Source organism: Acomys minous (genome assembly GCF_964271855.1).
Source record: "Acomys minous genome assembly, chromosome: 13".
Lineage (NCBI taxonomy): Eukaryota > Metazoa > Chordata > Mammalia > Rodentia > Muridae > Acomys > Acomys minous.
In genome coordinates, this window is record NC_140495.1 from 13,035,421 (window position 1) to 13,096,368 (window position 60,948).

The 60,948-nt window shown below is 53.7% G+C and overlaps 2 protein-coding genes across 6 annotated transcripts; one reads left to right on the forward strand and one right to left on the reverse strand.

Moving 5' to 3' along the window:
- Positions 1-7,807: 7,807 nt before the first annotated feature.
- On the reverse strand, positions 7,808-14,623 carry MYL3 (myosin light chain 3). The gene is made up of 7 exons (XM_084753539.1): positions 14,401-14,623; positions 11,835-11,862; positions 11,386-11,535; positions 9,889-10,062; positions 8,478-8,555; positions 8,183-8,222; positions 7,808-8,036 (listed from the first exon to the last, which is right to left on the reverse strand). The coding sequence occupies exons 1-6, from the start codon at positions 14,554-14,556 to the stop codon at positions 8,194-8,196; spliced, it is 615 nt and encodes a 204-aa protein (XP_084609665.1). The 5' UTR covers positions 14,557-14,623; the 3' UTR covers positions 7,808-8,036; positions 8,183-8,193.
- Positions 14,624-30,708: 16,085 nt separating this feature from the next.
- On the forward strand, positions 30,709-56,269 carry PTH1R (parathyroid hormone 1 receptor). Of its 5 annotated transcripts, XM_084753535.1 has the most exons (16): positions 30,710-30,898; positions 33,357-33,413; positions 35,868-35,987; positions 46,322-46,424; positions 47,871-48,005; positions 50,486-50,596; positions 50,711-50,829; positions 51,002-51,096; positions 51,295-51,490; positions 51,863-52,016; positions 53,369-53,429; positions 53,764-53,830; positions 54,078-54,172; positions 54,820-54,961; positions 55,043-55,084; positions 55,742-56,269. In XM_084753535.1, the coding sequence occupies exons 3-16, from the start codon at positions 35,913-35,915 to the stop codon at positions 56,123-56,125; spliced, it is 1,779 nt and encodes a 592-aa protein (XP_084609661.1). In that variant the 5' UTR covers positions 30,710-30,898; positions 33,357-33,413; positions 35,868-35,912; the 3' UTR covers positions 56,126-56,269. The 5 variants fall into 5 exon arrangements, with proteins under 5 accessions (XP_084609664.1, XP_084609661.1, XP_084609663.1 ...); XM_084753538.1 differs by lacking the exon at positions 35,868-35,987 and having other exon boundaries at positions 30,709-30,898; positions 33,315-33,413; XM_084753537.1 differs by lacking the exon at positions 35,868-35,987.
- The last annotated feature ends 4,679 nt before the right edge of the window (positions 56,270-60,948 follow it).

A 60,948-nucleotide genomic window follows, 5' to 3' on the forward strand; every position in this document is an offset into this window, starting at 1 on the left:
TTCTTATTAATTCTCTAGCCTGACACACGGCAAAGGCTTGCAACGCGATGGAATGGGCTATCCTTGTGCCGACAGTTGAGGCGGGTTTTGCCTGGATCCTCTACAAAGAACTTGAAGAGGAGGCCGCCGCAGAGGAGGCTGGGGAGGGCAGGGCCTTGGGAGGGACCCTGGCTGAGGCTCAAGCTGGAGTGCTGAGGGATGAGTCTGTTGGTTACTCTCCAAGATGTGACACATGGAGGCCATCTTGCCGCCACAGACCCTGCAGCCAGGCATGTCTACCTAGGTACAGACTTGAGGAAAACATCCTGAGGTACTCAGAATAAATAGTAGGTGTCTCTGTGACAGGGACCCGAGAGACTGCAGTAAATGAGAAGCCTGGGACCTGCCCACACTTCCACTCCCTAGAGCTGGTCTGGAGCCCCCCCCCCACCTTTTAATGGGGCTCCACTGAGGGTGAACTACACAGGACCTGACTGTATGCTCAATTTTCTTAACCAATATATTTTATTAGCAACTTAGTGACCGAGCATATGTCACTTATAACCCAACTAACCAAAACAATAGGAAATGAGGATTAACGGACACAATAATAAAACTGGTAAGGATATCAGTTCCGAGGAACGATTCTCCTGGCACAATCAGCAGGATTTCTTTTGCTGGAACCTATAATAACCAGAACCCAAACCTCAGCAGGAGCCGGAGCCCCGAAGCCTTCCCTCGAGCTGTTCTCTCTAGGAGCGTCTCGAAGCACAGCGATAAACAGCCAAAACCATCCCAAGTCTCCAAAAAAGCCCTGCCTCCAGTTCTGGGCTCATTTATATATCTCCTCCCAGAGTCTGTTCACGGGATCTTTTCAGCTGGCAACAATCAAGCTCCCGCACAAGGTGGTCGGTCTTCTAGTGGACTAACCTCACCTGTTCTCTCACAAGACCGTTCCAATCCCGCACTTGGGAATCCTAAAAAACAGGTTTATCTCTCCTTCACCTGCCGACCTCAGCCACAGCAGCTGCCTATGGGCCCTTAAATAGGATTCCCCCACACACACACCCCCACCCCAGGATTAGAGATGTGTTAGCCTGGAGCTGTGGCAAGTGGCCATATCATTGTCCAGGGCTCCCTCAGGCCAGGCAGAGGGAAGCCCAGCTACCTGCTCCAGGCCTCGGCACCACCCTTTCTCTGTACCGTCCCACCATAATTGCCACCGACCTGCTAGGGGTGAGAAATGACTGTCGCCAGCTTCCTCATCTCAGCGGCAGGCTCTAGAGGTGAAAATGCACATGAGTATCCAGTAGTTTAGGGACACTCAGAATGTCAGGAACCAGACCCACATGAAAAGGGAGCTGAGGTGAGGCGACCCATGTGCCCTGATATCCCCTGTCAAGACTCCATCCACTCCTTCCCACTGGCTGGGTTGGTTATTGGTAATCCCAGGTGAAGTCATCACGAGCCCTGCATGGCGAAGTAAGTAATAGACAGATTGACTACTGGTGGGTTGACCAGTTGGCTCAAAAGCATCTAGATTCTTGGACATATCCACCCTGTTCAAGAGTTTCTACCCAGATTTCCTCAAAACTTAAATATCAACTTGAGAAGTCATGTTTTGCTAAGTGAAGACACAGAACACAGCAGTGGCCAGCAAGTGTCTCCATTGTTTTGTAAACAAAAGAGTATTCTCAAGATGTTGAGGCTGGTCAGGAGAGAACCAGGCTTGGTGGTGCATGCATATAATCCCTGTGCTTGGGAGGTAGAGTCAGGAGGATCAGGGTTCAAGGTCATCCTTAGCTACATAATCAGTTAGAGGCCAGCCAGGGCTATGGACTGAGACTCTGTCTAAAAAAAAAAAAAGAAAAAAAGAAAGGAAGAGAAGAAAGAGACAGAAGAGGAGGAGAAAAAGAAAAAAATAGGATGTGATGTTAATAAAGAATAAAGCCTCAAAAATGCATATATTGAAGCCCATGGAAGACATAGGACTTTTTTCACACGAGAACTTTCTTGGGTATTGTGACAATAGGGGCCACAAGTTTGAGGAAATCCAAGTCATTTCAATCCCTACCAAGGCAAGAACACCTCCTGCCTGGGAGTGAGTCTTCTCTGCTTGCACACTTCTCAGGACGAGCTGATCACTACCTGTCCTCAGGGCCTTGGGAGCTGGGTGTAGCCATCTAAAGCAGCTTCACGTGGCTTCTCCATCTTTTATGAGATGGAGGCAAGAAGACCAGGGTTGGGGTAAGGTGGCAGAAGGGACAAGCGAAGAGAAAACAGAGGCTCCCAGACTTCGGGTCCTGGAGTAGTAGGGAAAGGGGACACTCATATATACCTGGACCTAAATAAAGAAAAAAGGAAGTGGGGCATGATGGCTCACACCTTTAATCCCAGCACTCAGGAGGCAAAGGCAGGCGGATTTCTGAGTTCAACGCCAGCCCAGTCTTCAGCATGAGTTCCAGAACAGCCAGGACTACAGAGAAACCTTGTTTTAAAGGAGTGAGACAGAGACACAGAGACACAGAGACCCAGACAGACAGACAGACAGACAGACAGGAAGAGGTTGGCCAAGACCTGAGCCCTCCCCCACCCTCCCCCGCCCACCCTACATCATCCTCCCTGTCTCTGGCCTCTTCCTTTCCCACAACCTTTCTGGAAGGCTCAGTCACACTAAGACGCCAGTGGATATGACAGGTGTGTATAAAAGTGACACAAGAGGCACCGGGGCCTACACACCAGAGACGGGACCAGAACATGGAAAGAACAGTAGACTCCCTGGTGTGCTCAGCCAGCTGGAGAGGAAGGAGCTGGAAGGGGCCCCTCGGAGCCCTGACATTCTAGGCCCTTCTCAGTCCATGAGGCCCCAGCCCCTGGCTGCCGAGCGTGGAGGGGCCTGCTGGCGCGGTCTGGCCTGTAGGCACTCACCCTCCACATTCCAGGCGGGCTCTGTCAGCATTTGAGCAAACCCAAATTTGTGTGGCTTTGGGAGGGTGGGGAACAAATAACCCCTAAACTGGAGCGAGGGTGGGGCAGGAGCTGTTTGAAGGGACGTTTTGGAGGGAACCCCAGGAGCCACTTCTGTGCAAGGTCATGAGTTCAAGACCTGGTGAGCTCCCTCAGGGGAGTGGGCTAGCTCTCCCAAGGTGAGGCTGACTCTGTCCCCTCACGCAGCCACACGTGTGCCTCCTCTCTGCAAACTCTTATCAACACCATCCAAGGCCTCCTCAGGACCAACAGCACAGTACCACAGCAGCCTGGCTCCCCAAGCACCCATTACGCAATGGGGCTGTGGGGGGGGGGCTGCCACCAATTCCCTGTGGCTCCTCCCCTCCCCCCTCAATTTCATACATTCCTTTATTTGGACCCATTTACTCCACACCCTGACTGTTCTCCAGGCCTTCATCAGCTTTCTGTTTGGTCCCCTTGTGGCTGACTGCTTTGAGCCCCACAGTCCAATTTTCACCAAGCAGCCCGAGCTCTTTAACCTGGTCGAATTTTTGCAACACACCTAGCTTTTTTTCAAGACACCGTGTGCCCCCCCTCCCCAGCCCACCCCCATCCCAGACTTGCCTTCTGCCTGAATTCTGGCCTTCCTGTACCTCTGTGTCATGTGACTGTGTGACCTAATCCATGTCCCCCTGGTGACCCTAAAGTCCCTGGGAATGGTGTCTGAAAGAGAGAACACAGGATGTGGAAGAGTGCCAATAGCCATGGGTGGTCCTGAGGGACATCAGAGCAGGGAGACATCACAGGCCCGGCTTCTCTCTCTGTCCTTCGGGTTCAAGTTCCAGCCTCTAAACATGTGAGTTCCAGCGGCCCATTGCTTTTCACTGTCGCTGGACCTCCTGAGCTAAGTGCCACAGCTTCATGGGGACCATATAGCCCTGTCTGGAATCTTGACGCTGGTCCCTGCCCTTGGCCAGCCCTCTGGTTCAGCCTGACTCAGAACTGGAGAGGCAGCTATTACTGCCACCTAAGAATTCAGGGTGCCAGCTGAGGCCAGACGAGGGACACGAGACAGGGAAAGCCCCGACCGGACCCCAGCTTTATGGTGCACATGACCTAACACTTAGGCCTGGAGGGGACTAGGCTGATGGGAGGACAAAGCCCTCGTTCCTCTATATCCCTTTCTACCAGCAGCGGGGACACAGGCCGGACCACCCTGCTTGAGGGGGGGAGCTGGGACCAGTGTTTATGTAACTGTGGGGAGGCCACAGCCCGGCTGGCAATGCTGCCTGCCCAACACCAGTGCTAACTCAGCAGAGCCCCCCAGCACGTCCACCCTCAGACACACCCACAAACACACAGACAAGCACAGTCACGCACAGAGGCAAGCATACATGTACATATGCGCAGATAAATGAGCACACACGTACCCACTCGTTCTCAGACATTCACACACACTTCGTGCATAAGGATACACTCACAGATGTATGCACACTTGTGGACATTCAAGCACACATACATACACACACACACTCGCTCACTCACACAGGAACATACCAAAATGCACACACAGTCCCCACAACTAGATGCACTAGATGATGCTGAGCAAGGTGAAAGGTCACCTCAGCCTCTGAGTGCCACCTTCCTGACTGACGTATGGTAACCTGGCAACTGGGCCACTTCCTGCCTGGAACTGACTAAAAGCAGGTACATTTCCTGCTCCAGACTCCTCCCCAAGGTGGACCTCACCAGCAGGAAAATGCTAAGACCACTCAACCCAGTCCCTAAACCTTATGACCCACACACCTGTAATCCCAGCACTGAGGAGGCTGAGACAGGGGAATCACCATAAGTTTAAGGACAGCCAGGACTACCTAGGGAGTCTTGATTTTAAAAAAGGAAAAGGGAAGACTGGGTGGATCCATTGAATGCTGCTTGCCCAGCAAATGTGTGGCCGTGGGTTTGGTCCTTGGTGCTGTAACATTCTTTTATGTTTACACTGCATTTTGTCCACATTTGAGTTGTTTCCAGCGTGGGTTACTTGTGAGCAATGCTGCCAAAAAGGTGAATGCAAATTATATATTTGAGACCCTGTCCTTAATTTGAGGGAATATAAACTCAGAATTGGAACTATGTCGAGTGATAGCCCTGTTTTTATTGTGTCTGTATATGTATGTGTGGTGTGTGTGTGTGTGTGTGTGTGTGTGTGTGTGTGTATGTGTGGTGTGTGTGTGTGTGTGTGGTGTGTGTGTGGTGTGTGTGTGTGTGTGTGTGTGTGTGTGTGTGTGTGTGTGTGTGTGTGTGTGTAACCCTCAGGCATGTTGAAGGACCAGGGAGCATAATTTTACCCTCTACCAATACACAAAGTTCGCATTTTTCTACGCCCTCGTTAACACATTACTTTCTATTGCAAAGGACAGCTGTTGGAGTTTATTGCTTGTTCCATCGCTCTGTTTTGATTTGGGTTTTAGTTGTTGTTTTTGAATGATGAGTTCGCTGTGTAACGCACGCTTGCCTCAAACTCCACAGCTATCCTCCTGCCTCAACCTTCCAAATGCTAGAATTACAGTTTTGAGTTGCCTTACTCTAATGATTAGTGATATCCTGACTCAAACAAATAAATGAAATGAAATAAGTAAGTAGATAAATTGTGTGGATGAGGTTGGAGAGTGGAGAAGAGCATTTACTGCTCCTGAGCCCACATGGCAGCTCACACCCATCTGCAAGTCCAGGTCCAGGGGATCTGTCCTCTTCCCTCTTTTGGCCTCCATGGCTACCGGGCATTCACACACTTTACATATATACGTATGTGAAACACTCATACCCCTAAAATAAAAAGAAATAAACCTTTTTTAATGTGTGTACTATCCCATTGTCTAACAGATGTAGACATGGGCCCATGAGTGGGGAGCTCTGCCCTCAGTGCCATTTTCCTGGGTGATTGGCTCCTTGGGTGTCTTTAATTTTTTAAATCACATTTGTTTGTATTGTAGCAGATGGTACGCATGTACCACAACACTTGTGTGGGGGTCAGAGGTCAACTTTTAGGAGTTGCTTCTCTCCTTCCACCACTTAGATCCCAGAAGTCAAACTCAAAGATGGCGACTACCATCTTTACTCACTGAGCCCGCTCTCTCCTGCCCCAATGCACATCTTATTTAAATTTTATTTTAATCTTGATTTTGGTCCTGGAGATTGAACCTTGGGCCTTGTAGAAGCACTCTACCACTGAGCTGTATCCCAGACCCAGGTTCATCTTTCTTTTCCAAGACAGAGTCTCACTACATAGACCTAGCTGGCTCAAACTCACAGAGATCCACCAATCTGTCTCCTACTCAGGCTGGCATAAAGGCATGTGCCACAATGCCTGCTTGTGTCCATCTTCTTTATAGATGTTTACTCAGGTCTTTTGCCCAGTTTTTAATCAGACTGTTTCTAAGGAGCTGATTTATATGAGTTCTTTACATACTCTAAATATTAGCACCTGTCCGTCAAATCTTTGTCACGTTCTTACCCTCACATATAATCCCTGGCCTCATTTTACAAGTCAACCAGCTCCCAATTCCTTCCCTTCTGCCCTTCAGTCTCTGTGCTTTCAAGTGTGTGTGTGTGTGTGTGTGTGTGTGTGTGTGTGTGTGTGTGTGTGTGTGCGTGTGTGTGTCTCCACTGACACACCAACACCCCCAGGCATGTATATATATATATATATATATATATATATATATATATATATATATATATATATATATATATAGAGAGAGAGAGAGAGAGAGAGAGAGAGAGAGAGAGAGAGAGAGAGAGAGAGAGAGAGAGTTCTAACTCTTTCCAGCTCTTTCAGGGCACCCTCTGCCTCCCTTGTTGTCTGACCCTCAGCAGCCTGGTGTGGGCTCCCCAAACAGACCTCTATGTCCCTAGTGCCTGGAACAGAACCTTGACACACAGCAGGTGCTCAGTGTAAGGTTAAATCGTTTAGCACACCAAAAGGCTGAAATCAGAAGCAGCCACACACTTCTGTGACACACTAATACCCTCTCACATACACACATACCCTCACACACTTATCTACATACCCTCACAATCCTTAACACACTCGGACTCCACCACTGTCACACCAACACCCCCAGGCCGCCTGCCTCACACAGGCTCGCTGTAGAACACCCCAGATCTGGACCTTGTATGCTGACACACTTACACATGACAGGCCGTGGAAATTGGCCTTGATGAGGTTGTCCTGAGCTCCTGGATCCCTCTGCCCTGTGGCCCCTCCAAGCCCTGCATAGTTGAGTCTCCCTCTGAGCCTCCATTCCCAGTCTCCGAGCCTTGCACCACTGTGGGGTGTTATTTTTCCTCCCCACCAAGCCTTCTCCAGGAAGCCTCCCCTTATTGTGTCCATAGAGACTTACAGCCATGACTGAAAAAATTGGGGCCGAGGGACCCACTGGTAGATGACATGCTACCCCAACAAGGTCCTTGCTTTTTTCCTAGGACAAAACACCCCAGTTTCTCCATCAGAGTGAAGCCTGTGGCTGACAGTCCTCCAATTCTGACAGCCCCCAGGACAAAGCCAGCTCTTGCCTTGCCGTTTATGCCTATTGTCACTCAGGCCAAGCCATTCCCTGCACTGGACTTAAGCTTAGGCTTCCGTGACATTTGTGACTCAGGGACAACAGTCTGTAGTTGATTAAATGCTCAGACATTGCTCTTCGTCTCCCAGTGGCATCCTTGGGTTGAGGGGACTAGTGTGGCTGCCATCTCCCGGAGGCAGGAGTGAGATGAGACCAAAAGAGGAGGAACACCACAAAATGGATGGGGGTGAGCTAGAGAGTTATGGAAAGAAAGAAGGAGAAAAGGCAGGAAGGATGGAGGGACGGAGAGGGAGGAAGGAAGGAAATCATTTATTCATAAGGCGATGGGGGTGGGGGGGGCGGGATGCAGAAAGCCTATCACAGGTAAGCAACCACATCCCAAGAGGGGCCAAAGGAGACAGCCTCACACAGAGCGGTCTGGCTCGGTGTGCCGGAGTGGGGCCCACTCCTTTCCTTCCTGAAGCCCCAGACCCGGTGTCAGCATCACAGTTGGGAGAGGAGATGTGCGCAGCCCTCGGCTTCCTAGAGCAAAAGCGGCCACAGGTTATGGAGGAAGGGCTGGGTCAAGGTAGCAGAACACCGAGTGAGAGCTGGAGTTGGTGGAGAAGGGGCGCGGGGGGGGGGGTGGACAGCAGCAGTGAGGGTGTTAAAGAGAGGGAGAGTCTCACCGGTGAGAGGCTCAGCTGGCCATGATGTGCTTCACAAACGCTGGAAGGAAAGGGAGAGTGAGTGTCTGGGACTCCGAGTGGGCGGCCAGGGGTGCAGCTGGGCACACGACTCCTCCCCCAGAAGATCCCCCACTGAACTGGGTACCGATGTCTTTTCCCCAAGAGACTCCCACCTTCTGAGTTGAGTCCCCTCATCTCCTCACCAGGAGATTTTCACCCGCACCCCCCCCCCCCGCCCCACACACACACAGACACAAAGCTGAGTCCCCCTCCCTGCCCTCCAAAAGGAACTTACCTTCATAGTTGATGCAGCCATTGGAGTCTTCTTGACCAGCCATCAGTTTCTCCACCTCGTCCTCTGTCAGTCTCTCACCTGTCAGGGGTGAGAGGCTAAGTCACAGTACCCAGAGATGTGACCAGGTCTAGGGGAACTTACTGAGTCCTTCTGGATGGTCATAGCAGCATTGTTCCCAAGGCCATGGCTGGCCATCACTCCTGTTTCCAGGGCTGGAATAGCCAATCATAGGTCAAGAAGTGCATGACCTGGCTGGAGAGATGGCTCAGTGGTTAAGAGCACCGCCTGCTCTTCCAGGGGTCCCGAGTTCAATTCCCAGCAACCACATGGTGGCTCACAACCATCTATAATGAGATCTGGTGCCCTCTTCTGGAGATAAATCAATCATATACAATAAATAAATAAATTTTTAGGAGGAGGAGGAGGTGAGGAGGAGGAGAAGAAGAGGCACAGAACTTTAAGGCGGAGACCTGGTGCCTCCTCTGAGCCTAGGCATCTTCATGTATATACTGTCCTCTGTCCCCACTAAGGTGGCAGGAGTCCCCTGCCTCTCTGGTAGCAGTCTCTTGGGGGAGCCCTTTGAGGTTGGTAGAAGGACCCATGGAGTAAAGCTGGGGACGTTTACAGATAACTGCGGAAGAGGCTGAGAGGCTTCTCCCTGACCCACATACAGTCTGAAAACTCCATCCCTTTTCCTTTCTTTCTCTTTTTCATTTGAGATAGTCTCACGCATCCCTGGCTAGCCTTGAACAGGCTCCATAGCTAGAGATGACCTTGAACTTCCAGTTCTCCTGCCTCTATCTCCCAAGTGCTGCCTGGCATTATACATGCACTCACCACAGTGCTCAGGACCCAACCCAGGGCCTCCTGCCTGCTAGGCAAGCAAGCCACATTCCCAGCCAAAGTCTGGCACTTTCCAATTACACTGTACTATGCTGTCCACTGGCAGAGCACCAGCCATGGTGCTCTTCACATACATACAAATGTGTGTGAACCCTAAGGCCAGCATAGGATTGAACACAGCAACGGCTCAATAAACATTTTCTGCAAGAAAAAGTCACCTTGAGGAGTTAAGTGGCCAGGTACCTGACGGTGAAGACGACAGTGGGAGGCACCTAGGGACCACAGGTATCGCAAGGATGTCACCTCCTTGGCCACAGGGAATGATGAATGCTAGGACTGTTGATTCTGCAGTGCCTTCCTGCCCCGACTCCAGAGCTGGTCCCACCCTCGCTTTGGGTCCTTCAGTCACCCCTACATGGCATCTCTACCTCCTCCCGACATGGCACCTTGACTGTCATTCTGTTTCAGTTTCACAGACAAGACACAGGCCCTGTGGCAGGTGACAACGGTCTTCCCCCAGGATACCCCCCCAGAGAGGGAGATGGGTAGAAGAGGAAACTGCCCTCACCCAGCGTGGCCAGCACATGGCGGAGCTCTGCGCCCATGACTGTGCCGTTGCCCTCCTTGTCAAAGACCCGCAGCCCCTCCACGAAGTCCTCATAGGTGCCAGTGTCCTTGTTCTTGGAGATATGCTGGAGCATGGGCAGGAACGTCTCAAAATCCATCATTTTGGAATTGAGCTCTGCAGACAGATGGTCCCAAGTCCCGAGTTAGACAGGTACAGCCTCCCTGTGCCTAACACTGAGGGGCCAGTCCCCTCCCATGCTTCCAGAGCATTCTGATGCATGTGCCATGTACAAAACATGTCACCACCATGAGGCACTTGACAGTCTACTGAGGAATGCTTGGTTTACATACCTTTGCTATCCCAAGTAGGATCCAAGGTCTCTCTCTCTCTCCCTTTCTCCCTCCCTCCCTCCCTCCCTCCCTTCCTCCCTCCCTTCCTCTCCATATTTTAGGCCAGACTGAAACTTGCAATGCAAACCAGGCTGGCCTAAATTTATGGTAATCCTCAGTGGTGAGATTAGGGGTATATACTACAATTTCTTTGAGGTTTTGGAGGGATGGATTTGGGGGGGTTGCTGTTGTTGTTGTTGTTGTTGTTGTTGTTGTTGTTTTTAGACTTTGGACACATACCAGCCTGCACTGTTATGTAGTGCCATGGATCAAACCCACAGTTTCAAGTAAGCTAGGAAAGTACTCTGCCAACTGAAAAACATCCCCAGTACCCACTCTCCTTTTTGAGACAGTCTTACTCTATAGCCCAGGCTAGCCTGGAGCTACATAGCCTACACTGGCTTCCAAGTCATGGTGGTCCACCTACCTCAGCCTCTTGGTTATTGGGTTTGTAGACCTATACCACCATGGCCAGGTCTCACTTCTTATAGACCTCACTCCCTCCACCCACTACGGACACAGTTGAGCCTACCACAGGGCTTCCCAGACCTAGGATGAGGGACTAGGTGTCACTCTTCCTGAGTCAGGCAAGGTGAATGAAGAGGACAAAGACTCACAAAGGGATGCTGGGGAGACTAGAAAAGGTTATAAAAAAAAAAAAAAAAGGAAGCACCTATGTCCCTGCCCCACCCTTACACCAGTGTGGATTCTGGCTAGTATTAAGTCCAACCCTAATGGCCAGGAGTCCTGGGCCAAAGGGTCCGTCCAGCAGACCCATCCCACTTATCTCCTCCAACCTTGGCCTGGTAGCCAGTCTTTTTTTTTTTTTTTTTTTTTTTTTGGTTTTTCGAGACAGGGTTTCTCTGTGTAGCGCTGGCCATCCTGGACTCGCTTTGTAGACCAGGCTGGCCTCGAACTCACATCGATCCACCTGCCTCTGCCTCCCGAGTGCTGGGATTAAAGGCATGCGCCACCACGCCCGGCGGTAGCCAGTCTTATATCCTCAACGTACCAGCCGGAGGAAGTCAGGAAACAGGCCTGTGATGTGCCCATAATATCCGATAGCCAGCCACCCCTGGGGCTGGCACTAATAGGCAGGGTGTATTACCTTCCTGTTTGGGCTTGCCCAGGACGCGGAGCACCTCGGCCTGGGTAGGATTCTGACCCAGAGCCCGCAGAACGTCCCCACACTGCCCGTATGTGATCTTCATCTCGCCCTTGGGTGTGCGGTCAAACAGCAGGAAGGCCTCCTTGAACTCTGTGGGAAAGGGTAGTGAGTTCTTTTTTTTTCTTTTCGGTTTTTCAAGACAGGGTTTCTCAGTGTAGCCTTGGCTGTCCTGGACTCACTTCGTAGACCAGGCTGGCCTCGAACTCACAGTGATCCGCCTGCCTCTGCCTCCCGAGTGCTGGGATTAAAGGCGTGCGCCACCACCGCCCGGCGAGTATTGAGTTCTGAATCTTCCCTGAGGGATGCCCCCCCCCTCCACTCCTCCAGCCCACTGGTTTGGCTTGGAGACCCCTGGTCCACCCCTACCCTGGGCTCAGAACCCTGCTTACCTTCAATCTGTTCAGGCGTGAACTCGATCTGCAAGGAAGTCCAAAGACTATGGGTCATCTTGGAAAGCTTAGGCCTCAGGGCCCTTGGCTGGGCCGGCCTGTCTTCACAGCGGCATCACAGCCTCTGCTGCTTAGGCCCTCATGCTGTCTACCTAGACAACCTCCTGTTGCTGCAATGACCCCCTATACACACCTGTCCAACCTAAAGGCTTTGGGTCTATGTGTAATCGGATTGTGATACCAGACGGACCACAGCGGAAGGGAATAGGAACAGAGGCCCCAGCCCCAGTGGACCTCCCCTGATCCCCTGGCTCTACACGGATGTGCTCAATGTCACTGGCCTGACCAAGCTGACTTTGAGGGGAGGAGCAAGCATATGGCTTGAAGCCAGAGGCTGTGTCAGCATGGAAGCATGTCTGTGGGTAACCTAGTGCGCATGCTTGTGCACGTATGTGTGTGTGTGTGTCCCTCACAGATCCCCCTTGGGGCCCTCAAGGCTGGACACTGACCTACAGAGCCTCGCCTGTACCTGTCCTGCACGTATTTTGCCTGTGGCCCCAAGGCAGCTCCAGGACTCCTGCATAGCACAGAGGTAGAGCTATGCAGCATTCTGGGGCCACAGTGGGGACGCCCTGAGGTCAGGTGGCCTCTGGGGACCTGGTAACCCCCTCCTCATCTGATGCCAGTCTATTTTTAATCACTGCAGTCACTCTCCCCAAAGTCAAGGTCATACCAGGGAAAGGAGCTGGGGGAAGAGGGTGTGGCTGGCGCCTGAGAACCCCTCCAGCCTCCATAGTGCACAGCAACGTGCACTAGGTCACCCTGCTCCTGTCATTTGCTGGGGCTAACACTCTGGTTTGACACTCAAGCCAGCATTGGGGAAAAAAATCCATCATTCCTGGCTCCTTGGGAACTTTCTGTAGGAAAACCTGGGGAGACAGGGCTCCCTGGCTTCTGACAAAGGCTCTGTCCTTCTGCCATCTGGGAAGAGAGAAAGGCAGGGGAGAACGGCCTCTTTTGAGGCATATTTTTGTGCCAACCTAACAGCTGGTGAGATTGAGCAATGCCACCATAGGTCCCGAGGTAGTTGGATCCTTACAAGCCACCCACAGGACACAAGACTGGGGCTGGGGTAACAGAAGAACAGAGAGCCAACTCTGGGGTACAGCTGCCGGCAAGTGGGGGGGGGGGCTTATGATACCATTTCACAGGTGAGGAAACTAAGGATTAGAGTAACTAAGGTGGAGCTGAGCTGGGATATGAACCCAAGGAACATGGGCAGGTGCCTCTGGGAAGGGCTTATGACCAGATGGAGGCTCCTTCAGAACGGCTCAGGGGGCCAGGGGTGGAGGCACACACCTTTAATCCCAGCTCTTTGGAGGGAGAGGCAGGCGAATCTCTTTGAGTTCAAGGCCAGCCTGGTCTACAAAGTGAGTTCCAGCACAGCCAGGACTGTCAGTACAGAGAAACCCTGTCTTGGAAAAGCAAAAAACAGAACAAAACAAGAAACCCAAAAAACATAAGGGGAGTGCTGGGAAGAGAGGAGAGAGGGGAACCTGCAGTCAGGGTGTAAAATGAATAAACTAAAAAATAAAATATGTAATATTAAAAAATTAAAAACTAAAAACAGAAGAATGGCACAGGGCTTGGTGGATATGTGTGGGTGGAGAGGATTCCACAGGCCTCTCATGAGGCAGCCAGAGCAGCAGTGGCCACCGTCCAGCTGAGAACAGGACACAGGCTGCGTGCTGCTATGTGGATGCCACAGGTGGCAGGCATGGCCCTCCCTCCCAGTTTAGACTCTGGGAAAGACAACTGGGCCAGGAAAGGCTCCTGGTGTTGCCTGGTCGTGCTCCACAACCAGTTTCCTGCATGACTTTCCTTTTTAGCCGGATTCTCCATTTTCCCAGCTTAAGGTGAAGGCTTCCAGGAGGGCTCTGCCGGCTCTGGGCTTGGTGATCTTGGATGGGGTGAAGTCACCCAGCCCAGGTAAGGCCCTGGTTTCCCTCACACATTACTCTACCCAAGGATGCTTGGTGTGGACTTGAGAGCCCCACATTCAGAGAAGAAGAGCTCAGTAGAACGGGGGACAGCTGTCACCAGGAGTCCCTAATGCTCTGAAATCCAGAAAGAAGAGCAAAGAGAGTTTTCTATTTTTTAAAAAAAATTTTTTTTAAGTTTTTTGGTTTTACGATACAGGGTCTCTCTGTGTAGCCTTGGCTGTCCTGGACTCACTTTGTAGACCAGGCTGGCCTTGAACTCACAGTGATCCACCTGCCTCTGCCTCCCGAGTGCTGGGATAAAGGGCATGTGCCACCACGCTTCTGCAAGGTGAGTTCTCAAGATCACCAAAAAGGCATTTCCTCATCCAGACTCTACTCTCATAGTGTCTGACAACCATCCCTTCTCCTTTGGTCCTGCAGATGTCTGGAACAAGCAGGTCTCCTTTAAGCTCTGCACAGAACTGCCAGCTTCAGCTTGGCTCGGGTCTAGGGCCTTACCTGCCACGGCAGGTCCTACTCTGAGACCCACTCATTTGCTCCATCTCTCCTGCTCCCTCACTTACCTTAATCTTGGAGGCATCAAACTCCACTTCCTTGGGGCGCTCCGGCTCAGGTGCAGCAGCAGGTGCAGGCGCAGGTGCAGCCGCAGGGGCTGGTGCTGCCTTGGGGGCAGCGGCCTTGGCATCATCCTTCTTGGGCTCTGGCTTTTTGGGGGCCATTGGGGCTGTAATCACAGAGAAGCGGCAAGAAGGAAAGATGAGTAAGTAGGTGAGCCTCCTGCCACCCTGAGCTTTATCCTGTCCATATACCTCATGACCCCAGCCCCACCCCTGCCATGCACAATAGGGACAGGGCCATAAAAGGGCATTGGCTGTGCTCAAGGGGCTATTTTGGGTCCTGGAGAGGGCATTGTTCAGGCCCAGGAATGGGTGGGGGAGGGGAGCATGCTCCAGTCCCTCAGTCACCTGTTGGGAAAAGGGAGGGAGAGGGAGACAGAAGCCATTGCTCAGCCTGGGCTCTGAGCACACAGGCACACAGACAGGGACAGACACAGACAGACACACACACAGACAGACAGACAGAAAGACACACACACAGAGAACTATTATTCTTTAGGCCAATAAAATTGGACAGGTAAAGGTTAGAAAAGTGTGTGCCGCAAGCTGGTAGGGGCTGAAATGACCGAAGGGTCATTCTTGAGCTAAACTTTGCACCTGGGCATCCCAGGTCCTGTGTTCAAGAACAAAGGGAGGTGGGTGTGGATCCGTGTCCAGGCACACGTTCCGGGTGGGGTGAGCTCCCCTGGCGATGTGTGTGGCGGAAGGTCTCTGGACATTTGTATGTGTTGTCTGGGTGTCTCTGTGACAGGGTCTGTGAGTGCCAGGCTGGGTCTGAGGGGAGAGTCTGTCTTCTCTCTGTGGGTCCGGTTCCAGGTGTGCACATTTGTGTACGTCTGTGGGTCTGTGGGCCTGTGATGTGGCCTCTGTGTGTTTATGTCTGGGTGTTTACATGGGCTGGCATGTGAGTGCCTGGTTACAGCAGGCAGCTGCAGCCCTGTCCCAGGGTCCCAGGGTCTCCAGGAACACCCCAAGCATAGTGACACTCCCTGGAGAACTGTCCTCCAGCTCCTTTTACAGCTTCTGCCAACCTCTGAGACTAGTGTCTCAAGTTTCACACCCTCCCTGCCTCTCTCTGCCCCTCCCTCTGATGCCCAGTGTCCGTCTTCCCCTGCGTACTCCAGGGTCCAGCCTCCTGCTCACCCTGCTACCCACTGCACCCTCTCTTCCGTCCTGCCTGCCCCTCCATTTGCCCTCTCCGAAGCTTTCTCCTGCTACTCCCATGATCCAATGCTTCCTTCTGCTCCAGGGGATCCTGCAGCTCTGAGAGACCTGAAGGTCAAGGCAAGTTTTGCACTTAAGCTCCAATCTAACACTCACATCCCACTTGTACCCCCTCAAAGTTCACAGACACACACACACACACACACACACACACCCTCCCAGGGCACAAGCCACAGGGCCCTCGGTCCCCTGCCCTTGGCAAACGGCTATGATGTAGCACAGCCTGGCTGAGCCACCACTTGGAGAAATGGAGAGACTGAGGTGGCATCAGTCTTTTCCAGCAGAAACGCAGAGAGTGAAGAAGACATCTTGCAAACACATTGAGTTCTGTTCCCGCCTAGCGTCTGTGCCTGGCGGGGGGGGGGGCAGGGAGGGGTGTTCCTAGTTATTTTTAAGTGCCTGAAGCCTTTGATAGAGACTTCAGAGACAGTGCCTCCCACCCTAAGCCCCATGGGACTTCCCAGGCATGAAAAAGAGTAGACCTCAAGCTGAGACAAGGTATCAAGGCCTCAACCTGGGGCACCCCACCATCTTTCTCCTGGCTCCTGGCTCTTCTCATCTCGTCACCCAGCTTTCCAGTGAAGGGACAGCAGTCCCAGGGTTGGATCCCCATCCCTGGCTGCAACACTGTTCCTCCCTTCATCTGGAGGGCAGAACACCCCACATCTGGAAATCTGACAACATCCGGGGCTGGGAGCGGGGCTGGGGGTGGGGGTGGGGGTGGGACAAGTTTTTCACTTTTCTCCCAGATGTTTGGCAAAAGTATTAAGAAAGAGAGAGGTGGGGGAGGGTCCACAGAGACATCAGAAATACCACAAGGGAGAAGACAGTCCAAGGAAGACAGAGAGACAGACAGACAGACAGACAGACAGAGACAGAGAGTGCTCTGGACAGCCCAACTGCCCCAACGACACTCCTTGGCACAACTGACTCTAGATGGTGGCATCATACACCTACAAGCATAGCCAGGATGCCACCTTTCATTTACCATAGCCCAGGGCCGAGGACATATGCACAGGGTGACCCAGACTTCCCACGCCACCCCTTTTACCCTAACACTGTTACCCCCCTTGGAAAACAGCTCAAACTGTAAGTGCGTAGCAAATTCATCCTGGCTTCAAGTCTGTGTCCTGTACTAAGAAGGCTTGTGTAGTCAGAGCCTCACGGCACTGTCTTCCCCTCCCTGGGATGGGAGAAGTGTCTTGATGCCCTCATACATAGCACAACTGTGCTCACGTAGAGGACAAACAGAACTTCTTTCCTCCGTGCCAGGGCTAGCTGGGGGGGGGGGGGGGGGGAGGGATTGGGGGCAGGGCGTGGGAGAGTTCCTAAGGCTCGCCTCTGTTTGAACTCTGACCCTCAGCTTGCCCTGCTGGTTCCTGGAGTAGCAGTACCCAGGCCTGTGCACAGGAGTGCCTCCCACCCTGTGACAGGTACCCAGCACCCAGCAGGGACTCTTCCAAGCCCTCCCAAGACCAGCTGCACTACAGCCAGTGGGACTGACTGGCTAAAGCCAGGAGCAAAACTATGGTGGCCAGGTAAGGGTCTGGAAGTGGCAGGGAGGACAGGACATGCCAGCACTCAGCTCCCAGGTCCACACCGTTGCTCTGTGTCCTCCAGGAAGAGCAGCTGAGCAGGCAGGATTCTGGCAGGACCTGAGGAACCTGGAGAACCACAGAGTGGGGGTCTGGATCCCCTCCTCCACCCCCAGCTCCGATGACTGAGCTATAGCCCAGGCAGATGACGGAATTGCATGTGGGACTCCACAGTCCTGGCGTGAGGAGGGCAGCCCCCTTACTTTTCCCTTCACCCCCAGGCCCTGGCAGCTAAGAAGCCTGCAGATCTGGGCAGGAGAGCCAGGGGCAGAGTGGCATCCTTTTAGGCCCTTCTCAGTTCCTTTACACCAGGCTGGTTCCTGTCCCTCCCTGGTGGCCTTGTTTAGAACGCTGGCAACAGCTAGCTCCTGTATACACGCGCGCGCGCGCACGCACACACGCACGCACACACACACACACCCCACCCATCTCAGACGATAACCCCTTTGAGAAACTTCCTTAAGACTCTCGTGCTCCCTCTTCCCTGCTCACCTTAGTCACTGTCTTGTCTTACAGGTGTGGCCCCCACTTCCGCGAGTGCCAGCTGTCACAGCAGGAACCTTCCTCCACTGTTATAGTTTGCCAGAGCCTGGTACACAGCGGGTCCTCAATAAATATTGGATGAGCAGGGGCTCAAATTTCTGAGTCCACCCATCTCTTAAAGGGTATTAACAGCCCCACGTATGGTAGGGTACACCTGTAATCCCCGTAGTCACAACATTGAGGAGGCAGAGGTGGGACATCTGTGACTAGGCAAGTGAATTTGAGGCAAGCCTGGGATACATGAGACCTTATCTAACTCAAGATATAAAGGGAAAAAAATTTTAATCCCAGCACTCAGAGGCAGAGGCAGGCAAGTCTCTGAGTTTGAAGCCAGCCTGGTCTACATCACATCTGCCTTTAAGCCCAGCTCAAGAGGATCTGACATCTTTTGTCCTCCACAGGTAATCGTACATGTGGGGCGCGCGCGCGCACACACACACACACACACACACACACACACACACACACACGCAAAGAAAAACAAAAAACAACAACATAAGTCCTGAGCCCATCCCTGGAGTTACAGTTGGGGAGAGTGGAGGAGTTTCCTCAGTGACTACAGAGTCCTCTCCCCCAGGACGGTATGGAGGAGTCAACAGCCCTCAAACCCACCATCTACTTACTGTGCCCTTCCTCTTCCAGGGCCTAACTCAGTTCAGGCCCTTCTGCTCATTGCTCCTCCCTCCTAGCTACTGGTGGAGACCACAGTCATAGCCTAAAGAGCTGTAAGAGTAAGGCTGCCCAACATGTAGTGCGGGTGACCGGCCAGCAGGGGGCACAGAAGGCATGGGAACCGCCAGCCTTTGGTCCAGAAACCCAAACTCTAGAATCCTAACGCGCACCCTAAAGCTGAAGCCTGGAAGCCTAAACCCAGACCAGAAGCCAAGTGTTCACAGGCTGAACCCAGACCCCAAAATACAGCGCCTAGGACCCAGACCCAAGTCTTGTGACTCACACCCTGAATCCAGACTCTAAATCCTACAATGTCAAACCTAGACCTTAAACCCAGCCGCCAAGACCCAGGACAGAGATTTCTAAAGCCAGATCTGAGATCGGGGACTCAAACCTAGGACTTTGAATGCAAACCCTAGCTTTCCACGTGGACACTGCCTGCTGCATGGAGTGGACAAGGCAGGCTATGGGGAGGGTAAACTCTTGGCAGTCGGTGATGGGTGCTTGGCAGACCTCCCTGCCAGAGTTCAGAGGGCACGAGGAATGCCCCTCAACCTATCAGAGTCAATATGAGTAGTTAAGAGTATGGTGGCCACATGGGAAGGAGGACTGAATGTCCCTTGGGCCCAAAAGCCAGAGACAGGGAAGGAGGGTCGGGCTCCTCTTGTGTCCTTGTCCCTCAGCCACAGGCTCCACAGGCCATCCTGGCCCGCCCCTCTTGGCTTGCAGCCTCTGGGCTGGGATACAAGCCCACACTTCCCGGAGGAGTCGAGAACGCGGCCTGGGCCAGACCCAGAGCCTTAGAAGTAGGTCAAATGTTGCTGTGCAGCAGGTCCTGGGGACCCTGTCATGGCCCAGGAAGGTCCACGGGCTGTGTATCTCACCCACTACACACAGCACACATGTGTGGCCAGAGCTGTAAACCCATGACCAGTATGTTGAGTCTTCATGAGCACAGACCGTTACTGGGGTCCCTGGGTCCTGCCTCAGTTTCACAGATAGACGATTTGTGGCCCCCACGGGCTGCCTAGCAATGGGCAAGAGGTATCAACAAAGGCCCAAGAAAGCAAATGACTGTTTCTGTACCATCCTACGGCCTTGGTTGAGACTCCAAGGAGGACTTCCTAGCAGAGCTGATCATCCACAACAGGATGTGGCCTGCTTCCCAAGGCACAGCCCAGGCCTGGAAAAATGGGAAATGGTGCCTAAGGGGGAGGCAGAAGAGGCCCTCCATGCTCTTGTGAGCCAACCTGGCTTCTCTTCCTCCTGGCCTCAGTTTCCCCACCTAACCAATGGACGCAAGTTGATGGTGGGTTCCAAGAGCAATCTCTGCTCTGAGTATTGGCCCATCCTCACCACCACACACAGACAACTCTGTCCTCGGGCAGGCCAAGCACAACTCCCAGGCCCCTCCCTTTGCCCACTGTGCTGACGGGGACCAGATGCTCCAGCCTTGTGGTTCTAGGGGTGGGGGTGGTAGGGCTCAGCGGGCTGGCAGACAAGCCCTGGGTTTGGCCCAGGGACCTATAATCAGCTCCTGCCCCTCTGATCCCGGCCCAGGACTGACGCTTTGGGGCTGTGGTGTCCTGGCCGGCTGTGGCCATGGCCGTTATATTTGGGATCCTAATTCAGCATGAAGGAAGAGGTAGCAGGCCAGAGCCTCCAAGGCCTAGGGCCTCATGGGGGACAGTGTGGGGACAGTAATGTCCAGTTTGGGTCCATTATAGAAGGAAGGCACACCCTTGTTTTCAGGGGATGAACTGGTCTCATGAGTCTGGCTTGAGGGACCTTGATTCTGCCCCTCACAGCTCACCCAAGGAAGGACACTGCAAATGTGTCTGAAAATACTGACCCCCTTATTGGATCCAAAGAGTAGGACCACAAGCTGGGGCCATGTAGTCTAAGCAAATGAGAAGGCGTAGGGAGCTGTCAAGGGTGAAGAGAGGACTGGGAAGTTGGCTCAGAGGGTAAAGTGTTTGCTGTACAACCATGAGGACCTGAGTTCAAATCCCCAGACTCCGCATAAAGCCTGGACACAGTAATCCCAGGGTCACTATCGGGAGATGGAAAACAGACAACCTGGTGTACATAGAAACAAGTAATGAGAGACCCTGCCTCAAGCAAGATGGAAGGTCCTGGCCAACACCAGAGGTTGTCCTTTGACTTTACACACACATGTGCCATGGGATGCATGCACCCACACTCCACACATGACCAGCACACACACACACCAAACTGTTTTATGTAATTAATTTTTATGTGGATGGGTGTCTGTCTACTACATGTCTGATGCCCACAGAGACCAGAAGACAGCATTGACCCCTCTGAGACTGCAGTTCCAGATGGTTGTGAGTCACCATGTGGGTGCTGGGACTCAAACCTTGGGTCTTCTAGAAGAGCAGCCAGTGCTCTTAATCTCCGAGCCATCTCTCCGGTCTCCTGCAATCTTCTTTCTTTATTTTTTTTTTTTAGGTGAACAGAGCAGGAGAAAATCTTATAAAGAGTAAGGCTGTGGGTGGGCGCGGTGGCACACACCTGTAATCCCAGCACTCGGGAGGCATAGGCACGTGGATCGATGTGAGTTCGAGGCCAGCCTGATCTACAAAGCGAGTCCAGGACAGCCAAGGCTACACAGAGAAACCCTGTCTGGAAAAACAAAAAACAGATCAAAACAACAACAACAAAAAGAGTAAGGTTGTCAACATGCTGGTTAAGGCAGCAGAGAAAATGGCCTAGGGTTTGGGCTGTACCTCTGAGCTTCCAGGTCCTTTAAGACTGCTGGTGTAGCTTATGGACAGAGCCCTGCCCACCCACCCCAAACAGGGCCTGTGACCGCTCTGAACTGCTCTGACATTCCCTGCCATCCCGCCAAACCCTGTTCTCTCCCACCAGCAGTCTCCCAAAGAGCAAATATTTATTGTCCTTGGAAGAAAAAAAAAAAGTCCCCTTTTAGGATCCTTGGAAGAAGAAGAAGAAGGGGGAAAAAAAAAGAGTCCGCTTTAGGATCAGGGTCTGGGGAGCTGCTATATTTGAGGTTTGCAAGAGCTCAGCAGTGGCCTGAGATGACCGGAAACCCCCTGGAAAGGATGAGAGAGGGAGGGAGAAAACATTGTCAGTGCGAACTGGTCTTAGAGAAGGAGCTGGTGGCCGCCCAAGACTGCTGCAGTGAGGCTCTGCCCAGCTCTAGATCCAGGGCCACAACTCTCCCCTCCTCTTGCCTCTGTTTCTCCAAGTCTTTCCTAGATCAGGAGTAAATGTGTGCACTGCCCAGAGGTGTGAATGTGTGTGTACTGCCCAGAGGTGTGAATGTGTGTGGCCGCTTAGTGTTTGTGCCTTATGTGTTATGTGGCTTGGTGTATGGGCATGGGGGTGGGGGCGGTCACATGTGTGACTGTGGGGAAGTGTGTGATCTTGTATGCTTATATGTGTCACCACGATGTGATCACGCATGGGTCTAAGCGTGTCTGGGTACTCCTGCTCCTGTGTGCATGCCTGTCTGTGAGTCTGTTCATCTGTTGGCATGAGTGGGGTGGGCCATGTGGACACAACCTCCGTTGAATGGCCAATTCAGTCCAAAATGTAAGTAAATTTAGCAGAGAGGGAGAAAAAAAAGTCAGTCATACGAGGAGCCTGAATTGACCGGTTGTTTGACTGGATGGATCAACTGTCTCAGGCAAACAGTTCACTTTGGCTGCAAGGAGTAACCAGTTCCCTGGGGCCATCATGAGAAATTGGACACAGGACCCTTGACTATGGCAGACGTCAAGGCAGAGACAGGAGGGTTGGGAGAGAGAGAGAGAGACAGAGAGAGAGAGAGAGATATGAGGGCAGATTCAGAAGCAGGAGGTTGCTGAAGTGGGGTCAGGGATAAAGGTAGGCTAGAGATGCAGTCACGTGGACACACACAGCTTGTCACCCCTAAACTCAGCTCCAAAGACAAGGAGTCTTTACTCTCACCTCTTAACCTCAAGCAGCCAGAGTGGATAAGAAACGGAGGCAAGACAGTGACACGGGAAGAGAGGACTGGCACGCACAACTGTGACATAAGGGACAACAGGAATGAGAAAGGAGGCAGGGCAGGGGACAAGGATACCAGTGGCAGCAGTGAGTGCGCAAAGGTGACAATGCTTTTGAAAGAAGCAATACCAAGGCTGGAGAGAAGGTTCGGCAATTAAGAGCACTGGCTGCTCTTCCAGAGGTCCTGGGGTCATTCCCAACATGCACATGGTGGCTCACAACATCTACAACCCTAGTTCCCCAGGATCCAGTGCCTTTTTCTGGCTCCAAGGGTACCAGGCACACGGGCGCACGGTGCACAGACACACATACAGGCAAAACACCTATACACACATACAGGCAAAACACCTATACAGAAACAATTTTTAAAAATTTAAAGGCAGTACAGCCAAGTGTGGTGGCGCACACCTATAACCCCAGCACTCTGGAGGTGGAGGCAGGAGCATTAAGAGTTCAAGGTCATCCTCAGCTTCATAGTGAGCTGTGGCCAGCCTGAATCACAGGAGACCCTGTCTCAAAAAGACAAAAATGCAAAGAGAGACAGAAAGGGAAGGCCGTGTGGGTTAGGAGAAGTTCCCTGTCCCCTTACAAGCCCCTCCTAGCTGTGATGGCCTCACCAGACCTAGGGCTGTCCCCTCTCTCTGCCCCACCCAGAGCCAGCTGTGTCTCTGCCTCCAGAGGCCACACAAAAACCCTCTGTGGTGCAGGGTGTGGATGCTGCATTTAAAATGGCCCAAGCCCCCAGCCAGGAATAGTTAAGATTGATTCTGGTACCTGCCTTAGTCGCTATTTATATATCTACCCACTCAGCCTACCCATGTGGTTAGGCTGAAAACGCAGACACAGACATGCAGATGGACAGACAGACAGACAGACACACACACACACATAGACACATGCTTGCATACATGCGTACATGCACACAGTCAGCTAACCTGATATCAACACTCCCCACTCTACCTCTGTGGAATGAATATTTGCCTCAGCTGCTCAGAACTGAGCTTGCAGGCTGTTATGTGCAGGTTTTCAAGCTCATACTTGACTGGGCCAACTGTCACCAGTTCTATGACACTAACATCAGAGTCAAAAAGAATCTACACAAATTGGTGGTGCTCTCTCTGTCTCTGTCTCTCTGTCTCTCTGTCTGTCTGTCTGTCTCTCTCTCTCTCTCTCTCTCTCTCTCTCTCTCTCTCTCTCTGTGTGTGTGTGTGTGTGTGTGTGTGTGTGTGTGAGTGTGTGTGTGTGTGTGTGTGTGTGTGTCCAGTCTTTAGAGTCTTTCCAATGCCTCCTACCACACACCCGTGGAGCTCACCACACCATTCCACCACTTTGGAGTCTTGCACGGAAATCTGCTCACAGAAGGGGAAACAGAGGCCTGAGAGAGCAGCTGGGCTGGGGAGGTCAGCATCCCCAAGTTCAGGCCTTTCTGAGCCACAGCATCTGTGTTGTTTTTGGCATGTCTAGGCCAGATAAGGATGGGGTCAGAGCTTGGCTCTCATGGGAAAGGACTCTGTGGAAGGTTCCCGACCCATTTGTCTCCCATATTGTGGACCCTAGGACAAGCAGAGGGAAGGCAAACGGGAAGGAGGGGTGGTTGGGGGACAGGAAAGTTCCTGTTGCAGTGACCTTGAGGCTATGGGGAGCTCACAGAAGACTTGGAGACTCACATGCTTGGGCCCAGGGAGTGAGCCCTAAGACCGGCTCAGAGACCCCCAAATGCATGACCTGGAGAAAGTGGGAAAGGGTGGTGTAAGGCACACAGCTTGGCCCTCTCCCTCCGGTGCAGGGAACTCCAAGGAGTTCTGCAGTAGGGGCTGAGGTCTCTCAGGTCAGTGCCTTGGTTAGCTAGGTGTTATAGGCATCATTTTGGGCCATTAGGAAACAGTGCAGCTTCATCACTTTCATCAAAGCAGATTTGGAGTTGGGCCTGGCTTTAGCTGGGGACCAGGGAGCTAAGCCCCTTCACTGGTTCCCAGAGCCTCTTCCCCTGACAGTTTCCAGTGTTCACTTTTGTAGTGTGGGGATCAGGAGGGGCGTCATCAACTGTGCTTCGGAGGCATCCTTGTCCCTGAATCCTGGCCTGTTGCCCACTTTGCCAACCTTTGCTCCTGTCCACATTTTAGTGAGGGACAGAGAGCTGGAGCTTAGAGTTCTGTCAACAAGGGGACAATGGGCTGGGACAAAGGGCCCAGCCCAGGCTGCAGATAAGCTGGGAGGGACTGAGGAACGGCTGCAGCCCAGGCACTGGACAATGAGCGACTCCCACCCGTGATTAGTGTCTGTCTTTCAGGAGTCCGGGTCTTGTGTGATAAGCAGAAGAGCCTGGTGTGGGTGTAGCAGGGGATATGGTGCAGCTTGAGACCCTTCCATAAGCCTACTCCCATTTAGCATGGTCACACCCTTCTCCCAGCCCGTAATCACTGTAGGTTCAGCTCAGCAAAACAAAGAGGGGCTGGAGCAATGGATCAGTGCCTAAAAGCACTTGCTGCTCATGCAGGGGAGAAGAACTAGGTTCCCAACACCCACTGTACTGCAGATAACCACCTATAACTCTAGTTAAAAGGAATGGTATGCCCTCTTCTGGCCTCCAAAGGCACCTACATTTATCTACATTTATGTATGCATACAGACACACACACAGTGTGTGTGTGTATATATATATGTGTGTGTGTGTATGTATGTATGTATATATATGTATATGTATGTATATACATACATATAGGTAGATAGATAGATAAAGTCATCATGACTGTCAGTCTCTGTCACCTCCAGGTTCCTCTTCCTAACTCTCAGGTCCAGAAAGAAAGCATGCCACTCTTTCCACCCCCGTAGTCCCATCTCAGGGATAGCTGGGCTAGGACTAGTTGAGGATGTTTCTCTTCCAGTCTGGGGGCTCCCAGGCTACGGTCTTTGTCCCATGGGCTGATCCTTGGCTTTCTGAGGACGGGCCGTCGGGTGGAGTCAGTGTCATAGGGCTTCCCGGAGGAACACTTAAGTCAGAGACTTGACCTGAGGCCTAGGAGAGGCTTTCTGGGATCCTGGGATCTGGCCCCCTTCCTCTTGAAGAAAGTGAGACTTGGAGGGGAGGCCCCTCCCTGGGGTGACTGGAGGATGAAGGGATGAGCCAGGCAGAGTGCTGGGAGTCCAGAGCGCCAGCCAGTGCCCATGCTGTCCTTGAGGCCAGGGAGATGTCCCTGAAGCTGAGGCTGAAGCTAGAAGTTTGCATTCACCCCTAGTACCACAAAATAGAAGGCCTAGCTAAGAACCAGGATTATAGGTCTCACTTTGCTGGTGCCGGGCTGTACGCCCTGGATGGTTTCTGAGAGGAGGAGGCACAGGAAGCACATATAGAGGAACGAAAGGGACAAGCTGGACAACCTGCAGTGCAAGACGGAGGCCCAGGGCTCGTGGGCTTCTCATCCACACCAGAGGAGCCTGAGGGACCCCAGGAAAACAGCCTTAGCCAGGGCAGGCAGAAGCCGGACAAAGCCATGCAGGAGAATAGTATCCTGCCCTGCCTGACCGCGGCCCTGCTGCTGCTGTCTCCCTCAGCTTCAGCTTCTGCATGGCATCTGAGCCGTGATTGGCTTCACTCCTGATGGCTCTGATGCCTCCTACAAGGCAGCTGCCTCCCGTTAGCTTCTTGCACTGCTACCTGGAGCCTCTGAGGGTATGTTGATCATGGTATGTATGAACAGGATGACCCGTAGCATTTAGGTGCCCTGTCTAATTGTTACACACACACATATGCACACATGTGCACACACAAACACACACACACACACACACACACACTGCTTTACAAACTTTCTCAAAGTGCTTCTTCTCTTTGGACAGTTCAGCCCTAGTCCTTGTGGCCTGCCACTTGTTCTGCTGATCCAGCCATGAAGATGCAGCCCTGACCCTAGCCTCAGAGATGCCCCCCAGGACCTGCCAATTTATGGCCTTATCCCGGATAACGTCCACTGAGGCATTTGGGGTGACAGGAAGTAATCCTAGAGTGGGCCCAGGAGACCTCAAATGGCCCAGCACGGCCAAGGACCACCCACATAAAGGATCCCTCAGGCCAAAGGCAGGCCAGAGTATCAAGACTGGGGTTCCTCACCCAAGTCCCTGTCACAGTCCCCAGCAAGGACTCAGGGTCTGAGTTCATACCTCCTCCTCCTTCAGCCCCCTCCTCCCTTCAAACCACAGTGCCCTGAGGCCTCTGGAACGCGTGCCCAGGACCTCAGTGATATTTTGAGTTTAAGAAAACTTTGCAGTCGGCAGGAGCTCTTAAAGGTTATAAATAGCAACCGCGGGAGCCCATGCCGGGAGAGGCGGAAACACGTGTCAAATACGCCTGGGAGGAGGGTATTCCAAGGCACAGACCCGACCCCCCCCACACACACACACTCACACACACACACACACACACACACTCACACACACACACACTGGACCCACCAGGCTTCTGGGCATTTTACAACCACTGGAGCGGGAAGTCACACCCCACCTGGAAGGCGGCTAGGAAGCAAGACCCCTTCTATTCCCCAAGCGGGATCCCCGGTGGCTGGATAGGTTACCACGAGCATGTGGGGGCACCATTGAAAGGGGATCTGGGTGTGAAGTTTCTCTTTCCCTTCTTCATCCACCAGCCATCCTGCCACACACACACACACACACACACACACACACACACACACCAAGCGGGACTTTACCAGTAAAGACATACACACAGGGCTAAGGGGGCTTGGTACAGTGTTCACTCCAACTCTACTCAACAGCCAGGAGCCCTTTGGACCAAGGAGGAGGCTTATTTTACAGTCATGAGAAAGCCGGGCAGTCTGTAGACCCACGAGCCCTAATTCTTTCTATCGAATGCTCCAGCCACTGCTGCAGCCCTTCCATTCAGAGGGACCTTAACCAGCCAAATAAAGTGTGATTGGAAGACTGGAGACAACAGGAAAGGTCCAAAAGAGAGGCACCCAAAGCAGCCATCCCTACAGGATCTGATCCCAATGCTTCTGCCACAAACAAACAAACAAACCCATACAAACTCCTCTTGCTGGGCAGTTGAGGAAGAGAAGGCCTAGGGACAGGAAGACTCCCTTACGTCAGAGTGAAAGGGGGCATAATTTGTCAACAACTCAAAACAGGATCCAAAGGTCTCACAACAAGCAGGTCAATAGCCGGGGACACTGCGGTCTCAGGCTTGCCTTAAAGACCGATAAGGTTTGGAGCTGTGCTCTAGAGCTTAGGGAATACAGCTCTGTCCTCAGGGACCCGATCCAAGATAAAACAGCTGGGGGGGATTATAAGCCTCCATCCCCCCCCCCTGGGTCTTCCCAACTGCCCTCCAATTGGTCCGGGGCAGAAACTACAACCCCCCACACAAAAAGGCAAAGAGGGAAGAATGGCCAAGCCTCTACTTACTGTCTTCAGTCCTCCCTCCCTCATCTTCTTGTACCCCTGCCGGTCCCTAGTGGGTCTGGGGGAAGCAGCCACACTTGGCATCCAGGCACTCTGAACCTCAAGGAGCCCCAAAGGGTTTATGGGGCTCCCAATGAATGGGAGCCTGTTGAGCTCTGAGGGGGCCCAGCCCAAGTAAACACAGTTGGGTCTGAGCTGCCATTCTCCCCCTGCCTACTTACCCAGGACCCAGGACCAAAATACGATTTCCTGTCCCCAGGCTAAGGGCCAGAATCACCCCTCTCAGCCTTAGGCTGGGGCCCACCGGAGGAACACAGCCTGGCCTGAATGCCAGATTTTCAGATGCAAAGTTCTGCCTGCATCCAAAATGAATCCTTGGTCAATTTGACTCTCAAACCTTTCACTTATTAATGGCAGATTGGAAACTGAGGCCACGAAGAGGGAAGGGTCCAGCTCAGGGCTGCCATACAGACTAAGCAAAAATGGGCCCAGGCTCCTGTCCCATGGAAAAGCAAAGACTGTCAAGGCAAGGGAGACATTTCTGAGTCAGAGGAACAGGGTGTTTAGTTTAGGGACGGGATACCTATACAAGCTGTTTCTCATGGTCTTGCTACGTGCCCTGGACAATCCATTCTCTTCTCGGGCCTCAGTTTCCTCCACCTGGAGACCAGGTATTAGCAAGCTCCTTGCCTCCTTTTCTAGCTTGTGAACCAAAGTAGTTAGTACACTGGAAAGCTGAACAAGGTGGTAGCTGCCTACAATCACAGCGCGTGGGAGGCTGATGCAAGGAGGCTGGGAGTTCAAATCCAGCATAATGGTCGACCGGTGGTGCTCATCTATATAATACCAGCTCCCAGAGGGCCAAGGCCAAGGAGAATCAGGAGTTCAAGATATGTATCAGATTCTCAGCCAGCCTAGCCTACATAACTACAGTAGCGTGCCTCACAAAAACCAAACAAACCAAAGAGCAAAGCAGAACAAAAGACAATATGGTACCCAAGAGCCCAGAAGGTCTAAGGAGAGGTGGTGACTCTTGGAGACAAGGGTCTTAGAAACATGCCCTGGTGGCAGAAGGGTGGTGTGAGGCAGCCACCTCACGTGCTGGGCACTGGAGGCTGGCTTTGGAATGTGCTGAGCGGCAGCGGCTATGTGAATCATTATACCTTGTCAGGCCCAGCTGGGCCTTCCAGACATAAACCAGCTCAGACTGGGCTCAAGCAGGCCAGTCTCCAGCCCAGGTCACTGGGTCCTGGAGACCCTGGGGTGAAGTTTCTGGGATCTTGCATGGTCTCTGTTTTCCTATTTGTCTACATCTTCACCCTCAGCATCCGCCCCTGGTTCTGACACAGCCCATTCTGTGCAAAGGAGGCGCAAAGGAGGATCACCCTGTGGATAGCTTCCCGCCCTCCCCCCCCCACCACCACCACTGTGCATAAGCAGACCCCGAGTCTGGGGAGTATAGCAGTGTGAGGCCAGAGAGGACTTCCTGGCCCTCTAGATTCATAGCAGGAGTCACATTCCAGTGGGCGAGGAGGCAGCTATGGGTGGCTGTAAAGCTGCAGGGGTGAGTGCTAAAGCCAGAGTCTCTGCATCTGCCCTAGCTGAGACCTCAAGAATTTTTTGTTTGTTTGTTTTGTTTTGTTTGATTGGTTGGTTTTCGTTTCTTCTTTATTTTCAGTTACATATATTCTCTCTCTCTCTCTCTCTGTACACACACACACACACACACACACACACACACACAGAGCACATGTATGGAGATCAGCAAACACGTTGCCAAAGTTAATGCTCTCCCCTCCACTATGTGAGCCTCAGAGGCCAAACTCAAGTCGGCTAGGTTTGTTTGATGGCAAGCGCCTTTCCTGGCTGAGCCATCTCACTGCCTCCCCGCCCACCCCCACCCCCCAGCACCACCTTTTTTGAGACAGGGGCTCATGTAGCCCACCCAAACTGGCCTCAGGCTCACTATGAAGCCAAGGATGGACCTGCATTCTCCAGCCACAACTCCCCACTTCCGGCATTTCAGCCAGATGCCGCCACCTGGTCTAGTTTAAATGGTACTGGAGCTGCCTTCACGCTAGGCAGGTACTAAACCAACTGTGCTACAGGCCTGGCTGGAACCTCTATTCACTTATCTTACTTTGTGTGTATGTGTGTGCCTGTGTATGAGTTTCTGTGCACCGTTTTGTGCATGGAACTGTCTGAACAGGCCAGAGAGCTTTTAGATGCCCTCGAACTATAGGCAGTCAGGAAGCACCTGATTGCATCCCGGGAGCTGAATCCTGGTCCTCTGCAAGAGCACTAAGTGCACGTAACTCTCCAATCCCTAGTTACTTATTTTTGGGACAGGGTCTCTCTATACAGCGCAGATCTCCCTCATGCTAAAGGAGCATTCTTTCCACTGAGCTACATCTCCAGCTCAGGTGTCAGGTTCTTCTCCCTGGGATATGAATACGAGTCAGCCCATGGCCCCATTTTTTTTCCCCTAAGATGCCTAAACCTTGAATAAAATTACTCATAGATGCTGTGTGCATATCTGGTGGCAGCTTTGGATATCTGAGGTATAGAAAGCGCTAGAAGGATCAGACAGAGATGAGTTAGATAAATGGGGAACTAGTCATAGCAAGGCTTGGCAGGGTGAGGGACAGCAACTGAGGCACAGGCTCCCCAGAGGCTGAGTTGGCCTGGTGCCTGGAAGGCAGGCGCATGAGGGTTAAGGGGAGGGCCTAGCCCAGGACATCAGAACACTGGCAGGCTTGGGGTCTGGGACAAAGTCCTGAGGCAGTGCAGGGCTTGGTAAAAATAATTAATTTTTCTTTTTAAGCCAGAGCTGGGACTGGGGCCTCTCCTGTCCTCACCAGCAGTGTCCTTGCTCAGGCCTGAACTGGGGAAGCTCCTCTGGCAGGTCCGTGGCCTTCTCAGGGCCAACCTGAGTCTGCACCTCAACCTGAGGCCCCATTCGAAAGACCTGTGGATTCCAGGTAAGTAGGACTGGAGGGCTAGGAGGCCTGGGTGCAGCTGAGAGAAAGAGACAAGGTTGAGTTGCCCCCTGAAGCAAGCTTTCGTGCGCCTGTGCTGTGTCCCTGGGACAGACAAGGCATGCCCTCATGGCCTCGGACCTTGGTGTCGTGACAGCAAGACACCTGCGACCATGCCATCAGCCAGAGGAAGTCCATACCTCCAGATGCCTTTGGAGTGTGTCCTGACTGAAACAAAGCCTCCTGGTCTCCTGGGCGCCCCCCTCCTCCCTCCCTTCACCTTCCTGGGGTGAGAAAGTCAGACCCTGCTGCAAGAGGAGGGGGTTGCCCAGCCAGCTGCTATGGGAGCCTTCAGTGACTCAGCTGGATAGGGAGTGTTTATGAGCAGCCGAAATAGCTGTAAAAATGGCACCTTGCTTCACTTACGGCCTGGCCACCCTAACCTACACTGGCCCCTTGACTCAAATTTTTCCAAAAGGGACTGTAACTAGAGAAATGTCCGGGGTTGGAAACCTTGAAGGAGTCTCAGCCTAAGGTCAGGGTTCAGCCACTGGTTGTAAATCAGACTAGGATGAAGGCTTAGCCTGGGGTCAGGTTCATAGTGGGGGCAGAGCAGTTTGGGAGTAGAGCTATTCTTAGCTTGCAAGTGACTTTGGGGCTAAGTTGGAGATGAAGTAGAGGGAGGGGGGGAGGGGAAGGGGGGCTCAGAAGCAGATGTGGACTAGTGATGCCACAGAGCCTCCAGGCAGGTGACAAGGAGCTTTCTGAGAGAATAAGGCCAGACAACAGAACTGGAAGAACTGCTCAAGTCTGATGGCCAACTCGGTCCCAGGGGTCCTGTGTACCCTGGCTGGGGTGGCAGCAGCAGAAGCCTGTCAGCCTGAGGCTGCCACACCAGCAGAGGCGGAGCCAGAGTCCAGCCACTGCTCCCTGGTTCTGAGCTCCAAGGATCACCTTATCTCCTCCCGCTAAGCCTGGGCTGTGGCCCAAAGAGCAAAACACAGACCCACTCCCTACCCTTAGCCTTACTTTGCCCCCAACTCCATCGAAAACTGATCTGAAACTGAACAGAAACGGACCCTACAGTCTAGAGCCTGCCCATCCAAGGGTAAGGCTGGCTCTGCCCGACCCTCGAGTGCTAACTAGTTAATGTGTGATTCTGCCCCCCATTCCCATGGTGGCAGTTTAACCAGAGGCCTGGGGGTGAGGTAGGTGGCCATAATGTGGAATGTTTAGTAGAGAACTGCGCAGTGAGGTACAGAAGTTCCAGCTAGGGACCCCGAGACCCTCACCCCACTATAGTGGTTTCACAGCCCACTCTGGTCCAATCAAGGGCAAATCTTTCCTTTCTTTTGTTCTTCTTTGTTAGGGTGTTTGGTTTGGGTTTTTTTTTGTTTTGTTTTGTTTTGTTTTGTTTTGTGGGGGGTATTTTGCTTTGTATTTGAGACAGGGTCTCACTATGTAGCTCTGGCCTGTAATTTGCTATATAGATGAAGCTGGCCTCAAACTCACAGAGATTTAATTGCGTCTGCCTCCCAAGTGTTGGAAATAAAGGTGTGTGGCGCTACAGCCCGGCTCAAACGCAAAGATCTTAATTTGTCTTTAAGTCAAGAGCGGTCTATTGTCAGAACTAAGAACTCTGCCCCACCAGCTCTCAGATCCCCTCACTCTTGATTCTGCCATGTATGCCCTTTGCTCATCACCAAGGGAAAGGGCAGTCCGTGATCATTGTCACATGGAATCTGTGTCACATGAAATCTGTGTCATTTAGAAACAGCAGAGAAGGCGTGGTGGTGCACGCCTTTAATCCCAGCACTCGGGAGGCAGAGGCAGGAGGATTGCTGTGAGTTCAAGGCCAGCCTGGTCTACAGAGTGAGTCCAGGACAGCCAAGGATACACAGAGAAACCCTGTCTTGAAAAACCAAAAAAAAAAAGAAAGAAAGAAAGAAAGAAAAAAAGAAAAGAAAAGAAAGAAAGAAAAAGAAAAGAAACATCAGAGACCATCAAAGCATAGCACTATGGATCTTCCATTCTCAAGCCCATTGTGAAGGGAATGGGGGGAGGGGCATCTTCCTTTCTCAAAGAGCATGCGTACCACACAGACCCGGACTCACAATCTGGCACTGCCAAGGAGGATGTGGAGGCACAAGTAGGGAGTACTGTCCTCCATACCAAAGTGTGCTCCTGACAAGGAAACTGCAAAAACCATACAGAGAAGTGAATGTGAGCGCCCCGAAAGTCTCGAAGACTGCACATGCTGGGGATGGTGTGTGTGGGCACAGAAGCGGGGCATAGCAGGCAGGGTGGACCTGAAGCCCGTTCTCTCTGAGCGGTGGGGGCCATCTCCTTGAGATGGAGAGCAGGTTTTTGAGGGCTCGTGGAGAACCCCTGGAGCTCATGTGTTTTCACAAACCTTCAGGGGGCCCTCTGAGTCAGCTGGACATCTCCCTGGCTTTTGCAGATGAGAAAACTGAGACCGAAATACCCAGAGAGTCCTAGCGAGCAGGACACACAATTGGTAAGTAAGCAAGCAAAGGTGCCATTTCACCTGGTGGTAATTTTCAGGTCACCACACCTAAAATGGCTTCCTTCGGCAGCCCTCTGTTCCAAGGACTCCCAACCTTCTCTGGTGCCTGATGCGCCCTACAGGGACAGGACGCAAGAAGCCCAAAATCTTAGAACGCAAGCATAGAATACATAAATTCCTCCACCACAACCACCCCTTATACTAGCTCCAACCCCTACTCCAGACTACCTACACACACACACACACACACACACACACACACACACACACACACACACACACACACCGAAGTCCAGGGGCCCAGGGGCCCAGGACAGCCACCAGCATTTGGAGAATGACATGTTAGAGGGAGGTGAAGTACAAAAGTGGGTGTCCTAGCCGATCCCCAAATCTTGTAGCCTCGAACTTCCCCGAACTGGGGCTAGGATGGTTGAGGTGGATGGAGATGCCTGGCAAGCAGCTGCATATCTTCGGATACCCGGATTGGACAGGCGCCCCTCTAAGCAGGGAGTTCAACAAAGGTGCAGACCTAGGCAGGAGGAACAAACACCATGCGTGTCTCAGGTTAGCTAGACACCTGGACTTGCGATGGGACAGAGGATGGAGGACCAGGCAAGGGCGGGGCAGGACCCGAGGGCGTTGGCTGCGTAGCCTGGCTCTAGCTGGCGGTGGAACAGCTTCCCCAGGGTCTCCACACAGCCAGAACAGAAATCCCGCGGGTGCACAGAGAGCGCCGCGGCCCGTGGCGTGCGAAATACTAGGCGGCCTCCCCAGTGGCTCCCTCGTGTATCCCGCCTGCTCATCAGCCAGGGCCGGAAGATCTGGGGTAGTGGGTGGTCTGTACTTTCCCAAAGGAGAGAATAAAGCAAAAGTTGGGATGGGACAGCGTCCTAGCCACGGGATCTTCTCGATGTCAGAGCGCCCCAGATTCCGTCCCTCTACCCCCAGCATTCATTCTCCTGCTGAAATATCCCGGACTGTGTCTCTGGAGAGATGTCCCGGGGTTGGGGGCGGCGGGCTCGGCTCTGTCCTCCGCACACCCGCCCGGGAGGCAGTGGAGGGGGCAGGGGCGGAGGAGGCCCGGGGAGGGCGCGGGGGAGGGAAGAGGCTTCGGGCCGCGGGGGGAGGGGAGCGGCAGACGACTAGGCGAGGGACGCGCGAGGCGGGCGGCGGCTCGGAGCAGCGGCCGGGCGGGGGGCTCTGGAGGCCAGGCAGGCCAGGGGGGGGGAATCCCGAGAGCTCCATGAAGTCCCCCCGGGGCTGCGGACGGAACGCTGGCTTGGGGAGGCTGTCGGGGGAACCCCGACATTCATGGCAAGGCGGGGGCCGCGGCGGCGAGCTCGGAGTAAGTCGGGGCTTGGGATGGGGAGTTGGGGGGCCGGGGGCGTGGGAGGCCAGAGTGGGACAGGACAGACTCGGGGCCCGGCTAGGGCGAACCCGGCTGCTCCGTCTCTGTGTCAGTCTGCGGCGCCTCCTCCGAGTTCCGTGGAGTCACCAGCCCTGCTGCCGCTCAGTTCGGTGGCTTTTTTGGAAACTTGCAAATGTTTTCGTAGAGGAGAGGAGGGGGGAGCGAGGGAGTGACCGAAACCGAGCTTGGGGCCGCTGGAATAGCAGAGGCCAAGGCCGGGAAGCGCGAGCAGGGGGAGGGGGGTGCGGGGGGTTAGCTAAAGACCGACTGACAAGCAGACAGGCAGCCCCAGCATCGGGGCAGCAGAAGCGCTAGTGCCGCTCGGGCGCACGCGGCGCGGGTTCAGAGAATGGAAAAGGGGGTGCAGGAGGTGGCATGGGGGTCCAGACTGGACCAGGGAGCCGGGCCACTGTGCTGCGGTAGCGCCGGGAACCCGCGGCAGGAACACCGAAAGGCTCAGTGTCGTTGCAAAAGTCGGGAAGGCATCCCCTAGTTGCACGCCCCGCGCAACTCAAAACGCGCCCCCTGCCCCGCCCCGCCCCGCCCGGACTCCCCTGTTGCCCACTGCCGCGGAGCTAAAAATAACAGCCTGGTCGCCCCCCGCAGACCGCGACCCCGACCCCTCCCCCGACCCTCCCCCACTGGGCGTGGAGCGAAGCCACTGCTCCCAGTTCCCCCCAAAGAGGGGGGGGGAAAGACAGAGAAAGAAAGAAAGAAAAGGCGGCGCGGGAGGGGAGCGGGGGGCGGGCCGGGGGCGGGGGGCCCAGCCATATGGATGTGATTTCTCCGCTCCGAGGCAGACAGGCCGCTCAGCAGCGCTCGGCGCCCGCCCGCCGCCCGCCCGGCCTCAGGCTGCCTCCCTCCCTCCGCCCTCCCTCTCTCCGTTGCGCCGGCTCGTTCTCTCGCTCGCCCTAGGCGTATGGGCCCCGCGCCGGGCTCCGGGGCCTCGGGCCGCCCGGACGCCGGGGTCCCCTAGGCCGGGGCGTGGGCGGGGCGGCCCGGCCTGACGCAGCTCTGCACCCTCCAACCATCACCAGGGCTGGCGGCGGCTGCCCCGAGGGACGCGGCCCTAGGCGGTGGCGATGGGGGCCGCCCGGATCGCACCCGGCCTGGCGCTCCTGCTCTGCTGCCCAATGCTCAGCTCCGCGTACGCGCTGGTAAGTCCCTCCCGGTCCACACTCCAACACAGGAATCCTGGAGTTGTTCTGGGGTCCCTGGGACGAGTGTAGGCGCAAAGGCTTGGGTTTTCCTAATAGTCTGAACTTTGGGATGGGACCACCCCCCTCCCCCTTGCTCTGAACCAGGAACCCTGGTGCCTGCTCTCTTTGGGGTGTCTTACTGTAGGTTCCAGACGCCTGAAGTTTCCCCACTTCTGAAGACTTGGCTTGGGGTCCAGGCTCTGGAAATCTGTGGTTGGAGTTTCCCTGCACCATGCTTCTGTGAGCACACGGCTCTGGTAGTATGCATCTCTTTCGATGGTGACAGTGCGATTCAGCCGGCTCTGGGTGTGGAAGTCTCAAGGACTGCGTTGGGGGGCCTCCACTTTCGCAAGTTTTGTTTGCTCCTGCGATCAAAGCTGTGTGCAAGAACTCCCTTAGACTGAGGGTAGGGTTTAGAACCCTCTCCAGCTCTCAGGATCCCACCAGACACACAGATGTAGGTAGGAATGGGACAGCTTTACCCAAAGTGGGAGTCGTTTGCCCAGGGAGGTGGGTGTGGTGTGCCGTGGAGGTCCCCTTGGAAGACACTGACCTCACAGTACACCTTGCAAAAGATACATGCTGTGGGGACATTCTGGCGGGTGAGCTGATCTTTGGGAGGGGGGGCGTACTGTGCGGTGGTCTGAGAGCGGAGACTAAGTAGAGAGGGCTGAAGGGAGAGAGACAAAGGATTAGGATGAAAGCTCCCGACCCCAGCAGGGACAGCAAAGACAAATAGAACGACAAATAGAGCGCTGGAGACTCAAGGGAAACCATGACCCATCTTGGGCTAGGGTCTGGGAGCCATTTCTCAGAGAAGAGAGTTTTCCTGTCCTCTCATATACCACAGTAGCCCTACCCCAAATGTCCAACCTATTCCTGAATCAGCTTTTGTGCCTGACTTGAAGTTCTCATTACTTCGTACCCCAGCTCTGACCCAGGTCTAGGGAGACAGGGCAGGCAGCTTCCTCCACGGGGGACAGAACCTCACATCCGAGGACACATGCGGTCAGGGACTCAGCCTTCACTTCGTGTGACCTTGGACTGTCTTTCTCCACATCTGAGTTGCCCATCTGTGAAAAGGGAGCGCAGAAGAAACATTTACCTAACGTCCTAGAGTTTGGTTTTTCTTTCTCTGGTGCCAGCGCTCTATTTGCCAGTGCCCGAACCCTCACGATTCTAGTCCAGCAAAGGGCAACCAAAGGCAGACACTGCCCCAGAAGAGAAGTTGTGCACAAGGAGACAAGCTCGGAGGGCCTGAACTCGCCGTCCAGGAGGTGCTCCAAGCACAGGGCGCGACAGAGCTATTTGCTGAACTTCCCTCAGTGTGTGTTCATGGGTTAGACCAACTGATGGGTATGGCATCTTGAGTGTGTGCCTGAAAGTTCACGAGCATTTGTCGGCATCTGGATTGGTCCGTAGGGTCATATGTATTCGAGTCCACATGTGCCTGAAGCTGTGGCTCTGCACATGACTTTAAGGGCAGCACAGTTGTATATGCATGTGTGTGCATGCACGTGTGCACCCTGCGAATGTGTGTGCACACAGGTCTATTGTCTGCTTGTATGTATTTAGCACATGTTTCTCTGTTTTCTGTTTGTCAGTCCATTGTTCGAAGTCCTTTACGCAGATCAGCTAGTTTAGTCTTCCCAACAACCCTCAGAGAAAGGTATTTTCCCTATTTTTTTTTTTTACTCGCCCAAATCCACAGTCACTCTGGCCATTGTCTATCTATGTTAGCCAGGTGCCAAGCCCTGTACTTAACAGTGTGTGGTGGTATGGGGTCCCCAGGGCTCCATAGTTCTTGGTAGAGGAGTTGAGGTATATGCAGAGAATTTTCCTGATTTAAAAGGGTCCCAATCCCAAGCTAAAGGCAGAAGGACAGATGCCAGTGTGGCTCTGCAGGGACCTTGCCGTGGTGTGGGAGCACATTGAACCATCTCCCGCTTCAGGCCTAAGGGATGAAGTCCAAGGGAATGGGGTTCAGCCAACCCACCCACCCACCACACACCACCCTGTGGGATCCCTGGGCTCAGCTGGAGCCAGCAAATGACTGGCACCCTGCCCATTCTCCTAAGTCTAGGGGCTACTGCTCTGCCTGGATGTGCACAGGGATGGACAAAGCCCGTCCACCTCCGCCATCACCAGACTTACAGGCTACATACTCAGCCAGATCCAAGGCCCGGCTTACTTCTCCCATGACCTCTGTGGGGGACCACATAACATCCTACTGGGGGAACACTGACCACAGCTGTACTCAGCTGGTCCATCTTCTCCTCAGAACAAAGAGTAGCCTGGAGACAGCATGGGAGGAGTAGATTTTACATACAGGAGGCGATAGGCCCACGGCTTATAAGCAGGAGAAAGGGTGGTCTTGTCCTTTGAGATCCCTAACTCTAGGGCATCTCTGGGGAACCCTCAGCTCACATGAATGTGAACAGCAAGTTGTAGAAACAGAGGCAGGAGGCAGGCCTGGGTGCGGGATAGGACCCCTGAGCAGGCCCCGCAGACACTATGTGCTCTCTTAGGCCAAAAGTGCAGGCAACATCTACTGGGGATGGGGTGGGACTTTTATGTTTATTGTGTGTTGGTGTGTGCTTAGCCGCGCTTGCGGTAGTCAGTTCTTTTCTTCCGTTGTGTACGTTCCAGGTATTGAATTCAGGTTTCGGGCTCAGACAGCACTTTACCTGCTAAAACTATCCTGCCAGCCCAAAGGTGCTTGCTTTAGAAAGAAAGAAAGAAAGAAAGAAAGAAAGAAAGAAAGAAAGGAAGAGCATGTATCCAGCAGCGGCTTTCATAGAGCCTGAGCTAGAACCTGCTACATATGTTGTCTCGTCCGGACCCATTCTCCCAGCCACGTTATAGGGGAAATGACCTTTGGGGTTTGCATCGTGAGACTGGCAGAGGTGGGATCCGAACCCAGGACTTCAGAGTTCTACAGGAAGACTTTTTCCAATAAGTGGGATGGGAGTGAACTCTGGGCAAGAGGTCCCTACGTGTCCCTTTGGCTTTTCTTCTTTAGAAAATGAAACCTATTATTGTACCTTCTACCGTGTTCATTTCATGACTAAAGTAGGAGCGCATTTTATAATTGTTTTGTATTATTTTAATCTCTGTGTGTGTGTGTGTGTGTGTGTGTGTGTGTGTGTGTGTGTGTGTGTATAGGTGTGTGAGGTGGTGGTGGTGGGCCCTTAAGGTCTGAGGACAGCCGGGTGTTGTCCTCATCTTCCACAGCACTTGAGACAGTCACCAGGCTCTCGGGCTTCTGAGAACTCTCCGGTTCATCTTGATGTGGGTTTGGGAATCCAGTCCTCATTTGTGAGCACCGAGGACCTTCCCCAGCTCAAGAGTTCAAACCATTGACATTGAGCAGAAGCCTTCTTTGGGTGCTGCCAAATTGCTATTCCCTTTCTAGAGAAAGTCCTTCTGACAGTCTAGGGCGGGTCATCTCTCTCTCCCTGTGCTTTGAATGCTGCCTCTCTGTATACGTAGCTAGGAGAATGCCGTGCCTTGTTTGGTTTGTTTGTTTGTTTGTTTGTTTGTTTTAAATAAGTCCACTGGGCTTTTCTACACGCATCATTGTACCTAAAGGTATATCTTCATGTCTGTGAATATAAATCTTTTAAAATAGATACTTCGTGCTTTTTAAGTATGTGTTTACTCTTGTGCAGCTTTGTGTAGGTTTTGTGCATACACGTAATGCTGGAGGAGGCCGGGAGAGCATGTCAAATCCCTTGGAGCTGGGTTTCAGGCTGTTTTGAACAACCTAAAGTGGATGCTGGGAACAGAACTCAGGTCCTCCTGCAAGGACAGTATGGGCTCTAACAGCAGAGCCATCTTCTCCGGCCTCCAAATCATCATCATCATTAGTGTTGTTGTTGTTGTTGTTTTTATTGCGTGCTTATTTGTCTGCGTGTGTCTGTGCACTGTATGCATGTGGTGCCTGAGGAAGCCAGAAGAGGGCGTCAGATCCCCTGGAATTGGTACAGGGAGTTGAACCTAGGTCCTCTGGAAGAACAGCTGGTACTTGTAAACACTGAGCCATCTCTCTGTGTCCTTTTTAATCCTGTATAGTATTCCAAAGTATGAACATTAAACACCCCTAAGCTGTGCACATTCAGACCCTTTCTCCAGCTCCCTCTCTCCCTCCCTCTCTCTCTCTCTGTCCCACCCCCACCCCCATGTCTGTGTGCGTGCATTCACACGTGCTCTCGAGTGTGCACAAGAGTGTGTGCGTGTGAGAGGCGTTCCAGATGGTGGCAGAGAAGCTCCTTGAAATGCCCTCTTGTTTCACCATGTGACCATTTCCCGGTAGGATATTTCTAGAATTTGTCTTTGCTCGGTCTAAGAACATGCACATTTTTTATTTTAATAGGCATGGCCAAATTGCCTTCTAAAAAGCTGTGCTGGTTTATACCCACCAGAACTGACCGCAGGGCCCTCTCCCCGCTCGGCTCTGCCTCACAGGATGTGATGAGGGGGCCCTTTTGTTTCATCTTAGCATTTTGATAGGTGAAAAAGACGGTGTCTCCTGTCATTTTAATTTACCCTCCGCCAACGATTTTCGGACTTGATACTTGTTTATTATCCATCTACTCAGAGAGCTCTCTCAGAGCCATTACCCATCTTTCTATGGGTTATTTATCTTGCATGTATTGATTTGTCGGGAGCTTTTTATATCACCTGCCTTTAAACACATCCTTCCCCCCCCCCCCGCCCCCCACCAACTCCCAGAAATGCCTAACGACAGAGCGAGGCGGGGCACGGGCCCTCCCGAGGAACTCGGGTTTTCTTCGGAATGTTTTAATGAGGCGTCGCGCAGCCTCCCCCAGATTCCTGTTGTGGGTCTTCTGGGGACACTGCTTGTCCCGCTACCACATCAGGAAGGGAGCTATTTCAGAGAGCCCCAGGAATAATAAAAGGTATGGTGGGGTTTTTGCAGAACCTTGAAATTGTCTTTAAAGTGACTAGGAGAGGGCAAAAGGTGCTCAGGTTGGCAGACATGGGAGACCTCCCAAGCCCTCTAGAACCTCAGCTCTGGGACAGCCTTGTGCCCATGCTGAGCACTAGTTAGCTGCCGTTACGCTGACAGGGTTAGGTTAGGCCACCCCATACTTCTGGGCCTTGGTCCTCCTGCCTAGCTCAGGTAGAGGCTGCCTGTGAAGATCCACCATGTCCTAGCAGCCAACTCTGCCATCCCAGGCCCCAGCCCACCGCCTGCCCCAAAGGCGGCCACGCTGGCTGGCTGGCTGGCTGGCTGGGATGAGAGGCGTCACAGTGCCTTCCCCCCCCCCAACCCCTCCCAGCCCCAAACACAGGCAGCCTGTTCAGAAGGCCTGGCAAGGGGGAGGAAAAGTCAGCACTTGTCAGTGGTGGCGGGGCAAAATGAGCAGCCCGGCCCAGCCTGCTGTGGCCAGCCAGATGGACAGAGGACAGCAAGGTACAAGAGAGCAGTCCCCAGCCAGCCAGCCGGCACGGGTCAGCGAGAGGTGCCAGTGTGTATCCCAGTAGTAGAACCTGGAGAAAGGGTGCAGGAAGGCCAGAAGGTCACAAGGGGATCTCCCGAGGGCCAATACTTCTTTTTCTCTTTGCCAGAGGCATTCACATCCTTAACACCAAGGCCCAGTTATCCTCTGCCGAGTTCGAGGAGTCAGCCACATCCCAAGCTCAGTGCCACTGTTGCCTCAGTGGGCACCTCTGCTCCCTTTGTAGATGCTTGATGTAGCAAAGGTTGCAATCCAGGGCGCTGGAGACATGATGTCATGGCCGGTGCCTCGGCATTCATGTAGCTGTGCAGCTGTGCATCCTTTGCTTCAGGACTGATGCTTTGGTGTAAGGTGCACCGTAGCTCCTCTCCTGGCCCTCTCCTCCTAACCGTTCTTTAGGCCTCAGTCTCTCCTTTTGTAAAGGTGAGGATGACATGAGTGCCAGCCGATGGAGAGGGTCCTGTGGGATGGGAACATTCATGGTGAACAACCAAGTGTAGCTGGCTTCTCCAGTGGCAGGCAAGGAAGCAAAGCACACTGTCCCTTAGGGGACCGTGCTGACCCTGGTAAGGGGGTGGCTGATGTGGCCCAAGAGGGCATCCTGCCAAGAAAATATTATACAACGGAAGCACCTTGCACAGATGCAGAAGTGTCAGAACTGGAAAAGGAACTCTTCCATCTCCTCCAGTTTTGTCTGAAGGGGCAGAATCTTGACGCGGCTGAGACCACAGATGCAAATGTGTAGAATCTGGCAGGGAGGAGAGGAAGTTAAGGGGAGTGGCCCTCATTCGGGCGATGGTGTGGACCGTGCAGTCTTCTACCATCAGCACAGTCACCAGCCTTGACACGCCAGCATACTGCCTTCAGCGGCACCCTGCTACCTCCCACTTCGCCATTCTTACTGGGTCCCCCCTGGGAGCAATACTAAATCAGATCAGCTTAGCTGGGTGGGCATAGTGGTGTCCACCTGTATACCCTCAGCGTGCAGAGGGCTGGAAGCTCTCAGATCACGTGACTGGCACCCCACCTGAACTGAACTCTGATGACAAAATGCATCAGATCTCTTGACAGCACACCTCCACAACTGAGTCAGCAGCATCCCGGTTTGTAAGTGACACGCCAGTTTCAGCTCCTATCTGTCTGTACCTTGCCTGAAGCCTCACCTGTGCCCCCCCCACACCCCTGCACCCCCCCCTCAGTGTTTGCAGGCTGCCCTCCCAGCTCAGGGCTTAAAGTCGTATCACATCAGCCCCTGCAAATTCACACACTCTAGACATGCTTGTTATATGCACAAGAAGGCGCTATTTGCGCTGCTGGAGGTGGGGGATGCTATGGTAAGTGAATCGGAGAGACTGTCAGCCTTAATCCATAAGGTGGGAGAAAATATTCAGACAGCTGGTACCAGGGCAGATGACCCTGTCATTGATGAGTCTGAACTAAATGACATCTGACCCCATTCCTAATTCCTCAGTCTTGTCCCTGAGATCTAAGATGTATGTACAGATTCTGGATCTAAAACGACGCTGCTCTGAGTTCTTCATTCTCTGGAGCTTTGCCAAGAAGCTCTGGAGCTCTGATGGAGTGGGGGGGGGGGAGGAGGTGATGGGGGAGGGAGGAGGGAGCAGCAGACAGTGCTGTTGTCTGGCTAGTCAGAGTGGTCAGCCGTTTCCCCCCCCCCCCCCTCATCAACCAGGAAAAGGACTGGTGAGCTCACCTACCTCCAGCCCAAACTTGGGGGCTATCCAGGCCCACCCCAGCCAGCACTGCTCCCACTCTTGGCCCCCAGTTCTCTCTAGGGTTGCACAACCCATCAGCCCCTTGCTGTGGACCCCTGCAGACAAGGGTGTTGGGGCTGGGATGGGAGAGTTGAATTAGTCCTATTACTACTCACTGTTGCAAACAGCTTTCCTCAGCCAGCCCTGCTCCGGCTTTTGATTTTACAGGAAATCTAAAGCGCTGGGCTTAAGCAGCTTTGTGAGAGGCACTAATCAGTGGTCAAGGTGGGATTTGGCTCCTGTGTTAGTGGAGAGAGAATCCCTGACATGGGGCTGAAAGAGAGTAAGGGGGCTGTCTGGGCTTTGGCGATGAGAAGCTGTGTTCTGAGGCTGGCAAGGAGGAAGCCCTAGGTAGCGGGGCTGCCTCTTCCCTTTGAGGAAGTAATTTCCTTCCTCTGAGCCACATTCGTCCTGCCTATCAGCTCTGTCTTGAGTGGGGTGACAAGTAGGTCTTAACGCCCAGGGAGGTCAGAGGCAAGAGGCCTTGGGGGAAGGATGCTAGAAGCATGTGGCCTTCTCTGGGCAGGAGACGAGAGACTCTGGAAAAGGGAACCAGTGGAAGGTTAGACTGCCACCCACCCCAGGCTGCTGAATGGCCATGTTGGTTGTCTCTGGTTGTCAGCAGGACAGTTTTCAACCCGTGACCGCCGACCTCTAGTTTGGGCATCAGCTTAGACTCCCTGGTCACATCAGTGGCTAGCCAGGGCGCTAGGAAGCTAATGCATCAAGTCTTCAGAGACGGTGCTTCAGTCAGTCAGCCACTCTAGAACACTCCATGGGGACAGGCAGAAGGAAGGGATCATAGAAAAATGGACATGGGAGGGAGAAATGGCAGGACAGTGGTGTGGATGCTGGTTATGGGGCAGGTGGTAATATTGGTGATGGTGCTGATGTTGCCTGAGGTGGTGCTGATCTTGATGGTGATGGGGTAGGCAGGTGGTGGGGGTAGCCATTCTGGAGATGGTGTGATGGTCCTCGTAGTAATGGTGGTGTCTATGGTGTTTGGCCCAATTACGGCAGTGATGGTAATGGTGGCCCCGTTGATGGTAACAGCGGTGTTTGTGGTGGGAATGGTACTTTTCAGCAATGGTGATGTATCATTGGGAGTGGTGATGGTTAGGGTTGGTGCTGATGGTAACTGACAGATATTAGCCTCGATGACAGAACAAGTGGTAGAGGGTAGATGCTGTAATAGGAGTGAGGTGGGTAAGAACCAGACCCTGTAGTAGCCGGATCTCCAGCCATCAGAGGCATAAGGAGAGCTTCAGGGTGGCTTTGGAGGTCCCTGGATCTTAGCAAGCCAATTTGTCCTCCCTGAGCCCAATTACCCTGCCCCTGCCAGCTCTGCCATAGGTGTGGTTAGAACAGTGGGAGGTTAGGGCTGAGGTGCCAGCAGCACATAGGAATCCACTTCAGCCAGCTGAGTCCTGGGTGTCCACTGTAGATCCCGGCTCGGGAAGCAGCAGACACAGGCATGCGTGTTGGAGAAGTTCTAGAACACGTCCAGAGGCCCACACATACTCCTTTCCCCACAGACATGTACACAAGCATGTTCACAAACGCATCAGCCTCCAAGGCCTAAATTCACACGTTAGGCAGTTCCTGCGTGAGGGGTTACAGAAACGGGGCACACAGAAGTTCACACACGGGCGAGACAGCGTGTGCGCGCAGCCAGTCACACGCACGCGCAAAGATGCCCGCGCTCCTCCGCTAAGTAAAACCAGCAAAACTGGAGCTCCGCGGAGCCAATTGGAGACTCCTTGGCCTGGAAGCCCGAGCTGCTGCCGCCAAGAGACGCGGTCAATTAACTTCTCCCTGCAGCCGGACTCCCTGACCCGGGGCCGCCCGCCCCCTCCCGCCGGCCCGCCTCCTTCCTCCCAGGCCTCCAAGTTCTCCGCCCCTCTTAGCTCCACCCTTACTAAAGGGACCCGCCTACATGGCCAGGCAAGGACTTGGTGAGCTGCCTGCTCAAGGAAGATCAGGCTGTGTTCCCTAGAGTTTAAAGGGAGATGTAGCCTTTCTAGGGGAGCCTCAGGGGCCATGAGGTCTGAGGGTACATGGCTCTAACTGCCCTGGGTTGTCCCAGAGCATCACACCCTATTCTGGGATGTGATTCCCTTAAGGGCCATACTCAGAGTGGGGTTAGGACAGCTCTCAGGCCAAGATGCTGGCCCCAAGCTTCCAAGTCAAGGAAGACAGGAAACTTAGATCTTCTCCATCAGCCACCAGCTCAGCATGAGACAGTCCTACCCTTACACTGTTTCCTTTTCTGGGGCTAAAATGGTGCTACTGGGTCCCAGTGGGTGTACAGAGAGGAAAGAAGCAAATGAAGGTATTCTCAGAGTGGTCAGTAGGAGCGAAGGCCATGCTGGGCCACGCATGTCCTCCACAGCACCTGCTGGGATGGAGGGGCTTCAGGTGGGAGGAAAGGGTCCCCAGTAATGCATGTGGGGGTCCTGCACAGCCCAGCGATTGCTCTCGCTGCTCTCTCCGCCATCCTCCCAGCACTTCTTCCATCCTCCCTAAGTTTTCCTGGAAGGGTGAGATTCTGACCCTGGGAAAAGCGCTCACTGAATGCTCGGCCAGGATGGAAAATGGTGACTGCCGTGGTCCCAGGGGGACCTTGAGACTTGAAGGAATTTTAGGCTGAGTTTGTCTCCTCAGAGTTCAGCAACTCTTGATCCAACCCCAGGACCCCAGCAGGCAGCGGGGATCCTGTGAGGCTCCTTTTCTGGGACATTCCACTAGTTCCCATGTGCCCCAGGGGGATGGACCAGACAAAGAATGTCCGTGGATCCTGGGTTACTGGTGGACAGACAGGGGACAGCCCCCACTCTGTTCTCCTCCATTGTGTTGCCATGGCTTAGAACTTTAAAGGGGGAGCTCTGTACGGCAGATGCTCCCCGTGGGGCAGACTTCCCACATTTCCCTCCAAAGAGGAAAGGGAGAAATCCCTGGGGAAGTTGGGTGGCTTTGGGATCAGCCGACTCACCTGGAGCTGCTGCCTACAGTCTGGTCTTTGGCTTGGCAGGTGGATGCGGACGATGTCTTTACCAAAGAGGAACAGATTTTCCTGCTGCACCGTGCCCAGGCCCAGTGTGACAAGCTGCTCAAGGAAGTTCTGCACACAGCAGGTGGGGGTGGGGGAAATGAGATGGGCATGAGATCAGCATGGGGCAAGGGTGTGGGGAGGCTAGGAAGCAGAGACAAATGGGTGAAGGGGTTGAAGGCTCCCTCATGGGACACCCAGCCAAAGTAAAGGTGTAAAATGAGATGGATCAGGCAAGGGTGAAACCAGCAGGCTCAGGTGGTCCTTACCTTCCTGGACTCATGGAGGTGCTGTGTGCTCACTGACAGCCCTCAGATCCAGACATGGCTGTGGGGGGCTGTGGGGGTGGTGGTGGCTTTGGACAGATCGGCTAAAAGATAGGTGGGTCTCTCCTTTGCAGATGGAGGGGTGAAGGCAGATAAGGCACAGAGTCCTAGTGGACTTAGATGGGGTGAGGCAAGCCAGGAGCTTCGATGAGGGTGCTGGGCCCTTACAGGGTGGGCTGGGTCAACTTCTTTTAAAGAGAAGATAGCCAAGCCATGTCGAGAAAGATGGGGAGGTCCCTAGAATATGGGGAACTCTGAACACAGAGCTCCACCGGAGGACTAGAGTCCCTAGAACTAGATAGGGTGGGTGGGACAGGGGCTCAGGGGTGTGCCCAGCCTATAGCCTGGAGAGAGGGGGCCCCATAGCATCTCTAAGAGACCCTTGCCGTGGCAAAGGGAGGTGTCTGCCATCCACTCTCACAGTTCTGAGCCCTGGCTCAGGAGTCTCCTCTCTGCCCGCTCCCTTGAGTCCACTCTCTGGAAGCAGGTATGGGCTACACTGACATCCATCCAGAATGCCATTCTCATGCCAGTCCAGGGGCCTGGACCCAGCTTCCCACAGAGCCCAATGTAGAAGGGCCAAGGTGCCCCGGCTTGGGCTACAGCTGTACTCACACAAGTCAGATAGTGGGAAGGACTTTCCAGCTAAGGGGAGAGGCCTCCAGTGTCTTTCCAAGGAAGAAAAGCCAGGCGGGTGGTGACTTCAAGGGCACTGGTAGAGGCTGACCTAGGGCGAAGGACCAGGCGGCGGAGCTCAACTGTCCGCTCCTAACACAGTGCACTGTCTACACCTCCCCTGCACAGCACACTAGCCTGACTTGGTTTCCCGCATTACCTGGCCACCCATCTCTCGCAGTTTCTGCCATGCGCCCTCTGGTGGGCCGTTCACTCCTTCACGGTCTTGGCTCCCGGGTTGCCCCAGCCTTCCCAACTTCACTCTAGCAGACCCCACACTCACATGTCATTCACCCCCCATTTGAATCTCCGCTGACTAACACTATTTCCTGACTGTTTCTCCACCCGGCAAACACGGTACAGTTTCTGAGTCACTTGCTTGTCCTTCATCTCCGTCGTCCCAAGAGCCTGAGTATCAAGCATCCTTGGTAGGGTCGTTGTAAAAAGGGGGAGTGTGTGTGGGGTGAGGCGATAACCCAGGGCTGTGGTGATAGCACAGCTGATGGCTAGAACCGTCCTGATTTCTCCAGCCAACATAATGGAATCAGACAAGGGTTGGACACCAGCGTCTACATCAGGGAAGCCCAGGAAAGAGAAGGCACCGGGAAAGTTCTACCCCGAGTCTAAAGAGAACAAGGAGGTGCCTGCTGGCAGCAGACGCAGAGGTATGTCTGCCTGCCCTGCCCCATACCCCTTCCTATGCAGTCCCGTGGCCAGGCTCAGCTCCACCTGTCCCCACCGTCTGTCCTAACCCCTTGAGTTCCTATGGGGAAGTCAGACCACAGCTCCCTTCCCAGAAAAGCAGGCCAGGAGACAGTCCAAGAGGCAGCCTGGGGATTGGGGGGGTGGGGCCAGGCGGTTGGGTGGCCTCAGGACACAAGGAGATGTGCACAGTCGACTCACCCAGCACTCCCCAGAAAAGGAACCAGAGCCACAGGAAACCCATGACCCACTGAGATAAAGAGAGGACAGAGTCAAGGAGAGATGAAAAGAGACAGAGAGGGAACAAGATGCTCAAACCAAGAGTCTGGCCTGTCAAAGGAGGCACAGAAAGACACATAGTGGGAAGAGCCACAGAAAGACACATAGTGGGAAGAGTCACAGAAAGACAGACACATAGTGGGAAGAGCCACAGAAAGACAGACACATAGTGGGAAGAGCCACAGAAAGACAGACACATAGTGGGAAGAGCCACAGAAAGACAGACACATAGTGGGAAGAGCCACAGAAAGACAGACACATAGTGGGAAGAGCCACAGAAAGACAGACACATAGTGGGAAGACCCACAGAAAGACAGACACATAGTGGGAAGACCCACAGAAAGACACAAGTGGGAAGAGCCACAGAAAGACACAAGTGGGAAGAGCCACAGAAAGACACATAGTGGGAAGAGCCACAGAAAGAAACATGGTGGGAAGACCCACAGAAAGACAGACACATAGTGGGAAGACCCACAGAAAGACAGACACATAGTGGGAAGACCCACAGAAAGACAGACACATAGTGGGAAGACACACAGAAAGACAGACACATAGTGGGAAGACCCACAGAAAGACAGACACATAGTGGGAAGACCCACAGAAAGACACAAGTGGGAAGAGCCACAGAAAGACACATAGTGGGAAGAGCCACAGAAAGAAACATGGTGGGAAGACCCACAGAAAGACAGACACATAGTGGGAAGACCCACAGAAAGACAGACACATAGTGGGAAGACCCACAGAAAGACAGACACATAGTGGGAAGACCCACAGAAAGACAGACACATAGTGGGAAGACACACAGAAAGACAGACACATAGTGGGAAGAGCCACAGAAAGACAGACACATAGTGGGAAGACACACAGAAAGACAGACACATAGTGGGAAGACCCACAGAAAGACAGACACATAGTGGGAAGAGCCAAAGAAAGACAAACACAGTGGGAAGAGCCACAGAAATAGCAAGAGAGTAGGGCAGCCTCAGCAGGGTGGAGACAGACAGTGGGACTTAGGAGAGAAGAGGAGAGAGCAGGAGAAACAGGGTTGCCTCAGGGAGGTGAGGAGAGACAAACAGAGCCCAAGCTGTGGCCACAAGGCCAGTTAGAGCCAGCAGGGTGGGCAGCAGATTCCAGATGGGCCACATCTGGGAGCCTGTGGTCACCCTGTGGCTCCCCAGGGACCAGAGGGAATTGTGGGCCTGGCCGGGTGGGGCTGGGAATATGGCGCCCAGGACAGAGAGCCTTTCACCGAGCTGGGTGGGTCCAGCCCTCAAGGCTGCCTTCCAGGGAGGTTAGAGAGTCCTGTGGTCAGAGCCCTGCAGTGGGGGAGAAGGGGGCTGTAATCTGGGGGTGGAATGTGGGTGATCTAGAGGCTGGGGACCCTCTGAGGTCACTTAGCATGGCTGTCAGGGCTCCAGAGTGAGTTCTTTGAAACAACATTAGCACTTGGATTTGGAGGATGGTTTATCTGTCGAGTCTTCCGTACAGCCCTGGATGGCGGAGCTCTAGGCTGATACCGTCAACTTCTCAATGAGGAAATGGAAATGCAGGGAGTGGGGACACCTGTGTGAGGTTAGCAGCACTTTAGAAGCCCAGCTGGCACCGAGAGCCAGACTTCCTTCTGTGGTCTCTAGGGAAGCGTCACATAGGAAGCCTCCCAGCTGAGGAAAAGTATGAGAAAAAAATGTTCAGGCTTTTGATAGAAGCATACACCGTTAGTCTCAGAATTCTGGGGGCGGGGGCAGGTGGATCCCTGTGAGTTCAAGGCCAACCTGGTCTATCTACAGAGTGAAACAATGTCTTTTTTTTTTTTTAAGTCCCTTCTTCAGAGACATGTAGAAAGGTGGGACCGAGAGGCCAAGGTCTGTGTCGTGTAACCTCAGTATGTCATCCACTTCTCTTGTCCTTTTCCAGGAAAATGGGGCCCTTGTTAGTACTTCCACCACAGGGACTGCAATAAATTCTCTTAACAGTGAGTTTAGGGAGCAAGAGGAAGTAAGAGCTCAATATGTTCTTCCCAGATTGCCCTGAGCCTTTAGTTTCTGGTCACAGGGCACACCATCCCCGTGGGAGTCAAGCCCCGAGCGTGTTCATGTCCCTGGGTCTTAACTATGGATCAGACTCTCCTCCCTTATCTCCTGCCCCGTGTTTTCTCTGGGCACAGGACGTCCCTGCCTGCCAGAATGGGACAACATCGTTTGCTGGCCACTAGGGGCTCCTGGTGAAGTGGTGGCAGTCCCCTGTCCCGACTACATTTATGACTTCAATCACAAAGGTGAGAGGCTAGGCAAACGGGCTGGGGAAACACAGGGACACCATGAAGTGGAGTTCAGGGCCTCAGCGGCTCCAGACCGCCTTTACCCGCCCTAACTGTCCCACGTCCCTACAGGCCATGCCTACAGACGCTGTGACCGTAATGGCAGCTGGGAGGTGGTTCCCGGGCACAACCGGACATGGGCCAACTACAGCGAGTGCCTCAAGTTCATGACGAATGAGACTCGGGAACGGGTGCGCGCTTTCTCCCTCCCAAGCTTGACCCATAAGACCATACCTACCCCATCAGTGAACCTGGGCCCATCGACACTCCTAGCCGTTACTTCAGCAACCTTCATTTGTGCTTCACTTTCCCCCTTAGTGTGGTCCTCTCTGAGTCTCAGTTTTCTTTCTTTCACCTGCGCAGGAGGTATTTGACCGCCTAGGCATGATCTACACCGTGGGATACTCCATGTCCCTAGCCTCCCTCACCGTGGCCGTGCTCATCCTTGCTTATTTTAGGTGGGCGGAGCAAGGGGAGGGGCGGGGCAAGGGCAAAAACGGGCGAGGGGGGCGTGGTAGGGCTGGGTCGGGGGTGGGGTCCAGGGTGCGAGCCTCCCTTTTTCCCCTGCGTGATGTTCCCCACCTACTGGCGCACCGCCCAGCTTCCTGCCCACCGCTGCGTCCCCCTCACCCATGGTGATGTTGCACGCCCCGCAGGCGGCTGCACTGCACGCGCAACTACATCCACATGCACATGTTCCTGTCGTTTATGCTGCGCGCCGCGAGCATCTTCGTGAAGGACGCGGTGCTCTACTCTGGCTTCACGCTGGATGAGGCCGAGCGTCTCACAGAGGAAGAATTGCATATCATCGCGCAGGTGCCTCCTCCGCCCGCCGCTGCCGCCGTTGGCTACGTGAGTGCCCCTCGGCCGCCCTCAGGCTCCTCCCCTTGCACCTACAGCCCGGCCCTTGCTACCTCCTCCAGCTGCAGGACAGCAAACCCGTCTCACTGGAACCCTTACCCAGCTCAGCTCGGCTCCCAGCCTTACTGTTAACGGCTCTCAAGTGTTCCCTTTTTCTCCACACTGGAGTGCCCTAACCTCTCCTCCTCACCTTGCCATCTGCTGCTAACACACACACACCCCCACACACCAGGTCCTAACAGCTTATGGCACCAGTCCCAGCCCAGCAGCCCAGAGTAAGCTCTCCTTTTCCCCTAACTCAGACCAGACCTTGCCTATAAGATGAAGGCTCTACCTTTTGCCTAACTGTTGTTGGTCTCCTAGGCTGGATGCCGTGTGGCCGTGACTTTCTTTCTTTACTTCCTGGCCACCAACTACTACTGGATTCTGGTGGAGGGGCTGTACTTGCACAGCCTCATCTTCATGGCCTTTTTCTCGGAGAAGAAGTACCTGTGGGGCTTCACCATCTTTGGCTGGGGTACGGAGACCAGTGTGGTGGGTAGGGTGAAAGCAAACCCGAGTGTAAGGTACTCCCATGCTGTCATGTCCTACCCTCTTATTTTGTAGCAGGCTGGAGGCCTGCCCATCCTGCTGTGACTTTGACCCCGTTCCAGGTTTAGGAGACTCAACTTGGCTGTGGGCAGGCTTCACACAGTGCTCTTGGCGTGACCTGGCATTTCATCTCACTTAGGGTGATAATTGCTGGGCTTGAGATGAGGTTAAACTTGAGACCAGAGTGAGATCTTCAGTCACTAGTTAGACTGGGGTTGGGGGGGTGTGTGGTCTGGGCTCTCCTTCTACCCAGAGCCCTGTGGGAGGGGCTCACATCTGTTACCAGGAGGTGAGGTCCAGAGCCACAGGCCCAGCAGCTCAGTACCAGCTAGTTTCTGCAACCTCTCTGCAGTCGGTTTCTGGGATGCTGCAATCCTACCAGCCCCCCCCCCCATGCTCCCCTCCCCGCCCCATGGGCCCAGGGATCTAGTTACTGATAACTGTCCATTACTGCTGGCAGCTCCAGAACTTGGCTGGGCTCTGGGGAAAGCTGCCAGAAAGTGGAGGGGTGGGCCAAGTGGCTTAGAGGCTCCTGGGCTCAGCACCTAGAAAGCCCTGGTCTCCACAGCCTCCTTGGCCCTTGGCACATGCCCTACCCCTGACCTCAGCGTGGAAGTCCCAGAGCTGGGCCGATCTGGGCCTGCTTCCAGTTCCGGGAACTAACTAACAGAAGCTTCTGGGCTAGAGGGTATCTGAGTGGGCTGGAAATGTGTGGATTAGGGAGAACACAGGACCTTACGATCTGGGAATGTCACACCCTTACCACAAACCCAGGTGACATCCTTTCTTTCCAAGGATCTCTGGGCTGGAATAGAGCTGGGGGAGGGGAACCAGGTTCCCGTCACTCAGACTACCATGTGTCAGGACCCTGAGGTTCGCCTGTGGCCTCTAACCAGCTGGGCAAGACAGCACTTTACCCTTATCTATGAAGGCTAGGGCCTTCCAAGCCAGGCTTGGAGAGAGAGTTTTAGTACAGAAAAATGCTAGCTACTGGCTGTGTCCCCATAGGTGCTCCCAAGTCCAAAGCAGAATGAACTAGAATAAGCTGTTGATACCATGTTATTTTGGCATATGCCCGGCAGGCATGCACAGGTACTCGCAGGAAGCCAGGAACCTAAATGGGGCGAAGAGTTGCACTGAGTCCTGATGGCTGCCACCTCAGGCTGTTAGGGTGGAATGCCCTTGTGCCTAGGGTGAGGGGTTGGGGCAGTGAGCCGAGGAAAGTCATGGAGTTTGGGGCAAAGTACACAACCCTCACACAGTCCCCTGTGCACACAGGTCTGCCAGCTGTCTTCGTGGCTGTGTGGGTTGGTGTCAGAGCAACGCTGGCCAACACTGGGTAGGTCCAGCAGCAAAATGTACCTGTTGGGGGGGGCGGGAGTGGGCAGGGACCTTGAAACAGGCTGGAAATGCTCTGGTTTCCACTTCTATGAGTTGTGGGGAGACTCTGTGTGCCATCAGCTCCAGCCTCAGGCACTCTTGATCAGCCTTCAGCTAGGAACCACCTCAGAGTCACAGGGGGTGACTTCCAAAGAGGCCCGTGAGTGCCTTAGGCCTGGATATAGGAACATTCTGTGTCCTTGACAGCTTGTGTCAGAGCAGGCCAACTCTGGGGCCCACGAGGGCAGGCTGAGAAGGAAGGGGCCAGTGGCTAATGCTGCATCCTCCTGTAGGTGCTGGGACCTGAGCTCCGGGCACAAGAAGTGGATCATCCAGGTGCCCATCCTGGCATCCGTTGTGGTGAGCAGGGGTTGGGGTTAGTGTGGGCACGAGCCCTAGTGACTAGCTCTTAACAAAAGCATCTATGAGAGCTTCTCCTATGAAACCCCAAGGACCAGAAACCTAAAGACCTGAAGACCAGATGATCCCTACTCCAGTCTAGACATGGAAACTAAAGGCCCTAGGAGTCATCTAGAGATGCAGTGACAGAGTAGGGTTTGTGGCATGCTACTAGGACAAGGTCTCCAACGCAGCCTCCCTCCCACAGCTTAACTTCATCCTCTTCATCAACATCATCCGGGTGCTTGCCACTAAGCTTCGGGAGACCAACGCGGGCCGGTGTGACACGAGGCAGCAGTACCGGTGAGTTACAGCTCTTGGGAGTTGAGATGGCGTTCAGGGTCATGGCTGCAAGCACTGTGCCCAAGAGAAGACAAGGTCCCGTGGTTGGTCTTGTGAGAGGAAACTCCGTCTCTGTGGGCTTCCTGCTAACTTCCGACTCACTTCAGCCCTGCCTGCCCAGCAGTGCTGGGTCACACTCTGCCCCGTGGTATCAAACTTTGTACCAGACTAGGGCCTGCTAGTGTGGTGCACACCCAGACACCCTCAGACAGATAGATTTGGGGAATCAAAAGGACAGAAGGGTAGAGGTTGTCTCCAAAAAACGACATCAGGTCAGGAGAAACCCAAGGGTTGGGGTCACAAGTGCATAACAGCAGGTGCAAAGAGCCCAAGTACCAAGCAGCTGTGCGCGTGGTCTACTCGAGGACACCCCTTAGGACAGAGAAGCTTCAATAACACTTTGCCTTCTGGCAGAAGCCATTCTGGCTGAACTTGGTTGCAAGCCACAGTAGCCAAAGCCTCTCCTCTAGTCCTTCCGTCTTTTCTGGAGCCTGGGCCTGGTTGGGGGCGGGGGCGGGGGCGGGGGCGGGGGCGGGGGCGGGGGCAGGATGATGAAGCACTGTTGTGGGGCAGAGACCATGGTCTTACTTGCGTGCTCCAATGGCCAGGAAGCTGCTCAGGTCCACGCTGGTGCTGGTGCCCCTCTTTGGTGTCCACTACACTGTCTTCATGGCCTTGCCGTATACTGAGGTCTCAGGGACACTATGGCAGATCCAGATGCACTATGAGATGCTCTTCAACTCCTTCCAGGTGCGTGGCCTGCCTGAGGTCCTGGGGCCCGGGGGGGGGGGGGTGAAATGTGGTCCTGACTACACACGCCTCTCTCTACAGGGATTTTTTGTCGCCATCATATACTGTTTCTGCAATGGTGAGGTAAGCAGCACATGGCAAAGAGACAAGGTTGGGGGGGGCGGCCTGAGGCTCCTCAAGCCCTGTCCCCTACTCCCTCTCCTGTCCCCACTCTTTCTTTGCTCCTAAAGATCTTTCCTGATGGGGCTGGAAAGATGGCTCAGTGGTTAAAAGCACTGGCTGCTCTTCCAGAGGGCCTGGGTTCAGTTTCCAGCACCCACATGGCGGCTCACAACTGTCTGTGACTCCAGTTCCAGGGAGATCTGACACCCTCACACAGACATACATGTAGGCCAAACACACAGAAAAAAGTACATAAAAATAAAAAAATAAGTAATTATTTTAAAAAAAAACCCTTCCTAATCACATTGTGACGTTATAGACAAGACTTCGAATGTGGTCCAGGCTCAAAATGTACTGAGATGTGTGGGATCTTCCATGGGTAGCATAGCAAAGTGTCCCTCAGCATCAGAGAGGACTGTTTTAGAATTCAGTCTGAGGGCTCAGCCATTTGGGGGTCATTGGAGCCAACGGCATTCTGGCTGTGTCAGCTGCTGGCTGCCAAACACCACCATTCTGAGCTTGGGGTCATTTATTTGGCTTGACCTTTCTCAGTGGCAGCAGGAACATACGACACAAAGGCTAAGAGCACACCTGACTGCCACCCATCTCTTCCCCAAGGTACAAGCAGAGATCAGGAAGTCTTGGAGCCGCTGGACACTGGCGTTGGACTTCAAGCGCAAAGCACGAAGCGGGAGCAGCAGCTACAGCTATGGCCCCATGGTGTCTCACACGAGCATGACCAATGTAGGCCCCCGTGCAGGACTCGGCCTTCCACTCAGCCCCCGCCTGCTGCCTGCCACCACCACCAATGGCCACTCCCAGCTGCCCGGTCATGCCAAGCCAGGGGCTCCAGCCGTTGAGAATGAAACTGTACCAGTTACCATGGCGGCTCCCAAGGACGATGGATTCCTTAACGGCTCCTGCTCAGGCCTGGATGAGGAGGCCTCTGGGTCTGCACGGCCACCTCCGTTGTTGCAGGAAGAGTGGGAGACAGTCATGTGACTGGGTACCAGGGACTGGACTGCTGCTGGCAAATGGACAAGTGGACAGATGGACCAAAAGGCCAATGTTTGGCTGGTTGTCCATTCAGGACTGGACCAGGAACATAAAAGGAAAAAAAGAAAAAAGAAAAAAAAGAGAAAGGGAGCTGTGTGTGGCTTCCTGTGTTTCACTCAAAGAAGGCGGGGTCTAGGAACCATGAGACAGTTTTGGGAGTGCTCATCACATGGTTGAGAGAAGGGTCTGGGTCTCATTACCTAGAAAGGGTCTGGGAGTTGGGGTTCAGCACTGTCCAACAGAAGCGGCACTTTGCTCTCGAGGACAGGCCTTCTGTAGTAGCTCAATTGGTAGAGCACTTGCGTAGCATATACGAAGCTCTAGGTTCTGTCCCCAACATCCCATAAACAAGGGTCACATCTGAAATCCCAGTTATCAGGAGGTGGAGCCAGGAGGATCGAAAATGCAAGGACGTCCTTGCCTACATAAATCAAGTTGGGAGGTAGCCTGGGATACATGACACCATGACAGGGCTGGGTGTGGTGGCGCACACCTTTAATGCCAACACTCAGGAGGCAGAGGCAGGCAGGATCACTGTGAGTTCAAGGCCAGCCTGGTCTACAAAGTGAGTCCAGGACAGCCAAGGCTAACACAGAGGAAACCCTGTCTCGAAAAACTAAAGCAAAGTAAAAGTAGTCATTGCCCAGAAAGGGTCAAGTTTTCAGGAATCTCAGCAGCCAGGTGGACCTATGAGGGGAACAGCCAGCCTTCTCCTGTTGTCATGAATACACCTGGAGTCAGGCTCTTCTGGAACATACTACCTGCTAGCCCCACTCACCGCCTAGCCAAGGAAAACAGCAGATAACCTCTCAAGTCCTTGCTCCACTCTCAAGGCTGGGGCCGTGCCACCAGGTGAGCCTTTCCCATCAGGTGGCCTCCATGCATGAGTGGGGCTCCCAAACGGAAGGGCAACGCCTCTAGCCACCAGGCAGAGGTTGCAGGGAGAGCGGAAGATGGGCTGTCTCTGCCCTGGTTCTGGAAGCTAGGAGTTTAGGCCCTAAGGGTTAGCTGGGGTGCAGGCTTGCAGAGCTAGACCTGCGGGTTCACTTAAGTACACCCAGCGTTTGCTCTACAGTCTCATTTAACACCTTCCCTTCCCCCATCCTCTCCCTCTGGGCCTTCCTAGTCCTGTCTTCAACCTTGCACGGGCCCTCAGAAGGCCTGACGCCGAGGCCGCATGCCTACTGTGCACAGGCTGCCTGGCTCACTGTGCCATCGGCTTTTGGACCAGCTGGTGCTCCTGTCAGCTCCTGCCTTTGTCGGTCAGTTCAATCCACTCTGCTTTTCCTCTAGCTCCTGTCCACCCCACCCCCACCCCCCACCCCCGCCAGGCCTCAGCCAGCTAAGCCAGGTGCCGGGTAGTATGGGCATGTACTGAGCACGCCTCGGCCAAGCCCCACCTGGCATTCTTGATGGCCAGCAGGACAAATGGTTTTCCCACGGAGCACTGTGGATGCTATCAGAGGCCCAGGCCAGGCCCTCAAAGGCGACTGAGCCAGACTGAGTAGGCAACACTGAACCTTGTAGAGGTAAAGCCTCTAGATCTGAGGAACACGTCAGAGTCCCTGCTTCCATGTAGAGGCCAGCGGGAGCCACATAAGGGTCAGGAGGCAGGAGACCAGGCTGGAAGATAGCGAGAGGACCATGCTATTGTCAGGAAAGACCCTGAATGAGGAAGTGGCTGGGAAAGGAGTCCCTAGCAGAACAAAACCCTATTCTCCTTCCTCGGGGATGTGTTACCTCTGTACACGGTCTGCAGTGACCTGTCAGCTCAGCTCAGGGCTTCCAGGCCACTGTGCCTTGATTCATGGGGCCCAGACTGCTGTCAGAAGGCTAGGGGACCCACTTACTTAGAAACAATCAGATAGCACCCCCAGGCCTACCTGTGTCTCCCCCTCTCAGCTATCATCTTCCCTTTGGGTCCCCCAAATCGGCCTGTCCTTCTCCTTTAGAGGGGTCAGATGCCCCATGATTCCATCTTGCATGGTGTCCCCAGGTCAGACCAGGCTTCCTATGTTCAATTGGATGCCTTTTCAGCAAAGACCAGGCTCCTCCGTGGGATATTCACTCCTGGGACAGGGACAGCATGCTCTATCTGCTCTTTTGGTTGGGTGTCACTTCCCCGTGGCTGGATGTGTGGGGCCGAACTACCTGGCCACCATCAGCCCAAGGCCATCATCCGGGACCAGCTCCCTGATTCTGGACTGGGAGCCTCAGGCCTGAGGCTGGCCTCCACTCAGGAGGCCCCAAGCCCTGCCTAGGCTGTCCAGGTGTTGGGAGAAGCAGTGAGAGCCCTCAGCAGGCCTGGCAGATGGTCAGGGCCCTGTTTGCCTTGAACAGCCACTGGAGCCAGGTGGTCACTTCTCCCTGCAAGGCCCCACAAGCCCAGCCAAGCCACAGGGAACACATAAACAGACCAAGGGCTGGCCAGTGAGCAGACGAGGAGGGCATCAAGAGACCCTATCCACTGTTTCCGGAGTCTATCCAGGCGCCTCACAGGAGCCACTGGATCATCTGGTCAGTGAGGTAGCCAGGCAGGGTCAGCTCTCACCTGCTTTGAGCACGCCGAGGGGCTCTGCCCTTCTCTGAGCTCATCTCCTCAGCACAAGTTGGGAGCACACCTCAAGGGTCTCTCTGAAGATCCTTGAAAGTACTGTGCGCTTTGAAGGAAGACCCACAGCCCTGGCCTCTGGTGGGACTGAGCCTACAGCTGTCAGCTCAGAATGGAATCACGGGACTACAGGTTCCATTGCTGCCCACCTTCAGCCTGCAAGCCCTGCTGGAGACCAGAGCGGACACCTGGTCCACAGGCTGCAGTGGGCAGGCCATGATGGTCCATTCTCTCTCTAGTCCTCACCTCAGCAAGGTGACTGAGGGGCCGACTGGGAGGAGGGCACTGAGTTCTCTGGAGATTCAAGAGGGCTATGACTGTGTCCCATGGGTCAAACTCAGCCCTGCTGAGGGGCACAACCCTGCCCCAGGGTCCTGAGAGGTCACTGGCTCTGGGGACTAGGAAGATGGAGCTTCCAGTGTGACTTCCAGGTAGGGTCTAGCTCTTTCTTTGTCCTTGATGCCTTCCTGGCCAGCCACAGAATGAGCTCAGCCTGAGGCTACCACAGCAAAGTGAAATAAACGTTGGCTTTGTGGGGCTGGTCCCACTGGCCAGGAGAGGCAGAGGAGAAAGGGACTTTGGAGTCCAGCAGGGGTCTGGGCCCTGGCTTGCTGTGTTACCTTGGGCAAGCTGCTACCCTTTCTGAGCTGCAGCTTCTCAGAAGTCAGGCTCTGCTCACCTTCCCTGACCTGAGCACTCAGAACCCCTCCTCAGCCTCAATTGTCCCCAGGCTAGGTTTCAGCTTCCTGGACCGGGCTCTTGTCTCCCTGTCTTGTGCAGATTAGCGACCCTCAAGAACTCAAGGGTAAATCGTCCACAACATCTTCCCACTTCAATATCACAGTCCTGCAGGCGGGAGAGGCATTTAAGGCCAGGCTGGAGGATATGTCCTGGGACATAAGACGATGGGCTCTTGGCGACCCTAGACCCCTTCATCAACTTCTGTGGACCTAATCATTCCCTGTAATGGCCTGATACAGGAGGCGCTTTGCCAGAACCCTTTTACTAGTCATGTGAAGCACTTGCCCATCCAAGTCAACTTGACCCAGGCTCTACAGCATTTGTGAGCCAAAGGGCAGTGTTGGTGTGGAGCGCACATACCACAGTTCTTGCCCCCAAAGGCTACGCCTCTACACTACGTGTCCAGTGAGATCACCTAGATCACTAAGACAGAGGGTTTATTGTGCATGGATTTCTATGTATATTTGTGGGTATGTGTGAACTTGTGTATTTATTTGTATTTGTGTCTGCTTGTGGTTCTCTTGGCATCTATACCTGTGCAGTTTGTATGTGTGCCAGTGTATATTTATAGCATGTGTGTAGATGTCTGTATGTCTTTGTACATACCTGTGTCTTTTAGTGCATCTGGGAGACTGTTTATGTCAGTGTCTGTGTATGTGGTGTGTGTGTGTGTGTGTGTGTGTGTGTGTGTGTGTGTGTGTGTGTACCCGTGGTCTGCGAATGCCGCCTGTGGGTGGAATTTGGCTCTTAGACATGTTTGGTTTGGCATTCCCAGTATTTTCAACATCTTGAGCCAGCATTTAAAAATCAGGATATTTCACATAAAAATTCAGCTTTCCAACTTCTCTTAAAAATTCAGAAGCCCTGGAAGCCGTAGACCAGGATTCCCATGAGGCCACTCTCCTCCTAAGCTGCCCAGGGCCAGCCTCCTCCTTCAGCTTTCTCGGCCTTGCTTCTCTTGCCCACCATTGCCTTGAGGATGGCCGGGGTTGCGACCCAGAGTGTGTGGTCACTTCTAGATGTTAGCCTTTTGGGGGAGCGTGTGTATGAGTGTGTATGTGCATACAACAAACCTACATGTGTGCACGGGGTACTTCTGCGTCTGAGACAAATCTGAATGCTTGCATGTACACCAGTGTCTGTGTATGCACGTGTGTGAAGCCACTGTGTATGGGAAATGTATATTAGGCTATGCATGTGCTTGTGTGTGTGCATGAAGGGGGGTATATTCATGGCATGTGGAGTGTGTGGGCCACTGTGGTCTGGCTTGCTCTGCACAGGGGCCTCTTCCGGCCTTTGAGGGAGAATCGGATTCCCGGCTTCTGGCTAGGCTGCCTTGTGGGATTTATTTCTGTCTCGGTGCCCACTGGAGGCCTGAGTAATGGGAACATTTAAAGAAAACCAGAAATACCTACGG

What these genes read in the sequence shown, in the direction of transcription:
- MYL3 (XM_084753539.1), bottom strand. Translation starts at nt 14,556, where the DNA reads ATGGCCCCCAAAAAGCCAGAGCCCAAGAAGGATGATGCCAAGGCCGCT. An exon ending in CACGCCTGAACAGATTGAAG is followed by an intron (nt 11,536 to 11,834) that starts GTAAGCAGGGTT and finishes CCTTTCCCACAG; the next exon opens with AGTTCAAGGAGGCCTTCCTG. An exon ending in GGGCAAGCCCAAACAGGAAG is followed by an intron (nt 10,063 to 11,385) that starts GTAATACACCCT and finishes ATCTGTCTGCAG; the next exon opens with AGCTCAATTCCAAAATGATG.
- PTH1R (XM_084753534.1), top strand. Translation starts at nt 34,666, where the DNA reads ATGAAGTCCCCCCGGGGCTGCGGACGGAACGCTGGCTTGGGGAGGCTG. An exon ending in GCCGCGGCGGCGAGCTCGGA is followed by an intron (nt 34,768 to 46,321) that starts GTAAGTCGGGGC and finishes TTGGCTTGGCAG; the next exon opens with GTGGATGCGGACGATGTCTT. An exon ending in CTTCACCATCTTTGGCTGGG is followed by an intron (nt 52,017 to 53,368) that starts GTACGGAGACCA and finishes CTGTGCACACAG; the next exon opens with GTCTGCCAGCTGTCTTCGTG.